This window comes from Schistocerca serialis, chromosome 7 (genome assembly GCF_023864345.2).
Source record: "Schistocerca serialis cubense isolate TAMUIC-IGC-003099 chromosome 7, iqSchSeri2.2, whole genome shotgun sequence".
Classification (NCBI taxonomy): Eukaryota; Metazoa; Arthropoda; class Insecta; order Orthoptera; family Acrididae; genus Schistocerca; species Schistocerca serialis.
The window spans coordinates 491,920,459-491,992,547 of record NC_064644.1 but is presented as its reverse complement, the minus strand read 5'-3'; positions in this window follow the sequence as shown (position 1 = coordinate 491,992,547).

Below are 72,089 nucleotides of genomic sequence, written 5' to 3'. Positions count from 1 at the left end.
ACTCGAAATACACCAACAAAAAGAAGTTACACTAACGAGGCCAAATGCATCGTATTACTAGAGCAAATACGCATTTAAGAACAGAAAAACGTTCGAAATTGCCTACCTTACACTATGCTGTATACGTAATTTTAGCATTTAAAATAGCTGTTGCATGCACATGACAGAAATAATGAACAAGATGCAATCCCAAACAGCAGCATGCTAATGTTTTGGGCTCTTTAAGATGGATTCAAAACAGCATACAGCGTACGTCCACTGTAAGTCTGTAGAGCCGTCTACCTTCTTTTCTTTACCTAAATGCTTTTCATATTAAAATCTTTATCAAGTGATACTCGTAAACCTCCAACGAAACTGTTATTGTTGCTGGCATATGATTCTTTGTGGTAAAGATTATCTCTGCCTTATTACTAAAGTTTCACTCGAAAATTTATTTTGTAGTTATCTTTATTTTTCTTCACTACAGAAGGGAGATAAATTCCGTTTAGCTTTGGTCAGATCTTCACTAATTCATTTTATTGAAACTGTCACGAAATAAAGTCCACAAATCTCTATCGCGTAATGACAACAACCCAGAGACCTTACTGCTTCGCGTATAATCTTGAACTGCTTAACAAACGAAACTTAAACTTTGACAGGGTATCCTTGAGTGGAAGGAACCCTGCCTTTCACTCATCAAATCCATCTTCAAGCAGACTTCCAAAAACCATGGACGTTCTTCTTTGGATAACTTTAATATAATAATTATTACATATCAGTAATATTTCCGCTTATCAAACATGGATAACTAATATAAACAGAATTCAACAGCTCATGGCTAAATCTCATCGTAGGCTGCTTACATATTGTATTTCATAATAATTTAAAACTATTAAATTCTTTTGTTTGCATTATTACTATAGGACCGGGTGAGTCGCTTCGGGAGGTCTTTGGAAACAGGCCGTCGTTTTAATGCCACTGTAGAGCAGCAGAGAGGGCAGTTTGACGACAGGAGACTGGTCGTATTGCTACTGCCACGTCTCGCGCTCGAATCACGAAACAGAAAACAGAACAGATATGTCTTACAGTATCATATAACAAAAAGCCATAATACAGAAAATCTCTTCATTTTCAACATCGCTACAAAAGTTACGACTACTTGTCCATGTGTTGCTTGGTGGAGACTTCTCCATATAGGCCACTTATCACTGTTTCATCAAGCACGTTCCTCCCGCCGGAGATTCGAACCCTCCCTCGGGCATGGGAGTGTGAGTTGCTGTTAGCACACGTTAGTTTAAGTAGTATTTAGGTCTAGATACCGATGACCTCAGCTGTTCGTTGCCTTAGGAATAAAAATCAAGCACGTTTTCCAAAGTTTTTTTTCTTCCGTAGAAAGACTGAAACAAAATTATATTAAGGTTACACCTAATGACGGGTAAGGAATATTAGCTACCTCAGTCCTCCCTCCTGCGGCAGGATCTAAAAACAAAATGTAATTAAATCATAATATAATTAGTAATAAACAGATATAATTTAATTATATAAATAAGAGTATAAGTCTATGTTGAACTGGAAGTTGTGAGACCTGTGGAAACGGTCCTACAGTACCATGATTTAGTTCCCAATCGCAATGTAATTAACCCGGCTTCCTGCAAAGAATATTTTGTACAGAACTGTGCTCTACTGTTATAAGTTCTGCTAATCAGTTATCTGTTAGTCTAAGATGCGATGACGTATATATTTTTCGTCAGGTCCAGTGTGGAAGTTCGGTCACCGTGCAGTTTTATCGACTTCGTTTCCTTGTTGCAGAATTATTTTATTGTAAGGTTCTTTTGGGACACAGTTTGAAATAAATTCTGATGCGAATTTTTTCTCGTCTGTAACTCACTTACTATTTAACTTTACACACTTTTAACATTAACTCCAGAACAGAACACAGCCTCGCCGAGTGGCCGCACGGGTTGGGGTGCCAGGTCACGAACTGCGAGACCCCTCCCGCCGGATGTTCGAGTCCTCCCTGGGGCATGGGTGTATGTGTTGTTCTTAGCATAAGTTAGTTTAAGTAATGTGTAACTCTAGGAACCGATGACCGCAGCAGTTTGGTCCATTAGGAATTCACACACATTTCAATAGAACGCACAATTACAGTTATACAAAATTCGAGGCGACATTGGCTCCCATCTCCGTACTAGACCACTAACTGACAACTCACGACTCACAGACCGTGACGTCTGCTTGAGTACAACGACAACAACAACAACAACAACAACAAGAGTTCGAGCTCAGAGATATACCAAAGACTACACGTAACTAATTGTTAATCCGTGACAGCACGGTATTCTCTGGCGCCCTCAGGCTTAAATTGGATGTATGTATATACTATTTCAGACTGTTTAATTTAGTTACATATCGGTGAGATAGTAAAAGTACTTAGAGGAAGAACTGCGCTGATAATTTGTCCTTCAGACCACATAATTATTTCTTGTCATTGCGAGCTGAAGTAACACTTCAGTCCTTTCACACCGAAGGGAAAATATTCTTCGCGTCACACGTACAAATGTATCAGTTTTAACAAGGCCAGAATGTGTAGAGATACTGACTCATATGTCATAGTATCTCGAAACTATTTTTCCGTTTGCCGCTAGTGTCCCTGCAACTGAAAATGCCAGGTAGCTGTACATTCCAAAAGCATCCCGTAGCGCTGTACTTCACCATGTAATTTCTGTATTACAAGATATTGTCAAAAACTAGTGATATGTTGATGCAGAATTTTCGTATTCGAACATTACATACCGGACAGTAAGATAATATGTGCGACTCTCAGAAACAAACAACATTGTAGTCTATGGAGTGATAGCATTAGCATGGTTTAATGAGTAACGACTTCAGTTATTAAACTGTTCTTTCTCTTATACGGGCTTCAGCTTTTACTTTGCATTCATTTTCAGATCCATTGCAAAATGCCTTCAATATAAAAGCCAAAGCCAGTCGTCTAAAATAAAGAGCATGTTACCAATTCGAATGGTTATTCATTAATGTAGTACACAGTGGAGCAGCACCACAGTCAAGATATGGAGAAACTAATAATTAACAAGGCGTGCTGAAAAGTAATGCCTCCGATTTTTTATGTGAGAACTCCAAAAAAAAAACAAAAAAAAATTCAAATAAAATTAACGACATTAACATTCTACACTCTTCAGCCAGAACATTATTACCACCTACCTAACAACCGGTATTTCTGACTTTGGCACAGAGAGCAGCATCGATACTTCGAGGCATGGAAGCAGTGAGGCCCAATGGCTAGAAAGAACTGGCATCGCACTGCACATGCAAGTCACCTGATAATGATCATCAAACAAGTCACCTATCTCTAGTGAATCCGTAAATTCCGAAGAGGGTCAAGATGAGCTCTGACACCACGTCCAGTCACATCCCAAATATGTTCGATTGGGTTCAGATCTAGCGAGTTGGCTGAGGGGCGGGGCAGTACATCAATTGGAACTCGCCACTGTGTACTCGAACCACTACATTACACTCCTCGTCTTGTGACATGGTGCATTTTCCTGTTGAAAAAGCCGTCCAGTCTAAGGCGCTTTGCCACAGTGGGCGCAGCTGCCCCTGTGGGAGGTTCGAGTCCTCCCTGGGGCAAGGGTGTGTGTGTTGTTGTTAGTTTAAGTTAGATTAAGTAGTTTGTAGGCCTAGGGACCGAACCCCTTAGCAGTTTGGTCCCATAGGAACTTACCACAAATTTCCAAAATCTTTTCCTGTTGAAAATGCCTCTGAAGTTGGGGAACATGATCTACATGAAGGTATGTACGTGGTTTCCAACCAGTGTACGACAGTCCTTGGCCCTCATGGAGCTTGGCACGATCTCCACTGGACCCATGGGTGCCCATGTGAACTTTTCCCCGAGCATAATGGAGTCGCCACCACCTGGTCTCCGTCCCGCAGTACAGGTGTCGAGCTGCTGTTCCCCTGGAAGACGATGGATTTGTGCCCTCCGATAGGCATCATGGAGATATCGGGATTTATCAGACCATACAACGCTCTCCCACTGCGGCAACGTCCAGCGTCGATTCTCACTTACCCGTTTCAGTCGTAATTGGCCACGTCGTAGTGTTAACATTGGCACATGTATTGGTCGTCGACTGTGGAGGCTTACCTTTATGAGTGTTCGGTGCAATGAGCGTTCAGACACGCTTTCACTCTTCCAAGCATTCAAGTCTGATGTTAGTGCCGTCACAGTTCGCTGGCTGTCCTGTTTTAGCAGTCTGCCCAGACTACGACGTCTGACGTCTGTAATGAGGGGTGGCCGCCCAAGCCCTCGAGGTCTGAAGTTGGTCTCACCTTGGTTTCGCCACGTTTTGAAAACACTCACCACTGCACTCTTCAAACACTCGACAATTCGCACAGTTTCCGAAGTGCTCGTGCCGAGTCTCTGAGCCATCACAATCTGCCCTCTGTCAAACTCAGATCGTGAGCCATCCCAATCCATACACGGACAGCAGGCTCACTGATACTATGTGCTCCATGTGGGTCTCTGCCTAGCAGTCATTCCTCACTGTTATCGCTTGGACAGGCTTATATCAACAGTAGGTCGGTGGTCATAAGGTTCTGTCTGGCTAATCAGTGTACATCTATATTCTTCATGTCTACGTATCTATTTCTCAGCATAGTCACCCTGGCGATAAACACAATAGTATCAACAAGATAGTTCTTTGTCGATACGGTCACTGCATGAAGTTTGACTTTGATGATGGAGCCACAATCTGACCTCTGGTTGCAGCGCTTCATCACTATCAAAGTAAAGTCCTCCAAGGCATTCTTTGAGTTTTGGATACAGATGAAAATCTTCGGGATTGTCTGGAGGATGATCTACAGTGAGGTGACCAAAGTTGTGGGATACTTCCTAGTATCTTGTCGGACCTCCTATTGGGCAGCGTAGCGCAGCAGCTAAACGTGGCAAGGACTCAATATGTCTTTGAAAGTCCCCTGCGGAAACACTCAACCATACTGTTTCTATAGCTGACCATAACTGCGAAAGTGTTAACGCTGCAGGATGTTGTGCACTAACTGACCTTTAGATTACGTCCCATAAATGTTTGATGGGATTCATGCCTGGCAGTCTGGGTGGATAAATCATTCTAACTGTCCAGAGTCTTCTCCAGACCAATCGTTAACAATTGTGACCTGATGATGTGGCACATTGCTATCCATAAAAATTTAATCGTTGCTTGGGGACTTAAAGTTCACGAATGGCTGCAGATATTTGCCAAGTGCCGAACGTAACCATTTCCATTCAATTATTGGTTCAATAGGACGAGAGGACCGATCCAAGCCATCTACACACAACACAACGCGCACCATTACTGAGCCACCACCAGCCTGCAAAGCGAATTGTTGACAATTTGGGCCCATGGCTTCGTGGGTTCTACGCCACACTAGAACCCTATCATCAACTCTTACCAAACTGAAATCGGAACTCATCTCACCAGGTCATAGTTTTCCAGTCGTCTAGGGTCCACCACTAGAGGCGCTGCAGGTGATATTCTGCTGTTTGCAAAGGCACTCTGATACATTCATCGCACGCCCCACAGTGATTTCTACGGTTACTTCGTACAGTGTTGTTTCTCTGTAGTTCTGACAATTCTTCGCAAACGCCACTGCTCTCGGTTAATTGAAGGCTGCTGGCCACTGCGTTGTCCGTGGTGAGGGATAATGCCTTCAATTTGGTTTTCTAGGCACACTCTTGATGCTGTGGATCTCGGAATATTTAATTGCTTAAGTATATGCGAAATAGACTGTCCCATGCGTCTAGCTCAAACTACCATTCCGCGTTCGGTGTCTGTTAATACTCGTCGTGTGACCATAATCGCATCGGAAACCATTTTACGTGAATAACGGCAGTGCAAATGTCAACTCCGCCAATTCATTGCCCTTTTACACTTTGTGTACGTGATACTTCCGCCATTTGTACATGGCATATCGCTATCCTATGATGATTGTCACCTCGTATGCGGTTTGGCATCGTCGTGCTGAAGGAGACGATGCTTCTTATGTTGAGGGGGTCTTCCATTTCGAAGACGAATACAGCACTCCGTTTCTCACGCAACGACATTTGGAGCCCTCTAGTGGTGGAGGGCTGTAAATCCGTATACATGGAAAATAAATATTTACAATGTTAAAATCGTTTGTTTTAATTCAAGCTTTACTAGTCTCCGCATAAGAGATTCGGATGCTTTTCTTTTAAGCTGCAAAATACTAACACGAATTCTTTACAGGCGAATGGAAAAACTGGTAGAAGACGACCTCGGGAAGATCAGTTCGGATTCCGCAGAAATATTGGAACACGTGAGGCAATACTGACCCTACGACTTATCTTAGAAGATAGATTAAGGTAAGGGAAACCTTCGTTTCTAGCATTTGTAGACTTAGAGAAAGCTTTTGACAATGTTGACTGGAGTACTCTCTTTCAAATTCTGAAGGCGGCAGGGGTAAAATACAGGGAGCGAAAGGCTATTTACTATTTGTACAGAAACCAGATGGCAGTTATAAGAGTCGAGGGACATGAAAGGGAAGCAGTCATTGGGAAGGGAGTGAGACAGGGTTGTAGCCTATCCCCGATGCTATTCAATCTGTATGTTGAGCAAGTAGTAAAGGAAACAAAAGAAAAATTCGGAGTAGGTATTAAAATCCATGGAGAAGATATAAAAACTTTGAGGTTCGCCGATGACATTGTAATTCTGTCAGAGACAGCAAAGGACCTGGAAGAGCAGCTGAACGGAATGGACAGCGTCTTGAAAGGAGGATATAAGATGAACATCAACAAAAGCAAAACGAGGATAATGGAATGTAGTCGAATTAAATTGGGTGATGCTGAGGGAATTAGATTAGGAAATGAGACACTTAAAGTAGTAAAGGAGTTTTGCTATTTGGGGAGCAAACTAACTGATGATGGTCGAAGTAGAGAGGATATAAAATGTAGACTGGCAATGGCAAGAAAAATTTGTTAACATCAAGTATAGATTTAAGTGTCAGGAAGTCGTTTCTGAAAGTATTTGTATGGAGTGTAGGCATGTATGGAAGTGAAACGTGGACGATAAATAGTTTTGACAAGAAGAGAACAGAAGCTTTCGAAATGTGGTGCCACAGAAGAATGCTGAAGATTAAATGGGTAGATCACATAACTAATGAGGAGGTATTAAATAGAATTGGGGAGAAGAGGAGTTTGTGGCACAACTTGAGTAGAAGAAGGGATCGGTTGGTAGGACATGTTCTGAGGCATCAAGGGATCACCAATTTAGTATCGGAGGGCAGCGTGGAGGGTAAATATCGTAGAGGGAGACCAAGAGATGAATACTCTAAGCAAATTCAGAAGGATGTAGGTTGCAGTAGGTACTGGGACATGAAAAAGCTTGCACAAGATAGAGTAGCATGGAGAGCTGCATCAAACCACAACAGCAAAACAACTTTTCAGCACGCCTTCTTAGTATTGTTGCTGATCAATAAAGAGGTTTGCAAAAGTTTTTAGTTTCGTTGTGTATGGAATTGTGTTTTATTTCTTCCATTCTTCGTGTGGTGTCACCGCCAGACACCACACTTGCTAGGTGGTAGCTTAAATCGGCCGCGGTCCATTTAGTACATGTCGGACCCGCGTGTCGCCACTGTGTGATCGCAGACCTAGCGCCACCACAAGGCAGGTCTCGAGAGACAATATAGCACTCGCCCAGTTGTACGAGGAGATTGCTAGCGACCATACGGACGAAGCCTTCCTCTCATTTGCCGAGAGCCAGTTAGAATAGCCTTCTGCTAAGTCCATGGCTACGACCTAGCAAGGCGCCATTAACCTTACCTACTTTGAGAGTTATAGTATAAATGTCTCAAGAAGAATGCTGTAGTCATCAAATAATAAAGTTAAGTATAAAGCAGCTACGTACTTTTCTTGCTACCATTCAATAGTTATCCTGTTCCAGAATTGACGCCCGTCGGCGTGAGTGTGTACGCGTGCCTTTCTATCGGCTACCCGTCACTGTGGACTGGCTGCCTTGTCAGTCCACTTCACTTCGGGTTCCCATAGAATTGATATTTGTTCCCTATTCTGTAGGTAGCTCAGATCGTGGCTACGCTACTGCACCTTTATATAACCACATTTACAAGAAGTAAGGACAGAAGTAGCTAACTGTGAGGTACGTAATATCGAAATGAATATGGCACGACCTTTAACAGTCGCTGTTTGTTTCAGCGCTAGTTTCTGCCTAATTTTCAGAAGAGCAATATGCATCTAGCCTTCATTAATATTTTAACGTTCAGTGTTAGCATCTCAAAGTCGCCGCTGTCTCTCTGGTAGAGCAATAAGCAGAAATCTCGAATCCCGTCGAGTAGCATTCATTCTGGGAATTCCAGTGGTTGTAAATATCTCATCAAAAATCCACTTTATCCCATCAAAGACATTCCACCGACGAGCCGCCCTGCTGCTGCTGGTGGCCTAAGCGGCGACATTTAGTTAACAACTCTTCGTCGCGAGCCACGCGCCGTAGATTCCGGTCCGGGAGAGCAACAGGCCCGCGAGCAGCCAGCGGAACAACTTCTTTGAGAACCAGCGACCGCACACGGCAGCGGCTGGATTCCTGGCCGTGCACGGCCAGTAAGATCGACAGCGTGCCTGCCTGCCTTGACCTCCGTCTTCCCAGCCGTCTGACACGCCATCAAGCATCAACCGGAGCGACGTGGCTCCACGACTTCCTGCCGACCATAATTGCCTCAGAAAGGCCTAACTGCCGTCCGTTCGTTTAATATTCTGGACACACGCCGTTAGTCATACGGAAGATTAACGCCGCTTCTTTTTGAGCACGGTGAAACGACCGCGAAGTTTTCTTTTGAATTTTTTTTTTTTTTATACTGACTCCAAATATATCTCGCTCATCAGGTGCAAGTTTGTTCTCATGTACACATATGGAGGGAGGAATTTATTAATCTTTTACTACTAACTCTATTCGTAACATATTTTGCAGATGTTATCTGCGTACACAATATTGGCTGTACCTGCAAAATTATATCATTTCTCGACACATTTCAGGAGATATCACGGCGTAATTAAACTCTGGGTCAAATAAGCTACAGATATTTATGTAATATGTGTACAAATAGAGTGAACATATTTAAATATACGTCAAATATGTGTGGCAAGTGCTTACGCAGGCAAAGCCATGGTAAAAGAACTCTTAAATCCCTGGACCGATTTGAAACAAACTTGGTATACATATTGCTTACTAATGGAAAGAAATACTGTTTGGGGTAAGAATCAGCCTCATTCTGCCAACGGCCTTGTCAAAGAGGGCGGAGGAGCGGATAGTGGTTCAGGGCACTCTTTTGTCCTAGGGGTGGGAAATTGCCCCTAAAGGCGGAAGAATCAGCAATGATCAACGACATGAGGATGCAGAAGGCAATGGAAACCACTGCACTGAAGACACGTAACGTGTATCCACAGGACATGTGGCCTGTAATTGAAGAAGTGTCATGATGATCTCTCCATTGGCAAAAGATTCCGGAATAGTCCCCCATTCGGATCTCCGGGAGGGGACTGCCAAGGGGCAGGTTACCATGAGAGAAAGATTGAATAATCAACGAAAGGATAACGTTCTACGATCGGGGCGTGGAATGTCAGAAGCTTGAACGTGGTAGGAAAACTAGAAAATCTGAAAAGGGAAATGCAAAGGCTCAATCTAGATACAGTAGACATATTAAGAGGTCCTGTTAAAGCTGAATGTTACAAAGTCGGTATAGCCATATTTACTTTTCACCACTTGGAATGCTAATTCCTCACAGTAATTTGCTGACTTTGAAAGCTTATTCGTTTATTCCTCTTTCTCCAATCCCCTGCTGACAGTTTCATTGAAATTACCCTATGCATGTGTTGTGTGCCACTTAGTTATGTGGACTAGCTTCACAGAACCAAATATGTTACGTAAATCCCTACAATTACAGCAAGTCACCTCTTCATGTTGAGGTTGAAGCGTAGGATAATCATGAATATGGCGTTACATAGGTTAATGGACATAAGAAAGGTAGAAATGAGGAAAGACATTGTTCTTTCGTTAAAAAGCCGGCCGAAGTGGCCGTGCGGTTAAAGGCGCTGCAGTCTGGAACCGCAAGACCGCTACGGTCGCAGGTTCGAATCCTGCCTCGGGCATGGATGTTTGTGTTGTCCTTAGGTTAGTTAGGTTTAACTAGTTCTAAGTTCTAGGGGACTAATGACCTCAGCAGTTGAGTCCCATAGCGCTCAGAGCCATTCTTTCGTTAAAAATACTGTACTAGTTGAGTACCTGGCAATATCTTTATTTATTCGAGTCTTGTATGATTCCATCTCCTCCTTCGCCATTTCCCTTAACATCTCCTCCTCTTCATCTCTGTTTCCATTTCCTCCTCCCACTCTGTCCACCTCTACCCCCCCCCCCACCCTCTATATCCATCTCCTCCTGCAGTCCAGCTATATTCTCCTCGCCTTCCTTATCTCTTCCTCCATCTCTCTGCCCATCTCTTCCTCCCCATCCATTTCCTCCTGCTCCTCTCTCTGTCTATCTCCTGCTCCTCCACCTCTCCCTATAATTCTCCTGTCCTTCTCCCCTCGCTCTGCTTTTCTCTACCTACTTCCTCAACCTGTATATTTTCACCTCCTTCCTCACTCCCCACCTCCTCTTCCCTCTCTCTCTGTCCATCTCCTTCCTCTGTCTACTTCCTCTGATCCCCCATATTCTCTCCATTTCCCACTTCTCCCTCTCTCCATACATATCCTCCCCCACTCTCTCTGTCCATCTCCAACTCTTTCATTCTCTATCCATTTCCTCCTCCTCTCCACCTTCTTCCCACCCTCTTCATATCCATCACCACCTCCTATCTCTCTGTGTATCTCCTGTCCCTGGCAATTTTTCCTCCCCCTCTCTCTTTCCATTTCCTGCATCCCCTTCCTCTTTCCATCTCAATCTCGTTGCTTGCTCTTTCCAACTACTGTTCTTCCCTCTCTAAGCCCATGTCATCCTCTTCCCTTCCCCTTTCCATTTCTCTCACCTACTCTCTGTGTCCGTCTCCACCACCCTCTATATGTCTCCATCTTCTTGCTCCCCATCTCTGAATGTCCACCTCCTTCCCCCTTCCCCCCTTCTTTCTCTACCCATTATCATTCAAAACCCTACAGTCGGTTGCTGATTCTTTTTTTTTTTTTTTTTTTGGTCATCAGTCTACTGTCTGGTTTGATGCGGCCCGCCACGAATTCCTTTCCTGTGCTAACCTCTTCATCTCCGAGTAGCACTTGCAACCTACGTCCTCAATTATATGCTTGACGTATTCCAATCTCTGTCTTCCTCTACAGTTTTTGCCCTCTACAGCTCCCTCTAGTACCATGGAAGTCATTCCCACATGTCTTAGCAGATGTCCTATCATCCTGTCCCTTCTCCTTATCAGTGTTTTCCACATAGTCCTTTCCTCTCCGAGCCGGCCGGAGTGGCCGAGCGGTTAAAGGCGCTACAGTCTGGAACCACACGACCGCTACGGTCGCAGGTTCGAATCCTGCCTCGGGCATGGATGTGTGTGATGTCCTTAGGTTAGTTAGGTTTAAGTAGTTCTAAGTTCTAGGGGACTTATGACCACAGCAGTTGAGTCCCATAGTGCTCAGAGCCTTTCCTCTCCGATTCTGCATACAACCTCCTCATTCCTTACCTTATCAGTCCACCTAATTTTCAATATTCGTCTATAGCACCAATTCTCAAATGCTTCGATTCTCTTCTGTTCCGGTTTTCCCACAGTCCATGTTTCACTACCATACAATGCTGTACTCCAGACGTACATCCTCAGAAATTTCTTCCTCAAATTAAGGCCGGTATTTGATATTAGTAGACTTCTCTTGGCCAGAAATGCCTTTTTTGCCATAGCGAGTCTGCTTTTGATGTCCTCCTTGCTCCGTCCGTCATTGGTTATTTTACTGCCAAGGTAGCAGAATTCCTTAACTTCATTGACTTCGTGGCCATCAATCCTGATGTTAAGTTTCTCGCTGTTCTCATTTCTACTACTTCTCATTACCTTCGTCTTTCTCCGATTTACTCTCAAACCAAACTGTGTACTCATTAAACTGTTCATTCCGTTCAGCAGATCATTTAATTCTTCTCCACTTTCACCCAGGATAGCAATGTCATCAGCGAATCGTATCATTGATATCCTTTCACCTTGTATTTTAATTCCACTCCTGAACCTTTCTTTTATTTCCATCATTGCTTCCTCGATGTACAGATTGAAGAGTAGGGGCGAAAGGCTACAGCCTTAATACGAGCACTTCGTTCTTGATCGTCCACTCTTATTATTCCCTCTTGGTTGTTGTACATATTGTATATGACCCGTCTCTCCCTATAGCTTACCACTACTTTTTTCAGAATCTCGAACAGCTTGCACCATTTTATATTGTCGAACGCTTTTTCCAGGTCGACAAATCCTATGAAAGTGTCTTTATTTTTCTTTAGCCTTGCTTCCATTATTAGCCGTAACGTCAGAATTGCCTCTCTCGTCTCATTACTTTTCCTAAGCCAAACTGATCGTCACCTAGCGCATTCTCAATTTTCTTTTCCATTCTTCTGTATATTATTCTTGTAAGCAGCTTCGATGCATGAGCTGTTAAGCTGATTGTGCGATAATTCTCGCACTTGTCAGCTCTTGCCATCTTCGGAATTGTGTGGATGATGCTTTTCCGAAAGTCAGATGGTATGTCGCCAGACTCATATATTCTACACACCAACGTGAATAGTCGTTTTGTTGCCACTCCCCCCAATGATTTTAGAAATTCTGATGGAATGTTATCTATCCCTTCTGCCTTATTTGACCGTAAGTCCTCCAAAGATCTTTTAAATTCCGATTCTAATACTGGATCCCCTATCTCTTCTAAATCGACTCCTGTTTCTTCTTCTATCACATCAGACAAGTCTTCACCCTCATAGAGGCTTTCAATGTATTCTTTCCACCTATCTGCTCTCTCCACTGCATTTAACAGTGGAATTTCCGTTGCACTCTTAATGTTACCACCGTTGCTTTTAATGTCACCAAAGGTTGTTTTGACTTTCCTGTATGCTGAGTCTGTCCTTCCGACAATCATATATTTTCAGGTCTTTCAGTGCTCTGTCAAACTCTTCACGCAATATTATATCTCCCATTTCATCTTCATCTACATCCTCTTCCATTTCCATATCGCCCTTGTATAGCCCCTCTATATACTCCTTCCACCTTTCTGCTTCCCTTCATTGCTTAGAACTGGGTTTCCATCTGAGCTTTTGATATTCATACTGTTGTGTCGGTAGCTGGGCCGACATCGTGAATTTGAGATGGCTGAAAATGAACGCTAGACTAACGCTGTAGCCGATAGGGCACGCAAGGCTAACGCCGACGGGCGTGAAGTCTGGAACATGAGAACTTATAAATGAATAAGAAGAAAAGTATGTAGATGCTTATTACTTATCTTTTTATTAGTCCTTGGAATACATCTCTCTTGAATACTCGTAAGCTATAGGCACTGATACAAATGGCGCCTTGCTAGTTCGTAGCCATTAACTTAGCGGATGGCTATTCTGTCTCTCGGCTAATGAGAGAGAAAGGCTTCGTACATCTGGTCGGTAGCTAGGTTCTCGTACAACTGGGCGGTAGCTAGGTTCTCGTACAACTGGGGTCGAGTGCTCTCTCGTATCACGAGACCTGCCTTGGTGGTGGCGCTAGGTCTGCGATCACAGTGGCGACACGCGGGTCCGACATGTACTACATGGACCGCGGCCGATTTAAGCTACCACCTAGCAAGTGTGGTGTCTGGCGGTGACACCACACATACAAGTGGTTCTCTTTTCTCCAAAGGTCTCTTTACTTTTCCTGTACGCTGTATCTATCTTATCCCTAGTGAGATAAGCCTCTACATCTTTACATTTGTCCTCTAGCCATCCCTGCTTAGCCATTTTGCACTTCCTGTCGATCTCATTTTGAGACGTTTGTATTCCTTTTTGCCTGCTTCATTTACTGCATTTTTATATTTTCTCCTTTCATGAATTAAATTTAATATTTCTTCTGTCACCCAAGGATTTCTACTAGCCCTCGTCTTTTTACCTACTTGATCCTCTGCTGCTTTCACTACTTCATCCCTCAAAGTTACCCATTCTTCTTCTACTGTATTTCTTTCCCCCATTCCTGTCAATTGTTCCCTTATGCTCTCCCTGAAACTCTGTACAACCACTGGTTTAGTAATTTTATCCAGGTCCCATCTCCTTAAATTCCCACCTTTTTGCAGTTTCTTCAATTTTACTCTACTGGTCATAACAATAGATTGTGGTCAGAATCCACATCTGCCCCTGGAAATGTCTTACATCGACATCTACATCTACATGACTACCCTGCAATTCATATTTAAGTGCTTGGCAGAGGGTTCATTGAACCACAATCATACTATCTCTCTACCATTCCACTCCCGAACAGTGCGCGGAAAAAACGAACACCTAAACCTTTCTGTTCGAGCTCTGATTTCTCTTATTTTATTTTGATGATCCTTCCTACCTATGTAGATTGGGCTCAACAAAATATTTTCGCATTCGGAAGAGAAAGTTGGCGGCTGAAATTTCGTAAATAGATCTCGCCGCGACGAAAAACGTCTTTGCTTTAATGACTTCCATCCCAACTCGCGTATCATATCTGCCACACTCTCTCCCCTATTACGTGATAATACAAAACGAGCTGCCCTTTTTTGCACCCTTTCGATGTCCTCCGTCAGTCCCACTTGGTAAGGATCCCACACCACGCAGCAATATTCTAACAGAGGACGAACGAGTGTAGTGTAAGCTGTCTCTTTAGTGGACTTGTTGCATCTTCTAAGTGTCCTGCCAATGAAACGCAACCTTTGGCTCGCCTTCCCCACAATATTATCTATGTGGTCTTTCCAACTGAAGTTGTTCGTAATTTTAACACCCAGGTACTTAGTTGAATTGACAACCTTGAGAATTGTACTATTTATCGAGTAACCGAATTCTAACGGATTTCTTTTAGAGCTCATGTGGATCACCTCACACTTTTCGTTATTTAGCGGCAACTGCCACCTGCCACACCATACAGCAATCTTTTCTAAATCGCTTTGCAACTGATATTGGTCTTGGGATGACCTTACTAGACGGTAAATTACAGCATCATCTGCGAACAACCTAAGAGAACTGCTCAGATTGTCACCCAGGTCAATTTTTATAGATCAGGAACAGCAGAGGTCCCAGGACGCTTCCCTGGGTAACACTTGATATCACTTCAGTTTTACTCGATGATTTGCCGTCTATTACTACGAACTGCGACCTTCCTGACAGGAAATCACGAATCCAGTCGCACAACTGAGACGATACCCCATAGGCCCACAGCTTGATTAGGAGTCGCTTGTGAGGAACGGTGTCAAAGCTTTCCGGAAATCTAGAAATACGGAATCAACTTGAGATCCCCTGTCGATAGCGGCCATTACTTCGTGCGAATAAAGAACTAGCTGCGTTGCACAAGAACGATCTTTTCTGAAACCATGCTGATTACGTATCAATAGATCGTTCCCTTCGAGGTGATTCATAATGTTTGAATACAGTATATGCTCCAAAACCCTACTGCAAACCGACGTCAGTGATATAGGTCTGTAGTTCGATGGATAACTCCTAATGCCCTTCTTAAACACTGGTGAGACCTGCGCAATTTTCCAATCTGTAGGTACAGATCTATCGGTGAGCGAGCGGTTGTATATGATTGCTAAGTAGGGAGCTATTGTATCAGCGTAATCTGAAAGGAAGCTAATCGGTTTACAATCTGGACCTGAAGACTTACCCGTATCAAGCGATTTGAGTTGTTTCGCAACCCCTAAGGTATCTACTTCTAAGAAAGTCATGCTAGCAGCTGTTCGTGTTACAAATTCTGGAATATTCCATTCGTCTTCCCTGGTGAAGGAATGTCGGAAAACTGCGTTCAATAACTCCGCTTTAGCGGCACAGTCGTCGGTAACAGTACCATCGGCACTGCGCAGCGAAGGTATTGACTGCGTTTTGCCGCTTGTGTACTTTACATACGACCAGAATTTCTTCGGATTTTCTACCAAATTTCGAGACAATGTTTCGTTGTGAATCTCGCATTGAAGTCCGTGCCAAATTTCGCGTGTCTGTAAATTTTAGCCAATCTTCGGGATTTCGCGTTCTTCTGAACTTCGCATGCTTTTTCCGTTGCCTCTGCAACAGCGTTCGGACCTGTTTAGTGTTCCATGGGGGATCAGTTCCATCTCTTACCAATTTATGAGGTATGAATCTCTCAATTGTTGTTGCTACTATATTTTTGAATTTGAGCCACATCTCGTCTACATTTGCATAGTCAGATCGGAAGGAATGGAGATTGTCTCTTAGGAAGGCTTCTAGTGACACTTTATCCGCTTTTTTAAATAAAATTATTTTGAGTTTGTTTCTGGTGGATTTGGAAGAAACGGTATTGAGCCTAGCTACAACGACCTTGTGATCACTAATCCCTGTATCAGTCATGATGCTCTCTATCAGCTCTGGATTGTTTGTGGCTAAGAGGTCAAGTGTGTTTTCGCAACCATTTTCAATTCGCGTGGGTTCGTGGACTAACTGCTGGAAATAATTTTCGGAGAAAGCATTTAGGACAATCTCGGAAGATGTTTTCTGCCTACCACCGGTTTTGAACAAGTATTTTTGCCAACATATCGAGGAAAGGTTGAAGTCCCCACCAACTATAACCGTATGAGTGGGGTATTTATTTGTTAACCAACGATAACCGTATGAGTGGGGTATTTATTTGTTACGAGACTCAAATTTTCTCTGAACTGTTCAGCAACTATATCATCGGAGTCTGGGGTCGGTAGAAGGAGCCAATTATTAACTTAGTTCGGCTGTTAAGTATAACCTCCACCCATATCAATTCGCAAGGAGTATCTACTTCGACTTTACTACAAGATAAACCACTACTGACAAACACAAGCACTCCACCACCAATTCTGCCTAATCTATCTTTCCTGAACACCGTCTGAGACTTCGTAAAAATTTCTGCAGAAATTATTTCAGGCTTAGGCAGCTTTCTGTACCTATAACGATTTCAGCTTCTGTGCTTTCTATTAGCGCTTGAAGCTCAGGGACTTTCTCAGCACAACTACTACAATTTATAACTACAATTCCTACTGTTCCTTGATCCAAGCACGTCCTATATTTGCCATGCACCCTTTGAGATTGCAGCACACCCCGTATTTTCCCGAGGCCTTCTAACCTAAAAAACCGCCCAGTCCACGCCACACAGCCTCCGCTACCCGTGTAGCCGCCAGCTGAGTGTAGTGAACTCCTGACCTATTCAGCGGAACCCGAAACCTCACCACCCTAAGGCGCAAGTCAAGGAATCTGCAGCCAACACGGTCGCAAAACCGTCTGAGCCTCTGATTCAGACCCTCCACCCGGCTATGCACCAAAGGTCCGCAGTCGGTTCTGTCAACGATGCTGCAGATGGTGAGCTCTGCCTTCATCTCGTAAGCGAGACCGGCAGCCTTCAACAAATCAGATAGCCGCTGGAATCCAGAGAGAATTTAAAACCTGGTTCCTAAATCTCTGTCTTACCTTTATATAATCTATCTGAAACCTGTCAGTATCTCCAGGCTTCTACCATGTACACAACCTTCTTTCATGATTCTTGAACCAAGTGTAAGCTATGATTAAGTTGTGCTCTGTGCAAAATTCTACCAGGCGACTTCCTCTTTCATTTCTTACCCCCAATCCATATTCACCTACTACGTTTCCTTCTCTCCCTTTTCCTACTGCCGAATTCCAGTCACCCATGACTATTAAATTTTCGTCTCCCTTCACAATCTGAATAATTTCTTTTATTTCGTCATACATTTCTTCAATTTCTTCGTCATCTGCAGAGCTAGTTGGCATATAAACTTGTACTACTGTAGTAGGCGTGGGCTTCGTGTCTATCTTGGCCACAATAATGCGTTCACGATGCTGTTTGTAGTAGCTTACCCGCACTCCTATTTTCCTATTCATTATTAAACCTACTCCTGCATTACCCCTATTTGATTTCGTGTTTATAACCCTGTAGTCACTCGACCAGTCCTCCTTCCACCGAACTTCACTAATTCCCACTATATCTAACTTTAACCTATCCATTTCCCTTATTAAATTTTCTAACCTACCTGCCCGATTAAGGGATTTGACATTCCACGCTCCGATCCGTAGAACGCCAGTTTTCTTTCTCCTGATAACAACATCCTCTTGAGTAGTCCCCGCCCAGAGATCCGAATGGGGGACTATTTTACATCCGGAATATTTTACCCAAGAGGATGCCATCATCATTTAACCATACAGTAAAGCTGCATGAAGAGGAAAAGTATAGCAAGCTCTTTGCACATTGTGAGTTTGAATACCTCTTCAGCTCCACTCACACTGCAATGAGGTGGAAGTGGTTCTTATCCCCACTGTGATTTATTCCAGACAGTAAGTTTTATGTATACCAGGTTTGGCTGAAATCGACACAGTGATTCAGGAGGAGGCGTGGAACATACATACATACGTCCACTTTTCGTGTGTATGAATTGATGGATATGGACAGGATAATATTTACAAAAGCGTGTGGCCACTAGGTGGAGATTTATGACACACAGCTGTGTCCAGCTACTTGAACTGCTATGTATGTAATCTGAAGACACACAATCATCTGGGTGTTTGCAGATAATGCAGTTCTCTGTAAGAAAGTAGCAACGCCAGTGGAGTGTAACGGACTACCAGGAGGTCTGCGAAGGTTCGATGACTGGTGCATGGTCTGGCAGTCGAGTCTGAACACAAATACATAACACGCATTGCGCATAAGTAGACAAGGAAATCCCCGACATTTAGATGACAATATTGGCGACAGACACTAGAAGCGGTAACTTCCGTAAAACATCTAGGAATAACAGTTCAGAGTGATTGCACTACGTTTCTGTGCCGCTTGTTCTTGGCAGAACATATTTTACATTATAAATGAAAAAATACATAACGGTGGTGTATTCTAGAATATTATAACATTGTCTTCTGTTCAAAATGGTTCAAATGGCTCTGTGCACTATGGGACTTAACATCTGAGGTCATCAGTCCCCTATAACTTGGAACTACTTAAACCTAACTAACCTAAGGACATCACACACATCCAAGCCCGACGCAGGATTCGAACCTGCGACCGTAGCGGTGGCGCGGTTCCAGACTGAAGCGCCTGGAACGGCTCGGCCACTCCGGCCGGCGTGTCTTCTGTTCTTTCATTCATAATCCGAAACATTTTCAAGTGGAATGACCATGTAAAATAAGTAATACGCAAAGAAGATAACGAGCACAATTATATTGGAACAACTTTCTAAATCTGCGCCGACATCTGTACGAAGCACTGTGAAGTGCATGCCAGGCGGTACGTCCCACAGTACCAATTTTTATGGGGTTTTCCCGCTCCATTCATGTAAGGAGCGCGGCAAGAATAATTGATTAAATGCCTCTGTGGATGCTGCAATTACTCTGATCTTGTCCACATTATACCTACGTTACAAAGAAATTATCACGATAATCTCAACATGCATTCTGTGTTCGTCACAGCGTAATTGCAACAGGTACCATGAATTGGAACAGACATGACAGCCGGACTTTAGTATGAGCGATAATCTGAGATCAAATTTTACAGCCTTGGCGTAATAGTCCCATGCTATAGCGTGTTACAGAAACCAGCACGATGGAAGTTGTCATGAAATGGTGTGAACTTGAAACAAGTAATTCACGACCACCCAAGTACAAAATTAATTGAATCCTTAGATCTGGGATCGCATACTTTAAATTGATTGATGTCTGTTTCCATATGGCCCACGCAAGAGTTCACCACAAACTAAGGCCTTCTATTCAAATCTCCACTCCGAGCCGGAGTTCAGTAATCTCATGTGATATGACCCACCGAGAAAATTATTTCACCCTCGCGCACTGGGATTTACAGACAGTGCCTACAGAAACGCCACGAAACTACGTGCAGAAATCATGTACATTTCATGATGATGAAAAACTGCGAAATGTACAGCCCCCTTTCAGCTTTGATACTAGGCCAGAGACGAGGACGCTTATACTGCTTGTTGTTGCGGTTCAAAAAATGGTTCAAATGGCTCTGAGCACTATGGGACTTAACTTCTTAGGTCATCAGTCCCCTAGAACTACTTAAACCTAACTATCCTAGGGACAGCACACACATCCATTCCCGAGGCTGGATTCGAACCTGCAACCGTAGCGGTCACGTGTTTCCGGACTGAAGCGCCTAGAACCGCTCGGCCACCCCGGCCGGCCTGTTGTTGCGGTTTGAAGTATGAAGATTAGTTGGTGCAACTCTCCACGCTCGTTTGTTCTGTGCAGTTCTCTTGATCTCGTCATAACTACATCAACTTGTACCTGCACAATAAAGCCAGCCCTTGTTATTATTCCTCGACAACAATGCATCTTCGTAGTTGCCTCCATTACAAAAGTGATGCCTCAGGATGTCTCTGCTCAATAGCTCCCTTCTTTTTACGATATTTTGTCACAAATATATTTTCTCCACCTCTCGATTCGGTAAGTCTTCACTAGTTACCGTATCTACTTATATTCTGTCCTGTATTTTTCTGCAGCACTTTCAAAATCTTCTCTTCTTCTGTTGTCTGAATGTTTATCTTTACCGTTTCGCTTTCATATGACGCTGTAGTTGGAATACTTCAGATCTTAAATTTGCATTCAACGTTAAAATAGTCACCGTTTTTAGAAACACTTTCCTTACTGTTCGCGGTGTTCATTTTATATTCGCAAAGCTTCAACCATCGTGTTATTTTTGCTACCAAAATAAGGAAAGTCGTAAACTAATTTTACTGTTTTATTGGCTAATGTAAAGCCCTCAGTTTCGCCCGATGTAATTGGGCTGCATTCCATTGCCTTTGTTAATCTTCCATGTCCTTAACTGTGTCTGACTTTATTACAATGCTATCAGTAAACCTGGAAGTTTTATATTTATTCTGACCGCACTTCAGTTCCTTTTCTCTTTGTTTCCAGTTTTCCTGTTTGCGTTGTCATGCATAGAGCGAATAAAATGGGGGACAGGCCACAATTGCTGCAGCCATTTTTAGCCTTTGATTGCTTGAAATGCAGTCTGGTTTCTATATGAGTTGTAGATAAAATTTCACTCCTTGTATTTTATCCACGATAATCTTAGATTTCCAAGTATTTCTGGCTTGTAATATAAATCGAAGGGACAGTGTTACTTCGAGTGTTCGTACGTTTCTCCAGTTTTTCTATCTTCCAATGGGGAAATCTTGTTATTAGTTTGTTATTATTATTATTATTTTTGTCATCATTGCTTTTAATGCCTATGAAGTGATAGTTAATGGGTTAGTTTCTCACATTACCTGCCAGGCGAGAGGACCGAAAGTAGGTAATTTCAAGTCCTCATTAGCAGAGTGATCCTAGCGATCTTTCTTATATCCCAAACGCAAGTGACACAGTTGTTGGCGATCTGTGAGTTGGGTGGCATGAATTGGACGGCACTTGTTCGGATGACGCTTAGTTCCTTTCAAAATGGCGCAGCGTAGACTTTCGTCCTTTACTTTCTACCACTCTGATCACCGATAAACTTAGAACTACTCGCTGTAATGTGACACCAAGAGAGGCTGGCTCGTGGATTGGAAAGCAATGCTGATCGTCCTGGCGGCTGAGGCTTGCTGGCCAAAAAGGGCCAGACACGACGAGGCGGCGGTGGCCGACAGCGGAGCCTTAAGCCGTCGGCACACGCACCGTGGAAGCGAACGTTGAGCGCTGAGCGTTGAGCGTGCCGAGTTTCTGACGTCACAGCGCGGAACAGCACGTTCGGGAGTCTTTCCGAACGTGCAGAGCGGTATCTGGCTTGTCAGATATTCTGGGCGTGCGTTTGAGCTTTGACCAATGAGATGGCACAACGCCACCTACGTCACACGCACGCCGTCTCCCTTCAGTAGGCGGTCGCAGTGGCCGAGAGGTTCTAGGCAATACAGTCTGGAACCGCGTCACTGCTACAGTCGCAGGTTCGAATCCTGCCTCGGGAGTGGATATGTGTGTGATGTCCTTAGGTTAGTTAGGTTTAAGTAGTTCTAAGTTCTAGGGGACTAATGACCTCAGATGTTAAGTCCCATACTGCTCAGAGCCATTTGAACCATTTTTTCTCCCTTCAGTACAGAGTTGTGAGGTGCCATATTGGCATTCATTTCAAGCCTATATGTATACAGGGTGCTACAATAAGGTACGGCCAAACTTTCATGAAACATTCCTCACACACAAAGAAAGAAAATATGTTATGTGGTCATGTGTCCGGTAACTCTTACTTTCCATGTTAGAGCTCATTTTATTACTTCTCCTCAAATCACATTAATCATGGAATGGAAACACACAGCAACATAACGTACCAGCGTGACTTCAAACACTTCGTTACAGGAAATGTTCAAAATGACCTCTTTTAGCGAGGATACATGCATCCACCCTCCGTCGCATGGAATCCCTGATGCACTGATGCAGCCCTGGAGAATGGGGTATCACAGCCGTCCACAATACGAGCACGAAGAGTCTGTACATTTGGTACCGGGGTTGCGTAGACAAGAGCTTGAAAATGCCCCCATAAATGAAAGTCAAGAGGGTTGAGGTCAGGAGAGCGTGGAGGCCATGGAATTGGTCCGCCACTACCAATCCATCGGTCACCGAATGTGTTGTTGAGAAGCGTACGAACACTTCGACTGAAATGTGCAGGAGCTCCATCGTGCATGAACCACATGTTGTGTCGTACTTGTAAAGGCACATGTTCTAGCAGCACAGGTAGAGTATCCCGTATGAAATCATGATAACGTGCTCCATTGAGCGTAGGTGGAAGGACGAAACTAAAATGAGCTCTAACGTGGATATTAAGCGTTTCCGGACACATGTCTACATAACATCTTTTCTTTATTTGTGTGTGAGGAATGTTTCCTGAAAGTTTGGCCGTACCTTTTTGTAACACCCTGTATATGCCGTTTCTGAGCACCAGAAAATTGAGAATCACTGGAAAACCCGTTGTTAGTTGTGTGATTCGTTCTAATAAAATAATGAGAAACAGCATATTCGTGGCAAAAGAATTATCGTAACTTGCCTATTATGTGAGTAGGCTATTTGAAGGCGGTGACACAATGAAGATCCCCCCAAAACGCATTGTTCGTGGTACAATTTGTTATAATTAAATTTCAATTAGTAACATAATTATCTGCGATTAACGTTTGTAGCAAGGGGTAACACAGTATGATTAAGTGTAAGAAGTGTGTTGATTGTTTTGCCGACATGATAGCTTAGCGTGTTTGGCCATAAATAATAGTAAATAATAAATAATAATAAAAAAACTGAGTTAATCGATCAACGACGACCGTAAACGTGTGTCTTACGACGTCCGCCCCGAACAGATGCAACGAACGAAAGCGAACAAAATGAGATTTTAAAAAAAAGAAGAAAAAAGCGTAATGAGTAGCGTCTCTATCCACTAACGAGTTTCTGTTGGGGCGGTGGTTCGCGTCTAAACACATTCAATTTTATTTCCTAACATTCGCGTTTTTATTAGTTTCTGATACTTTATTATTAGTTTAATATAAGTATATACTATAATATTTGATATTATGTAAATATAAGTTCACCTTTTTCTGAGGGGGTGACTTTGTTCGATTGGCTTAATCTACGGGACAGCTTGCACTACTTGTATAAAGATATTTTTGATCATTTTTCTTTTACGCTTCGTAATTCACATGTTACAAAGATTCTGCTACTGGGTAATTATCAAGTAAGACTGACCTTGGGGTTTTCCTAAAATGTGGGAATGATGAAATGATGTTTATCTTATGTTGAGAAGTATTCCAAATTTGTACCGCACTGTTTGTAATGGAACTTTAATAAGCCTGTGTCCTAATTAATTCTACAAGGTACTTTCATTTTCGTGGACGATGGAGGAAATGTGCGTTATAACAGAGGTAACGTGGGAATTTCAAGCGCGCCCATTAAGTAGACAGTGTGATTTACGAACTAGAAACATCCCTCAACTGCCGCTGGAGTGCATTGCGATCGCGTGTACTACGTAGGGGCCCACGTACCGTGTGCACAAGTCGCATTGTACCTGAGCGTTTAGCAGCACGTTGGACTCGGTACGCTCCACGTTAACGTTCGACAGCACGGTCCGTGTGCCGACGGCTTTAGGGTTTTTTCCAGGGTGGCGGGAGCGAGCTTGGTCTCTTGTAAATCGAAGTTGCAGTATGTTAGCTATTGGTAGTTGAAGATTTTGGTATGAGAACTACATTACGTGCCGTACAGACAGGCGACAGAATAATACAACAGAGAAATCACGGCGATGCGACTGTTTCATTACAACTTTAAGTATAATTGGGGATCTAAAATCTTAAAAGTGAGGTTTTATTACCATAGTTTATAAAGGTGTGAACAAATTAACTGATGAGGAAATGTGTTCATATGGGATGTGCTTATGAAAGCTGACGACGTCAATAATCACCTTAAAATGCTACATTTAAAAAGAGACATGCATCTAAACTATTGCAGGTGTGTTACTAAACAGATATGCAAATTGTGCCATTACAGTAAATTCTCCACATGTATATGCAATTTGAAATCATGTATTGCACATCCTCACACAACAGTCTTAGTGGACGAACAACCACAACCTGTTACTTCGTAAGGATTTGTAATGTTTCTTTAGTTTCAACATGTCACAAGACTGAATTTAGGCATGCATTTGTGAACTTTGTTAATAAATTATTTAATACTGTGACGATATTTCAATGACATTTAGCAAAGTGACCATCTGTGTTCTACTGCATTGTATATGACAGAGGAAGTTGATCAAGGGCCTAAATTCAGGGGGTAGGGGGGGGGGGGGGGACGGACCAGGAAACGTAACAGAAAATCCTCTTTCGTCTTCTTTTAATGTACACATACTTAGCGTTCCTAACAACCACCACCGTCACTAATACTACTAAGATGATGACGACTGTTTTGCTACTACTACTACTAATAATAATGACATTCACTTTTATTTAAAAAAGAGCTAATAGATAGGGAATTTCAGCGTTGTTGCTTGTCAACGAAAGTTTTTCCTCTTCCCGAATATTTCAACGACATCGTCATACCATGTGTCTCGGCTTTCAAGTATTCGCTGTACTGGCTTTTCAACTGAGGAAAAACCAAGAGCAGATAAGCGACCCTGGCCATACTGTTCCTCAAATACGTTTTTACTCGCTTAATACAAGAAAAAGTCTCTCACCTGATGAACTTGTTGTAGGAATCGTAGCAATTAGACAAGATAGTTTGCAATGTTCTGGAAGCGTTTGATCCGTTTCGTTGCCAATTATTCTTCTGATTATGTCTCCCAAACTGACAGTATGAAATGTTTCCTTATTTTAGGCAAAAACAATAGTCTTCAGTTCTAAATGCAACTGCAATTGACTGATGTATGCACCATACGTTTGTAACAATGAATAAACACCGTCTAGAGGGCAACGCTGACCATAGCTGCCAGATTGAAAGGTATCACCTAACATAAAAAAGAGCGGTTGATCACAATGTGAAAATCTTGTTTCCCTTTGTGTTACAATATTATCCGATACGTCGCAGTACACCTGTTTCTATTTTGGCATCAATGGATTGCCAATGTATTCATCCATAGTTACAGCTCTTTTCACTGAAGTTTCAGTTTGCGAATTAATCGAGTGTTTCGTGGAATTTAAAAGATCGATTGATTTGTCTTCATTTCTTAAGTTTTTCTTGTAAGTTACGCATTCTGAGACTGCATTATTGCAGAGCTGCTCACCACTGGTTTTTTTTCTCAAAAATGTTGAAAAGCAGTTCAGTCCTTAAAAATATGCTTTAACCCACTTTCTCTCAGAATCTCCAACGTCTTGCACCATCTTACATTGTCGAACGCTTTTCCCAGGTCAACAAATCCAATTAATGTGATTTGATTTTTCTTCACTCTTACTTCCATTATGTAAACAGAGAGAAAAAAATAAAATCAAAGTCTAGGAGGGTATATATAGGTTACACTAGAGAATGGACTGTAAGTCATTTAATTTAAAACCTCACTTAATCCCGTCGGTTTTTGTGAATGGCTGTTACTATTCCAGCGCTAAAGCTCCATCACGTTCCATTCTTCGAAGGAATGGGTTTGTAGCTGCTATGCGTTTGGAAGGCCGATGTGCTGTGCAGCAAGTAAAAAGCTTGACTGGGCGAGGGGGGCGGGGGGGGGGGGGGCAATTTAAGCGATCTAAGCTCGCAGGCCATTCAATTCTTCTGCCTGCGAGAACGGGAGCACCAACATTGGTTTGGGCCAATACATCGTTCCTCATATCATAATTTCGAAATGCACCATACAGCATGGTGAATAAGGCAGCATTAGTTAGAGGTTGGCTGTTATGAGAACCGAGAAAACGTTCCTGAATGTCACCGTTGGAGTCCACTAGTCTGACGGCAATAAAGCACTGTGACGTTTCGTTGTGTCTGTTTTTCACGACATTGTTGTGTCTTATGTTGATCAGTTTGTGGTGTTCATTAAAAGGGCCTGAAATACTAAATACCTGTTTGGATAGTTCATTATACGAAATAAAGCTACTTAGATGATCTTTAGAAGAACCATGCCATGCTAAACTGCTAAACAGATTTTTCAGGTCGACGAAACTCTTAGCGACCATACAGTTTATCTTGTGCTAAAAAGCTAACATGGTCAGTAGAGGAATATTCTCCTTTTGTAGGATAAGCACATTTGCATTTGTGCTGCTCATACCACGAACTTTGGAATGTACATTTCAGAAAAATATGTAGCGCCAGTGTTGCACGTCCTTTCTTCAAAATTTTGTGTCGTTCAGTTTCACATGTCCTTGACAACGAAAACTCTTGCAGGGAAGTAATGGTTTCCTCCGTCGAAGGCGTTACATCAATATCGATTCAAGGTTGGGCTTCATCCATATCCGCTGCACACAGGACAACTAATGTAGGAGAAACCTAAAGGCAGCACCGCAGCCTCTTGCCTACCTTGCCATCGAAACGCCCAGCTGCGCGGCTACAATAGCCTGTACCCCATCTTCTGTTCCCAGAGGGGCCTGGCCTGTGTTCGGCCTCTTCGCTATATTGTTGCTCCTCTCTGGCTAAGGTTACGGTTAAACTTTTGCTTTTAGACTTGCTCTCAAGTGCTGGTGGTTTAGATGAAATTGCACAAGCCAACGTCTTTCCCGCTTGATGAAAAAGGTCCACGAAGGTCATTGTAAAAAATAAGTACTTCTACAGCTGCTACTACTACTACAACTACCACCACTGTAAGACATCATGGTCTCCTGACCTTCATTGCTTACATATTCCGCCCTCACAATCATATTCCGCACATCAAGACGCTTCATTCGAACCCAAACTCGATAAGACAAAGTCAATGTTGTATGAATTCATGTAAACGATATGCAAATAACTAATAAATCGCAAATGCGCACCGAGATGGAAATACTCAAGGCTGGCATACACACACACATTCAAGACACGACGGTCGCAGGGGCCTTTAGTTTGGGAGACGCAAACCGCACGCTGTGGGGGGGGGGGGGGCGGTCCCTTCAGAGGATGACTCAGCCTATCTACATCGGTCGGTGACCGCCCATAGAGCAGACAGCATTTGCCCGAGTGAAAGGAAGAACGACTCCGTGTTCGGCTTAAAGGCAAATTGCGCTACACTGTGTGGGAGTGCCCAGCCTACGCATTCTTTACAACATAGCACGCAGTTTCAGAGTTTTTCACAGGGAGACAGCAAACGCCAAATGCCAATGCTACAGATTTCTGAATTGATCGCCTTAAACGAAACGTCATTCTCCCATTTTAGAAGAGAAATGCTGATTGGCAGACGATATTTCTGACACCTTGAGATAAAGGAGTAATGGAAGAGACCAAAAGATATACCCCTTCACGTCTGGCATGGAAAGGGTCCGTTCCGTTGTCGCTCTTAGAGCGAGAACACGTAATGAAAGCATGTGCGCTCGTATGTGTACTCAAAGAGCGAGGAACAAGTCTCTCCTCAGTACTTCACTGGGAGAACACCTCTGTCGAGAGCGAACTGGAGTGCGACTCTATATTGAGTCCTTGCGATTAAGCATTGTTTACTGTGTTGCGCGCCACACTTATTGTACGGTGTGAACGGACATAGTTAAGCGCCTGCGAGCGAATTTTTTAGTGGCATCGTGGTGGACTGGTTATCTGACCGGTGTACCATGCCAATAGTTAGACTAGGGGCGAATAGGTGTCCTTGACTTCATCGAGGAGTAGGGAGAGTTTGATTGGCGAAGGTCAATCCAGATAGAATGAGAGTTATCTTATTTGGCAGCAGCTTACGGTATTGTGCACTACAGCTATTGCGAGCCCATATTTCCTCCACAACAGTACACTTCACTGCATTTCACACACGACAGCCTTGACTGTACCTAGCAACATTCTAACGGATAAGGTGCGGCTCGCAGCCATTCTGCCAAGTCAATTACAATCCTAAACTTTGTACAGAAATTTCATTAGTGAAACCTATCCTTAAGAGGTAACTTCACATTCCGAAAAGAACCCGGAAATAACTGGTTCAATTCATAACTAAATGTGTCATTGTGATTTCTCAGAATTTTTGCAAAATAAATAATAATTTTCGTTAGTTTCTTGTTTTTCTTACACTAACTAGCACTACTCCAGTACCAAAGTATCCCACTAGTTGTGTAAGAAATTTTGTGAATTTTTGTGTCATTTCCTTACAGTGGACGACTCCAGAAGATATTTATTGTTGAAAGTTTTTCAGGCATTTCTCTTTAGAACGTTAGGAGCGGCTGTCTGACTTCTGTAGTAGTGTGGGGGTGGAAATTGCATCTTGCAGGAGCCACAGGGTAAAGGGTACATCTCAGATAAATCCGTTGCGAAGAATGACAGAATAGCACCCACACGCACACACCAGTACCACAGAAAAGTGAGGAGGCCTCGCCTCCCTAGCCTCTTCTGATCAGCCACCACAGGGAGGTCAGAAATAGTCTGAAAGGTTTGTAACAGTATGTGGGGTAGTTTGTGTTGGGACTAGGCCATTAAGAAAAAATTCGGTATGTTGCGCCTTTTCCAACTTGATTAGTACTGAAGTTAACCCATTAGGCCGTTACGCGTGCAAATTCAAGCGGCCCGCCAGATAAAATTATTGTCAATTGTTTTCACAGAGTAGATGATAGCGCACAAGTCGGCTCAGACTTTGTCTCCGGTTCAATCCTTACTACCGACTCATTTCGAACTTCTGCATCGCCCTCTTGTTCGGTTTTAGGAAGCTAAACTAATAACACGTTAAGTGACACTGTCTCTTACAGGCCGCTTGAGAATGAGCGCGCAATGACCTGATCGGCTAACTTCAATGCTAATTAACTCGGAATTGGCCCAACATAGAGAATATTTTTTACAATTGTTTCTCAGCGCAACCAACACCATTATATCTATTTCAGACTGTTTTTGACCTCCATGTACGTAATTACAATTAAGATTGAATGGTGCTAATAATTTGTAACGTCACAAAGTCATGAAAGAACGAGTGAAACAGCACGGGATCCTTCATCAACGGTCTTTCGACAGTTATCTTTTATCAACGATATTTTGGTAGTTGCTGGCTTGATGAGTTAGTCAAGAAGGCTGTGCAGTCAAGCAGCTGCGACTTAGATACTGTAAAATCGGTGTCGATCTGGAGTATTTTGTGAGCATGAGTTACAGACAAGTTTTCACGGGGCTTAGGAAATTTGATTTCGTTTTATGATGACTGTTTTTGTACGACTACACGAAAATTAATTCGGTTTACGAGATTTGAGGCAGATGTGAAATGTAATATACTGTATCCGATATTTATATTCGTATATGATGAACATGTTGGATGTTTTTCGCAGTCGTTATTGAGAATAACGAACTTTACTTTGGTTCCCGAATGATAGTAAGTAACTGCACTTAAAAAGTTTGATTTTGCAGCGGATTTTAGGAATTAATGTCCTGTTAGATGAACTTTGCTCGGAAGTATTTCACTTTATGATCCTTTGGTCACATTACACAACTATATGTTCTTCACTAAACCAATTATTAACTATTTAATTGGTTTTATTTAACTCTGGAAATGTACGGAAGGCTACCATTCTCATACGTAAAAACTTAATTTGATAAACATTGATTTCACGTTGAATCTTTTGGCTTTAGTCTACATCATTACCCATGGAATTTTATCCACTTCTTTCATAAGATTTCCAGTCATTCTACTTATTAAATATCTGTTAATGTGCCTGTCTACTAAATAAAGGATTGGGCTCAAAATGGTTCAAATGGCTCTGAGCACTATGCGACTTAACTTCGGAGGTCATCAGTCACCCAGAACTTAGAACTAATTAAACCTAACTAACCTAAGGACATCACACACATCCATGCCCGAGGCAGGATTCGAACCTGCGACCGTAGCGGTCGCTCGGCTCCAGACTGTAGAAAGGATTGGGGGATATAAATGTTGAATATAATTATTGGTCAGCTGGATGGGATTTAAATTGGAGGAATAAGACCGGCCCAAAGACAAGGTGACTAGTTACTAGTCAAGCAAACAAACATTTAGGTCATACATTGGCCACACGGTAGCAGCATGCAGAAACCCCAGTGCGCTCAAACATATGATTGACACAGTCTGAACTGTAGCAGACAACAAAAATGACAGCACCTATACTTCGAACAAAGCTACTGACGATGTAGATTAAGTGAATCTGGCAATTTGGAACAACCGAACTGATTTTTACCTCTCATAGTGGTTACCATAAGAGTGCTTCAATATTTAAATAATATTGGGCGTGCACTTTCATGTGAACGGATAACGCAACAGATATATGATCTAGACGCATTATCAGACGGAACGAAGGAAGAAAGGATGGTTCGGATTGAAAGACACATCGAATACGAGGTTCTCGCTTCCCACGCCCGGGTTCCCGGGTTCGATTCCCGGCGGGGTCAGGGATTTTCTCTGCCTCGTGATGGCTGGGTGTTGTGTGATGTCCTTAGGTTAGTTAGGTTTAAGTAGTTCTAAGTTCTAGGGGACTGATGACCATAGCTGTTTAGTCCCATAGTGCTCAGAGCCATTTGAATACGAGGTCATTGGAGATGGGTTGGAGGGCCAGACCGGGGAAGGATGAGGAAAGAACTCAGCCGTGTCGTTTCAAACAACCCATCCCAGCATTTGGCTTAGAGAAATCACAGAAACCTGAAACTGGAGGGCGGGATGAAGATTTGAGCCCATGTCCTCCGGAACAGGGGCTCAGTCTGTCACGGATGAACCACTTCGGTACGGCAGCGACGAAGCGCCCTCGTCACAAGCGGAAGCAGAATAGTTTGAGAACGCCTCTCTTAAAAGGAGAACCTATTACTCCCTTAAAACAGCAGTGCGTACCGTGATTTATTTTCAAAGAGTATTCTTAAGAATTTATTTTATTTACTAGCGATTCATCAAGAACATTAACACATTTAATCACACTATGTAAGCATGGAAGTAGTTGCCAGGGAGTAACTGATGAAATTATAACTAAATTCCTTTCAACAAATGGAAATTTTATTCACTTTAATAGTGCCTAAAAGCATTTTTCAAAATAAACAGATTTAAAATTATAATCAGGAAGCACCCTCTAAATATCAAAGTTACAATTTATTCAGAGGCAGAAAGAAACAAGTTTTGACTGTATGAGATTTTGGGCAGAGAACCTTGCCGCTCCCTTTTCGTCGTTACCATAGCGAAGTGGTTCATCCGTGACACACTGAGCCCCAATTCCGGAGGACGGCGGCTCAAATCATCATCCAGCCCTCCATTTCATGTTTCCGTGATTCCTCTAAGCCAAATGCTGGGATGGGCTGTTTGAAACGACACGGTTGAATTCTTTCCTCATCCTTCCCCAGTCTGGCCCTGCATCCCATTTCCAATGACCTCGTATTCGACGAGACTTTCAATCCCAACCATCCTTTCTTCCTTCGTTCTGTCTGCTAATGCGTCTCGATCCTATCTGTTGCGTTATCTGTTCACATGAAAACGCACCCCCAGTATTATTTAAATACTGAAGCACTCTTATGGTAACCATTATTAGAGGTAAAATGCATTTCGGTTGTCCCAAATTACCAGATTCACTTAACCTATACTGTCAGTAGCTTTGTTCGAAATTTGAGTGTTGTCGTTTTTATTGTCTGCTACAGTTCAGACTGTGCTATAAGGCCTACGATTTTTCCACCATCCTTCAACCACGACAGTAGTGCGCAAACAGCCGACCAACTTCGCCGTTTCAGAGTCTCTTACTTCCAGCCGCAACGCCACAACAGCGTGCCCTTTGTCAAAACCACTTTCATCAGTGTACTTTCGCATTTTGGCTCTCATCTTCGCTGTACTGACAACCTATTCCTTTTCCTTCCGCTTAATTTCTTTCCTTACTGCGTCACGTGTCGCATTCAATCTCGTTGTAGGCTGTGTTCACATCGTTTTAGCTCATCATTGAATTCTAATATTCATGAGTGCCAGAAAATCAGAACACTATTTGTTAGTCAGTCAATTGTACAGCACTGTGGCGTTCTTATTTAAGGCATAGTAGCGAGCAGCAGAGTCTTTCAAAGAAAAAGATCTGTTATTTGCGAATATGGTACTTCTTTGTGGAGCTGGAAACTCATTTATAATACTTTGTTCTTCTTTATATTGAGCCGACCGTGGTGGCCGAGCGGTTCTAGGCGCTACAGTCTGGAACCGTGCGACCGCTACAGTCCCAGGTTCGAATCCTGCCTCGGGCATGGATGTGTGTGATGTCTTTAGGTTAGTTAGGTTTAAGTCGTTCTAAGTTCTAGGGGACTGATGACCTTAGAAGTTAAGCCCCTAGTGCTCAGAGCCATTCGAACCATTTATATTGATGGAGAAGATTTTGAAAGAATTTTAAAGGTACATTTCTAGTGTCTTTATAATGAGAGAATTCTTTAATACTTAGAGCTTTCTTATCCTGTGTAGTCTTTTAGAAAGTAATAAGAGTTTTATTTGTAAGAAACCGCATTTCGTTACATTAAAATCCACGTCCATGATTGATAGTAAAGTTTTGAACTTTCGTCGTGTGAGCATTGCACCTTACGCCACACGCAGCAACAGATTGTTTCTGACAAAAAAAGTATTGATTACTTATCTTTAGCTACTGCATCTGCTAATTTGTGTTTGCTTTCATGTATGTCAGTACTCCAGACGCCAAAAGCCAGCATGCTGAACAAGAGGTAGGTCACTTATACGAGGGTTGCGCAGAAAGTAATGCAACTATTTTTTTTTCTCGGCCGAAAACAATGCTACGAATGCGAAACGTTACGTATGTATTATTTTAAATCTCCTGAGGGACCGCGCCATGTTTCCGTCGCTTCCGACAGATAGCGTAGCAGTAGGACAGTTTCAAAATGGCATCTGCGGATGATGAACGTTACAAGCTACGTTCCATCATTGACTTTCTCACTGCAGAGAAAGAAACTATGGGGAGTATCCACAAAAGCTTTTGCAAAGTCTGTTGTCGATAGAAGTACCGTTAAGTACATGTAGTTGCTGGGCTCGGAGGGTGAGGTCATCAGAAGGCGGTTCGATGGAGCTCCACGATCTGCAGCGGTCGGGGTGACCACCCACGGCAGTTACACCTGATATGTTGCAGGGAGCTGATGTTGTCATTCGCGAGGAGACGCATTACGACATTTCGAGGACAATTAGGAGGTGATTCACACAGTGAAGTACTGGCTCCGCCACCAAGCCAAGGATTGGTACTGACAGGACATACACGCCCTTGTTTCTCGCTGGTGGAAGGCCATAGAACGGGATGGAGATTATGTGGAGAAATAGAGTGAGTAGATAAAACACCATTCTTTCGTGTGTGTAATTCTCATTCTGTTGATGGAAAAAAAATGCAGTGCATCACTTTCTGGGCAACCCTCGTATTTCAGGGCAGATTTAATCTTGCATACTTGAGCAAACAATGTGTAGGTGGGATTGTGAAGTGTCGTGCTAGCAAGCAGGTTAATTTTCAGTGAAGAGTACTGATTATTTCAAAGAATTATTTTACTCTTAATAGAGCAGGAATTTACTTTTGTGTATATTCCAAGTCGAACATCGCACTTCATACGATACAATGTTCATAATGTGGTTTGGTACAGAGTTTTAATGCATAATTTTCACTACATGCAGAAGTAGTATCTCTTGGCATTTACTTAAATTCATTTTCTTCGTTTCACATTTTGCATTTCACAAAGTTTAAAGTTTTATTTCATAACACTGTTCAGAAGTGCTACACGTGGCCAACCAACATTCAGTTTTTCGCAGCCATTGAATACAATGTCTAAAGTACACGTTGTATGAGGAGAAAGTTTTTGAAATCAATGCATTCAGTTTTCTCACATACAGAAAATATTTTTTATAGAAATCTTACTCGTGGCGACTCTTGGAAATTAATATATAACATCGATTAGTCCTGTAATACCCTGGTACTTAAGTGTGTTGAGAACTGTGATGCTTCTATGCATTCACATAACAAGTTTCGACTATTTTCAGGATTATCCAACTACACACTTTTTAGCTATGAAGTGCGAGCTATGGTGAAAGAAAACCTATGAAGTACGAGTCTTTTTGAAAAAGTAAGGAACTTCGTTCTACAGGGGGGAGCATTATCAGCTCTTTCCAGGAGGTAGAATAGTGGATGCTGAGGATTTTTGAAAAAATGTCGCTAGTAAGACAATTTTGAAGACAGAGCTACGAAAATTCGTATTATGTTTTTCAGTCAGAAATAAAGACGTAAGTGTTTCAGCGTTTTTGGAAATTTAGCGTTATGGGGGTGAAAAAGTAGGTAAAAGATTTTTTGAAAATATATTATTATTAAAGAGCTACTAAACTATTTTTGAAAGTACTTCTATGAACATGGTATTTAACTTAACAGTTACAAATAAAAAATACGTGTTTCTGTAAATTTAATCTCTGAGGATGTGAAATAGGGGATGAGATTTTTTGTGAAAATATTTTATTATGAAGGCATTTGTAAAGCTAAATCTATGAAAATTTGGATTTAGTTTCTCAGCTAGAAATAAAAAAAACACCTGTTTCACTGTTTTTGGAAATTCAACCCATCAGGGTGTTTTTCATAATGTATCTTTAACTATTTAGGTGTTGCGAACCTGTGGAATTTGGATTACTATGGAGAAAGTCAGTCTATAGTGTACTTAAACTGCTCTTCGATTACGTTATGACATAAAGTTCGTTGCCCTGGTTTGTGAGTAGCGTTAAATACAGTTGTATTCCCTTGAGAGCAAGATGCAGAAAATCATATCGTGTATCTGACTGGATTAAAGAGATGATAGCAAATAACAAGCTTTCCCTCACAGTGGGTACTAATTTAATTGATTTTTGTTCAATTTTTTTCATGTGTTAAATAAGTATAATTCATGTTGTATATAATTGTGAGTCATCGACAAGTCAAACTGACGAGCACTTGGAAATGTTTGTGGTACATTTAACAGCTATCTACGATTCCTCAAGTTCATCTATGTGACAGACACCGCTAAGGCTGCAAACAATTTCTCCTACATGGTGCTCACAATGTGATTGCAGCGGGCATATTTGGTAAAATCAGCAGAAAAGCGTCTAAAAGACCTGTGATCATACCATATAAACAGAAGCTGTTTCTCGCTGAAATTCCTGTTCTGATGGAACAACTGTCTAGAATGTCATAGTAGCTCTCTATCCTTAAACGATGTGCACTCGACAGAAAAAAAGTGGGACACGCCTGAATTCCAACGTGTGGGTTGCACCTGAATGTGGTCTAAGGCGCTGCAGTCATGGACTGTGCGGCTGGTCCCGACGAAGGTTCGAGACCTCCATCGGGCTTGGGTGTGTGTGTGTTTGTCCTTATGATAATTTAGGTTAGGTAGTGTGTAAGCTTAGGAACTGATGGCCATAGCAGTTAAGTCCCATAAGATTTCACACACATTTGAACATTTTTTTAACCTGAATATATGCAACCAACATAGCATATCTGTGTTGGACATCGTCGCAACCCTCCACAGTACAGTCATTGTAAGATACACAATGGGTACCGCTAGAGACGCTAGCGACTACTAGAGAACACCGGTCATTATGACAGTCCGTCCTGATGTAAAGTAACACCACGATAGTGCAGAAGAGATCAGACAGTCCTTAACGTTTGTAAACTAAACTTTATAACAATAAGTGACATTTCAAACGTTATGAGACAGCTAATTTTGTCACATAAATCGTTCAGTAATACTTAAGCACAATTAAATATTTGAGACAATATATGGATTTATAAAGTTGTATGGCAATTGGAAACAGGTTCTTTGCTGTCTAAAAGGTTTACCCAACACATGCTGAACGTCGTTCAACGTCCAACGGGGAGTGGTTCCGCATCAACTTTCTGTAATACTAAGCAGTTAAAAGAAAACGTGATTAACGGCGGCAACCACTCTACGGAAATCCCAACATTAACAGCGAATCACAAGTAATATCATTGTTCACATTACTCATCAACAGTTACTTGTACACAAAGTTGTACTTTAAATGACGTGACCAACGTCTTCGTTCTGGATCCGGATGCAAACCCAGAACGTAAAGCCATTGTTAACCAAGCAAAGCTTTGTGCCTTATCGAGACTGGATCACTAGGCAGAAAGAGACGTCAAATATTGACGTTTGCACCAGTAACAGTTATCAATTCTCAACTTGAACGTAAATGACGATAATGTTTGTACGAAAGCTGGGACCCTAACATGACAATTACCTTCTTGGTAATTAACCTCGAAAGACATTGTATAGTGCTGCAGTGTCAAGGAATAAAGGATGCACATATTTAATATTGAAATTCCATCATGTAATGTTGGTTACAAGGATGCGAACCCAGCACCTAATCGGATTGTTGAATAAGTACGTAAAATCAGAATGTAGATATCACAGTTTGTCCCCAGTAGTGAGGTCGGAACCTTAAATGACTACTGAAGTTGTATTGCCTGACCGGGATTTGACCCCGGCGCCGTCGTTGTCTAACCATGAACAGACGATAAATGTCAAATGTTGGTCCACCATTAGCGAGATGTGCGCACGTTCAACTAGAAAAAACGGGACGAAAACGTGTATGCTGACTGAGAGTCGAACGCCCCACACATGGTCATGAAGACACGTTAATAATCAAATTCTTATTCAGTAGTAGCTAGGAGTAGCATGTTTAGTTGCAAACCTTAAGGCCTTTTTCATCCCTAGTAACGTGTTGCCTAATATCTGCGATATCATGGTGTTAATTTACAAGTGGCTCTGAGCACTATGGGACTTAACATCTATGGTCATCAGTCCCCTAGAACTTAGAACTACTTAAACCTAACTAACCTAAGGACATCACACAACACCCAGTCATCACGAGGCAGAGAAAATCCCTGACCCCGCCGGGAATCGAACCCGGGAACCCGGGCGTGGGAAGCGAGAACGCTACCGCACGACCACTAGCTGCGGACTTTACAAGTGGATTGACTGCCATAAAGAGCGATGTTCTCTAGTAGTCGTGTATCATTGAGATGTGAATGAAGTCCCTCAGCAGAAAGTAATTTCCGTCGTGCAGCACGTATTGTTTCAGAGACACTGAGTACATGTTATAAGTGCACAAAACATGTATTATATACTACGTATATACTATTATTTGGAGAATCTGACGCCAAACCTGTTTACTTTTACATTCCGCTTAGTTGTCGTGGTTGAATACACGTTTTCTTAAGGCTACATCTTATGCAGTGCGCTTACAAGAAAGAATAGTTTCCTGCGTCATGCTATTGCTAGCTAGGGGAAATATTTTGTGGTAGCTATGTTTAAAATGAATGTATTTTTGAACGCATTGTTCGTCAAATATTTGAATGAATCGTCAACTGTAGGTGTGCCTGCACATGTTATAGCACAACAGCTGTAGCTGCGTTAGTTTGTACTACAGACGTGGGTAGGTTAGGTGTAACTTTTGATCCTTCGTGGGGTGATCGTGGCCATGCAGCCCGGGTCTGTACTAGCCGCGGCTCGCGAGCTACGGGCTAGCCAGGCTGGCCGAGGCGAGACGGAAGTAAGCGAGCTGGCGGTGGCATTGGTGGGCCAACAGCCCGGGACGAGCCAGCACGGCTGCGCCGCATGCCTCTACCTCTGCCGCTCCGTTTGACGTAAATATGTTTACCTCCTCTCCTGGCATCAGTATAAGAGCGGCAAGCAGAAATAGACATCAGGTTAGGCGATCATTGTAGGCAGAACCACTCCTTCCTTCCACCTCCTCGATTTCTATCTAACCATCTATGGCCGTCCTATCGCCCTCACCCCCACTCTTAAGTACCTTAGCGTCACCCTCGACCATCGCCTCTCCTGGACCCCCCATATCCGGACAATCCAAGCCAAGGCACGCTCCCGACTCCGTCTCCTCAAGCTCCTTTCCGGCCTATAAATCCCTCATCTGCCCTATCCTCTGTTACGCCCATCCTGCCTGGATCTCCGCCTCCCATACCTTTCACAAATCCCGTCAGATCCTTGAACGCCATGCTCTCCGCCTCGCCTATCGCATTCGTCTCCCCTCCCCCACGCGGATCCTGTACGACCTAATTCCGTTCCCCCACCTCCTCCTTTTCCTCGAATGGATACGGATCCTGTACACCTCCCGTAAACTCGATCCTCATCACCCGCTTGACTCACCCATTCTCGCCCACCCCTGCCCGCTGCTGCGCCTGTATCTCCACGTCCCACCTGCTCTCCATCTCTCCACCCTCCTTACCCTAGCCCAAGGTGGTTTCCGCCAGCTCCCCCTCCCTGATGATGCCCTCCTCCCCTCCATCTACCCCTCCTACCAAGTTTGATCCTCCCCTCCCACTTCCTGTGTTTTTTCCTTTGGGCACCCTCCCTCCCTTCTCTCTCCTTTTCCCTCCATCCCCCCTTCCTCCACCCCTCTTCCCCCGGGCTTCCCCTATCCCCCTCCTCCCGTCCTTCCTGCCCCTATCTACCCTGCCCTTGGCATCTCTGTTCTCCCCTCTCCCTCTCCCACCCCACTCCTCCTCTCTTGACAGGTCCCCAGACTCGTACACGTTCAGTGGACATTCGCGCGCCGGAGATCATCGCCTCGTGTTTCTGTGTGTGACGTCGTTCGTGCTCAAGTGTTTCAGTGTTTATTCGTTTTGTGCTCCACCGTTCGCGTGTGCCAATTATCGTCTCTGTGTGTGTCCACGTGTCTGAACAATTTTATCTTGAACTCTACGCCCGTGAACGGCTCTGTGTATTTTAAAAGGTGTCTGTCTCCGTTTATATATCCACCCTGTTTATTCTATGATTGTCTCCATTTGTATCTTTTGTTTTCTCTGTGGCCAAAGAGCGGTGTACTATGCATCTGATGGCCTACCTGTAACAGGTATAAAAATAACAATAATGAAAAAAAAAGACATCAGGCTGTCTGCTGTAATGGCTCGCTGGGAGAGGTCTATTCGAGATAGAGTCGTCGCTCTCATTGAAGAAGGAGGATGTTCCATCAGAGAAGCTGGCAGACGGTATGGCGTACCACATACCACTGCAACGAGATGGTGGAGGATCTGCCTTGAAAGAGGCACCACCAACAGGGCTCCTGACTCAGGCAGGAAGAGAGTGAGCTCACAGCAGGAAGACAGGGACCTAGTGTCTAGGAGCAGAGACAATCCCTTCCTGAACGCGAAGCAGTTGCGGCGGGAGACCGACTTCCCCGGCTCCAGTGACACGCTTCGCCAAAGGCTGAGGGACGCTGGACTGCATTCAACACGATCCGCCGTGAAACAAGAGCTCAGCGAAGACAACGTCTTACACCAGCTATCATTTGCGGAGCTCCATCTGAGGGCGTCGTGGGACAACGTCATTTTCACTGATGAGAAGGAGTTTTCCACAAGTAACGACGGACCACGAATCGTTTACAGGCCGCAAGGGACTCGCCATCGACGCGAATATGTAACCACGACGAGAAGAAGTGGCCGGCTATGTGTTACCTGCTGGAGTTGGATTTCTGCGAGAGGGGCAGGAATTCTTCACAGGATAGAAGGAACTCTGGAAAGCGTGCAGTTTGCCCACATATTGGAAAATGTCGTGCTTCCGTCAATGCGAATGCTGTACGCAGAAGGGGACGTCACATTGCAAGAAGACCATTCTCCCATTCACAAGTTTGCATTTTTTCAGCAGCGGCTCTCCACGATTGGCGTCAACGTCATGGACTGGCCGCCACTGGCAGCTGATATGAGCCCCATGGAAAACATGTGGGCTGAGGTCGCCAGAACATTAACAGAGAACTGGCCACGTAACCAACCAACTACTGCGGACGCTCTTTGGGACTGCGTCCTGGAAGCCTGGGAGGAAGGTGCTTCTTCAGGCTGTTACGTCCGACGGCTTATACATTCTATGCCAAGGTAAGTTCAAAATAATGAAGGATTCTGGATAAAATATTAGAGTCCTTAAAATGTTTTGTTATGTCTTCTTTTTCGTCATTTTTCCTCATTGGGAGCTAGTGGAAGATCGCGTGGCAACATAAAAGATACAATATGGGTTGCCTTTTTAATTCAAGTGGGTTTCTTTTGAATATACCTTTTGTTAAATATTGATTTCATTTACACCCTGCCTAGATACTTACAAACTAATCAGGGTACATGGACTCTGTCACAGCAGTTTTTATTTCAAATACATCTCTCTCTTCCCCTCCATCCATGAATACACCCTTCGTCCTCCACACAATACGCAAACGATTTCATATTATGCTTACTCGGTGTTAATATCTCTCTATTCTCTCTCACACTCTTCTCTCTGACACTATCGCCGCAAGTGCCCTTATATTCCGTTCCCCCAAAACTTTATAAACAAATCTAGCGGTTTCCATTGACGCTACATTTTCTCTATTAATTGCTGCTGTCTTTACTCTCTATCATTCCTCTCAACACCTATGAAACCGTATTCTTTGATCTCCCCTTCCCTATAACCCATTCTTTGTTCTGAATACAGTCCTTCCTTATCTTTCGGTCCTAAGATAAAACGAACTGTGGAACACATCTAGGTAAGCAATACTTTGCAAGCATTTGACGCTTATATTTTGCACTTCTGCACTTCTATCCATTCCCAGATCCCGCCCTCCTTCCTGTTACCCGCCCCTTGACATATGCATCTACATCTAAATGAATACTCTGCAATTCAGAATTATGTGCTTGGCATGGGGTTCTGTGGTCTGGTGGATTAATCTTGTATTGATGTGTAAAGCGTGTTGGTTCACATCTCACGTCAGGCATAGATTTGTAACACACGCAAGTAACTCTCCTGCACCCCTAGTAACGCCAAATGCAGAACGCCAGTAAGCTCCATAGTTCAATATCCGCAGTAAAGATAACATCCCTTCGCTGCCGACTGGGCATTCGTTTGAGCTGTGACAGATGGAGAAACCTCGGAAGGCAGAGACTCTGTCACCAGCAAGCCGTCGTAAACTAGAAAACGTATTTCATTTAATGAACCAATGGCCATGAAGTTCACAACGCTTTTACTTTATTTGAAACTGAGACGTTGGAAATTATGGTGCTGGACTGGGATTCGAATTCGATTTCGCTGTGTTCCCCAAGATTGCAAACTCTTCTTGGTCTCCTCGAAAGGAACCTATCTGGTTTCGAATCCTAATCAGCACAAAATATTCACTATTTCATTTCGAGCCCTAGCATCCGAACTACTAGTGAAAAATAGTTGCATTTTCAACGTCTCTTCATGCATTGTCAGCTGCAACGTGTTCGTTTCAAGTCACAGCCACATCATGAGCTTTTTATCACAACATTACATGATAAAACGTTTCCTCACATCTTTTCAAGTTCAAACATTCCTCTCCATCCTACTGGCGGAAACGGATTTGGGTTTGACGTTGTGTTCGTTGTCATCACCAACGACGATATGTTGTGGATTCAACTTCTAGCCAGCAGAGTATTTTCCATCATATCACTGAAAGTACAAACATGCCACTCCTAGCTATTATTGGAAAAGAATTTGGTAGTTAAAGTGTCTTCATGACCCGTGTGCGGGGTTTGAATTCCATTCAGCACAGGACTTTTCGTCGCCTGATGTCTAGCTAAACATGCGCACATCTCGCTACTGGTGAACCAACAATAGCTATTTATCGTATGTTCCTGGCTAGAAAACGACTGCGCTAGATGCTCGGTCAGGCAAAAACAATTCTATCGTCATTTAAGGTTCCAACATCTTGCTATTGGTGAAAAAAATTGATATTTAACTTCAGATATTACGTACTTCGTTAACAATCCGATTAGGTGCTGGGTTCGCATCCCTGTCACGAGCTTTACATGATGGCATTTCAGTTTTAAACATGAGCATACCTTGTTCCTTGTGAATGACACCATATTAAACGTCTTTGGAGGTAGTTCCCATGAAGGTAACTGTTATGACAGGATTCCCAGTTCAGGACAAACATTTTCGTCATTTATTTTCAGAATCTGAATTGATAACTGATAGTGGTGCAAACGTCTATACTTCACGTCTCTTTATTCCTAGTGATCGGGTCTCAATAAGCCACAAACAAAGCTTAGCTTAGTTAGCAATGGCTATAGGTGCTGGGTTTGAATCCAGGTCCAGAACGAAAACGTTGGTCATGAAAGTCTCTTCGGGTTTGCTGCCGGATCCTAAAATCAACTTGACTGATATTTCGGCGATCCAACTGTTCGCCATCTTCAGGAAAATGCTGCTTATGCTGATGAGTCCCGCTGAGAATTGACGCCAGGATGCAAATCGACGTCCTATATAGGCCACCGTTCAGTACACGGCGCATGCGCCGCCCATCACGGTTTCTGCCTTCCAAAACAGGGAGGTGGCGCCGCCCTTAGTGAAACACTGCTGGCAACGATATATCGCAATCATGACCGCACCGAAGAACGTTCAGTTTTGATGCGAGATAATACAGGATTCCACGTTTTGCTAAGAGGAAACCCATTGCCTCTGTTGATTAAATTATCAGTCAACCTAATTTCAATCGCCTCTTTATACACACTGTTCCAAAAACCGGAAATGTTGGCAACCACAACAGTTTCCTTAAATTTCATTTTGTGTTCCTCATTTAGGCAGTGTTCTGCTACCACCGATTTTTCCGGCTGTTGTAGCCTCGTAAGTCGGCGATGTTCCACACACCTGTCTTGCACTGTGCGAATAGAACGGCCAACGTAAGCTTTCCCACATTGACATGGAATTTTGTACACCCCGGGTTTCCTAAGCCCCAAATCATCCTTCACAGAGCCGAAAAGAGCCCTAATCTTAGAAGGTGGACGGAAAACACTCTTAATGTTAAAATTCCTTAAAATTCGTCCAATCTTAAACGATAAGCCTCCAGCATAAGGAAGAAAGGCCACAGATCTATGTTCCTCTTCGTACACCTCTGGAGATGGTCCAAACTCCATAGCCCGAAGAATCTGCTTCTCGGTGTATCCATTTTCCTTATAAACAGTCATCAAATGCTCAGGTTATTGGGTTAAGCTGTCTGCGTCGGAAATGGCATATGCTCTCTGTACCAAAGTCCTAAGGACGCCACTACGTTGGTGTGGTGGATGACAACTCTTAGGGTGTCGGTACTGGAGAAAGGTTTGAATTTTTCGCCCACTCCCAAGAGACTTCCTGTCACAGAGTTCATATGCTCTGTAGAACAAGCAGTACACAGCCTATCCGAGGATCAAGCAAAGGAAATAAGGCAAGAAGTGTCGCACACATTACGTCGGGCTCGACCACCGCGGGAAAACTTCTCTTCCGCAGAGAGAGCAGCCATTCGTTCCCTGAAGACTGATGATGAAGTAGTAGTTTTACCATCTGACAAGGGGAATGCCACGGTTGTAATGACGAGGGATGATTATGTCCTAAAAATGGATGTACTTCTCAACGACCCGGCTTACAGAAGACTATGTAATGACCCCACAGAAAGGATCAAACGTAAGACACTTTCACTGTTGAAAAAGAGTTCGTTGTCAGATGATTTATGTAAGAAACTTCATCCTGATGCTGCCGTTCCGCCTAGGTTGTATGGTCTGCCTAAGTTGCATAAGGAAGGGGTTCCTCTACGCCCTATTGTTAGTAATTTGGGTGCACCCACATATAATCTTGCAAAGTATTTATCATCTGCTCTCAGTCCATTTGTTGGCAAATGTGAACACCATATATCCAGTTCGGCGGATTTTATTCGATGATTGGGATCTTTGAAGTTGAGTCCTTCAGATCTGTTAGTGAGTTTCGATGTGGTATCCCAATTTACACGAGTTCCTCTGGAAGAGTCCCTTAGTTTGATCAGTGAAAAACTGGATGAAGAGCTGGTGAAGCTTTGTCGTCATGTGCTGACCTCCACGTATTTTTTATTTAACGGTAACATTTTTGAACAGACTGACGGAGTGGCTATGGGTAGTCCTTTGTCACCCATAGTCACCAATTTATTTATGGAGGACTTCGAGGACATGGTACTGAGGACTTCAGCTTTGCAACCAATATGCTTCTGGAGATACGTGGACGACACCTTCGTCTGGCCGCATGGACATGATGCTCTTAACAGATTTTTGGACCACTTCAACTGTCTTCATCCCCGTATCAAATTTACTATGGAGGTTGAAAATGATGGGATGCTTCCGTTTCTAGACATAATTGTTTATAAAAAAACCAGATGGAACTTTGGGACACAGTGTTCACCGAAAGCCGACACACACAGATTGGTATCTGCATCCTAAGAGTTGTCATCCACCACACCAACGTAGTGGCGTCCTTAGGACTTTGGTACAGAGAGCATATGCCATTTCCGACGCAGACAGCTTAACCCAAGAACCTGAGCATTTGATGATTGTTTTTAAGGAAAATGGATACACCGAGAAGCAGATTCATCGGGCTATGGAGCTTGGACCATCTCCGGAGGTGTACGAAGAGGAACATCTGTGGCCTTTCTTCCTTATGCTGGAGGCTTATCGTTTAAGATTGGACGAATTTTAGGGAATTTTAACATTAAGAGTGTTTTCCGTCCACCTTCTAAGATTAGGGCTCTTTTCGGCTCTGTAAAGGATGATTTGGGGCTTAGCAAACCCGGGGTGTACAAAATTCTATGTCAATGTGGGAAAGCTTACATTGGCCGTTCTATTCGCACAGTGCAAGACAGGTGTGTGGAACATCGCCGACATACGAGGCTACAACAGCCGGAAAAATCGGCGGTAGCAGAACACTGCCTAAATGAGGAACACAAAATGAAAATTGAGGAAACTGTTGTGGTTGCCAACATTTCCGGTTTTTGGAACAGTGTGTATAAAGAGGCGATTGAAATTAGGTTGACTGATAATTTAATCAACAGAGACAATGGGTTTCCTCTTAGAAAACGTGGAATCCTGTATTATCTCGCATCAAAACTGAACGTTCTTCGGTGCGGCCTTGATTGTAATATATCGTTGCCATCAGTGTTTCACTAAGGGCGGCGCCACCCCCTGTTTTGGAAGGCAGAAACCGTGATGGGCGGCGCATGCGCCGTGTACTGAACAGTGGCCTATATAGGACGTCGATTTGCAACCTGGCGTCAGTTCTCAGCGGGACTCATCAGCATAAGCAGCGTTTTCCTGAAGATGGCGAGCAGTTGGATCGCCGAAATATCAGTCAAGTTGATTTTAGGATCCGGCAGCAAACCCGAAGAGACTTTCAAGACTTATTACGCCGGGAAAGCCTACGTAATCACGACGTTGGTCATGTCATTTAAAGTTCAAATTTGTGTACACGTAGCTGTTGATGTGTTACGAGAACAATGATATTAATGGTGATTCGCTGTTAATGTTGAGATTTCCGAAGAGTGCTTGTTGCCGTTAATCGCGTTTTTTTACTGGTTCGTCCAATATCCAGTTTCCAGAGCCACTCACTGTTGAGCAACGTTCAGCACGTGGATGGAAAACCTTTTCGAGAGCGAAAAACTTTTTCCAGTTGCCGTATGGCTTTGTAACTCCACATATTGTCGTAAGTATTTAATTTTGACTAAGGATTACTGTGTGATATATGTAAAATAATCTGTTTTCTCAGAACTTTTGGAATGTCACTTGTTGTAATTAATGTTAGTTTATGAGTGTTATGGGGTGTCTCATCGCTAAGAACGTGTTTTCTAGTATGTTTTGTATGGCTATGTTAGTTGACACTTAGACTGACTGCCATAAAGACCTTTGGTCTCTAGTAGTCTCTTGCGGTACCAGTTGTGTGTAGTCAGACGAATGTACCCCATGGGGTTTTGGTGTTTAGGGGACCTGCAACACAGCTACATTATGTTGGTTGTATGCAGCAGTGACCCACTTTTTTTGCTGTCAAGTGTACATGATAAACTGTAGGTGAGGAGGAGTGTAACTTTGTCTTACTCCTTATCAATTCACCCAACCCACTCTTGAGCTTATACTCCAATAGTTTCTTCTGTGTGTTATTTATTGCCGTACTTCCCCTATAGCCAATGCAATTTTTTTTAAACTTATTTTTTTTCCCTATATCATTTGAAATCTACATTTTCGACAGTTGAACATGTCACGGGCTTTTCCCATCACTGCAGGGGTATCAGAACAAGAAAAGACCTGGAAAGGGACGTTCCACTTCTTTAGGAGGAAATTTCGTTGATTTCGATACGTAAATCGTTGACCTCACCGTAAAATTCAAATGAAATTTCAGTCGTTTGCGGTTTGTATGTCACTTTTTCTCATCCAGAAATACTATGGTGATATCTGCTGTTACGTGTACGTCAAGAAACATATGCTGACCTGAAGAATTAGCCCTTAGTTGTAAACGTTCCTTGACGTGGTAAAAATTTCGCTAACAAATACTATTAATTACCATGGTCGGTCGCACACACACACACACACACACACACACACACACACACACACAGTGGGCATTGGTAGGTGTATAGTTGGTGGCTGCCTGTACAGTGCTGCCAGAGCACAAGGATCATATAACTGCACTGTATGTCTGGAGGTACATCTCTTTCTCCAGCACTGGTAGCGCAAAGATATCCGTTACCTGGCCAATGCTGTGAGCCCTATACTGTATCTTACATGCAGCAGATGTTGATGGGTTCTGTCTGTGAGTGCAGTTCAGTTATTTCTTATTGAAATGTGGTCTACAAGTACCTCCCCATCATATGTATTTGCCAAGTTTATTATGGCTACAATTCAACATTCCGACATGTAATCGAAACAGTGCTTGTTATCTAATCTTGTCTGCACGCTTAGCTGAGTGATCAGCCTGTCTGACTGCCATGCAGTGGGTCCAGGTTCGATTCATGGCTGTGTCACAGATTTTTTCCACTTGGGGCAGGGTGTTGTGTTGTCCTCATCGTCATTTCATCATCAATGACAAGCCAGTTGCCCAGTGTGGTGTCACCTGAAGAGTTGCAACTCGGCAGGTAAACTTCCTCATGTGGGGACTCCCATCTATCAATGGCATGCCATCATCATTCTCAGATGTTGTTTCTACATGCTTGGTATGTATAAGTTTGCGTGTACAATGGCTATGTGTAAGCCAAAAATGTTACTACCAGTGAAATAGTTACTGTCCCTTCAACACACAAATTTTTGTGGTGCATGTTACAGGCATAGTACCTGAATTCATTATTTTGGCTTCAGAGTCACGACAACAGGTTCCGCCTCTGAAGGTGGAGTGTGCATCTTCTTGTTTTTCATTTTCCCTGTCATTTCAGTTTCTGTCCTGGTGACTGTAGCTGTAGTGATAACTCTTGTGGAGATCAGAACTTCTATCTTCCACTCTGCATTAGGAAATTGAATTGACAGTAAATGTGTGGTGTCTTTGTAGACAGAACTGTCACTGGTGGATAGTGGCATGACTCCAGGGTGTGTGGGACTCGGTATTCATGGCTTAATTGCCCGATATGGCCCTGCATTTGTCAGTGCAGACATGGCCAGCTGTCACTGCTGTGACTCCCAGCTGATGATGTGCCAGAATGTGATATGGTAACGCGAGACTGCGTGGAACGTAACTTAAGGTAAGTCAACAGCAAACTTAATTGTTTAAACTATTACGTAAAAGGGTAACTGCCTAACTTGTGATAGGCAGGATGGAATTCCACACATATAAAGAGTGACCTGACAGGTATAAGTATCCTTACATTTCTCTACAGGACTGAGTGTGTTCTAGCACACAGCTTACTTCCCTTTGTCCTAGGATCTTGTATTCTGATGTCACACTAAGTGTGCTAGTGTTACAGGTCTGCAGCCCTAGAATACACCTCTGAGTGAACAATAGCTCTGAGTGAACAATAGCTTGGGTAGCTTAAGTAGGTCAACAGGCCGGCATCATCCATCTGACAGACAGTATGGGGAAAACACTCCTTTTGTGCTGTAACTGTTACAGAGTGGAGAGGGGGATAACCTTGCACCTGATCCAGAACAACAGGCTTGGACCTGACGACGAAACAAGCATCATTTGTTTTCGGGGGGAAACCCATAAAATCTGCCATCATAAAGCCTGTGCCAGTATTTCAGATCAGCCATTTTGGATTCTGACATCATACTAAGCCTGTGCCAGTACTCAGATCCATCGTCTCGAAATCTGACGTCGTAGAAATGATCCAGAATGCCCTTGTCCCAGGCTGGATCGTCAACTTGGATTCTGATTTTCTATAGCTGTGTCTTCTTGGATTTTTGAATTTCCCACAAATTTTCACTTAGGACAACAGCCATATTTCCACAATGATATCATAGGACTGGAGGGAAACCGACTAACATAACTGAACTAATTTGTGAATTTCACGTAAAAAATTTTAGTTTTCCTTCAGAATTTCCGTTTCTGGCCAAAATTTCCATTTCTCGCCAAAATTTTTATTTCCCACCATTTCATACCTAACAAATAAATCTGGCAACAGTACTTGACATCATCGGAAATCTGTTAACAATGCACACAGTTCTCATTCACTCCCTGCCTCCCTGTTGATGAGCAGCGCAAGTTCTCACAGGGATACACTGATAATGAAAATGGAGATCTTCGATACAACAGCTATGTTCATAGTTTTATAAATCAGACATCTAAACTGTTTACCATTGCATGTCTGAAGTAGTTTGTGTTGAACAAACCTAAACGGTATACTTCTCGAGATTACGTGAAAGCATTCTGTTCCAAATGCGTTCGCTCATAGAGATATTGTTCAACAAGTCGAGTGTGTCACAATAATGCTTGAAACACAACGTTTTCCATGCTGTTATATTGAGAAATAATACTTTTATATAAGAATTTCTAACTTATTATACACGAATTAATGCTAAAGGTGAAAGGGAAAGTAAGTTATCTTATAAAGTAAAGATACCTTAAAAAGGTATGGCTATTAATGAAATTAAAAACAATGTGATTGATTTTGCTTTTCCTACGCAGTAGCAGTAAATTTAACGTGTTTGAACTTCCTATCCTCAATCACTGTGCAACAAACGAGTATTTTCTTGCCATCTTGGCTCCATTGTTTCTCTCTCCCCCTTCCCCCCTCTTCATCTTCCTTCACCTCTTCCTGTGACCGTCACCCCTCTCCCTATCTCCCCCTCCCTCTCCCCCACCCCACTCTACTCCCCCCCTCGTCATCTGTGTATGTACATGTGTGTGTGTATGTGTGTGTGTGTGTGTGTGTGTGTGTGTGCAAATATGACTGGAAAGTTAAGTAATGACTGATTAGATCAATGGAATTGAAACTGTTAATATGTAAATTCCTCTCACTACAAGTTTTAGAGACCACTCTAAACTGTGAGCAATGGTTATAACACTACAGTCGCCATTGCTTAATATAGTGTCACACTTCATTGACAATCCATTTACAATGGTAAGTATCACTTGAGCATGATATTCTACACCATTATGTGCCTACTGGTCTGATCTATAAACTAGTACAATGCACAATGGGTTTATTAATCCTCCTCCTAACAGTGTCTACACAAACGATAGATTACTGGCAGCAACATTACCTAGGTAGTTCACTCTCATTGATCCCTCCTCACATGAGTGATATACCTTCCAGTTTCAACCAGTATCTCGAACATCACTCTGTCATTAACATAAATGCCACTTATTTGTATTCTTGTAATACATGTGAAATTCTTATTTCTAAATATTTGGTGCAATTATGATGTGTAATGAGTCTAATTTACACTTAAAATCAGTTAAAACAATGAATAATACACAGAATTCATGTTCTCCAGGAAGTTAAAAATCAATGTATATTGTTTTAATAATTATGTTCTTGCAGATACAAACTATGCACTAATATTGACACATCCTTTATTTATATTTAATTAACTAATTTCTTCTACAATGTGAATAAATTGGAAGGACGTGTTGGCATTGGTTACATTTGACTTCAACATTTGTACAGCATTGTAATTCATTCAAATTCAGGACAATAAATCCCCACTCACAGTGGGAATTGTCTATGAAATGCAGGGATTCTGGGTCCGAATTCTAGTTAGTACTTAGCTTTAATCTTCAAGGATGATTTATAATTTGCCATTTTCCCTAGTCCTTTGCCATTTTCAAGAGCCTTGGTTCTCATGCTACACCATTCTCTGAATGATAGTCGAGAACTTTAGAAATTGATATAAAAGATTTTCCTAGGCAGTGTTGTTCCACAGGGTAGGGGGAGTGGGCAGGTGGTGATGATGTCCTCTACCATCCTCGAACCCCTCTCCACCCCCTCTGTTTGCATCAGACTGCAGCGTTGATCGACATCTATTGCCGAAAGTACAGATACAATCCGTTTCGTGTTTTGACAGTGACCGTCCTTTAATCGGATTAGTAGCCAGAAGCCTCCAGAGTGTCAGTAACTGTGGCCGAATGTGGGGAGCCCTGGGTCTTCTGGAGCTGCACATGCCGTTAATGGTGGGCTTCCTGCCGCCATGCATCATTTCTGGTAGCCGGCCGGTCTGGCTGGCACCATGCAGCAAACGGCTGGCTGTCAGGCAGTCAGGTAGCGGAGATCAGCTGGTCTGGTGCTGCTGGTGCTGGCTGCTGTTGGCTCGTGCTGGTACAGTAACCGCTCGGCCTGGCAACAGTTCTTGTTGCCGCCTCACGTCTCAGTACATCCATAGACTGGTATGGTCAAGTCTGCCATGCTAGTCTCTACTGTGTCCAGTCTACCAGCTACGGGTCTCTCTCCTCTTTTCTCTAGCTGTAAACCGGACCCCTTTTGTGGCAACTGTGCATCTGTCAGCTAATAAACATCCCATTTCGGGACAACTCCCGCTTTATGCTGTATCACAGACAGGTACGTTTATGCAAGGTGTTCAAAATCACACCTTTTCTTCCAGTTCTTCAGTATTATGATTGACCTGATGCGACTCCCAGCAATTTTCTGTCCAGTGCTAATCTCTTCGTCTTAAAATAGTACTGACATACAGAACCACCTCCTCCGTGTCAACGACCATGGATTCTGAAAACTTCAATCCTGTGAAACCCTACACGTACTTTTTTCCCAAGACATCCTGAAAGTCATGAATCAAGGCAGTCAGATAGGTGTAGTATTTTATGACTTCCCTCAAGCATTTGAGTTGGTGCATAAGCTACACTTATTATAATCGTTGGTAGACCAGGCGAAAATTGTGTGTGCATTTATGATTTCTTGACAGGGTGCACCGCGAGGGGTAGCCGCGTGGTCTCGGGCGCCTTGTCACGGTCCGCGCGGCTCCCGTCCCCGCCCCCGCTCCTCCCCCCCCCCCCCCCCATCGGAGGTTCGCGTCGTCGCTCGGGCGTGGGTGTGTGTTGCCCTTACTGTAAATTAGTTTAAGTTAGATTAAGTAGTGCGGAAGCTCAGGGACCAATGACCAATGACCTCCGCAGTTTGGTCCCGTGAGACCTTACCACAAAATTTCCAAATTTTTGACAGGGTACACACTACATGTTATCCTCGATAGAGAGTTATCGACAGATTTTTACTAACTTATTTACACGTCTAGTTCCGTTGGACCAAATTGAGGAGCCAATCTCCAAGGTTATGGAACTTGTCAGTACATGAAATTACAACATAAAGTAATAACAGATAAAATAAAATGCTTATGAACTCAAAAAATTCAAGCCATAAGTTTAACGCAGTCAACAATATAACATAGGAATGAGCTTAATTTTTCAAGAAACTCCTCCACAGCGTAGAAGGACTGACCCATGCGGAAACTCTTCAGTTTCGATTTGATAGCGCTTGGATTCTTGTGGCATCTTATTTAAAATGCAATCAGCAGTATACTGCACACCTTTCTGCACAAGAGTTATGGAAGTGCGAACCAAATGCAGACTGTATTTCTGCCGTGTATTAACTGAGTGAAAGCTGCTAATTCTTGTAAATAAGCTGATATTGTTAACAAGAAAAGACAGTAAAGAATACAGAAATTGGAAGAACAATGGCATAATACCCTGACTAGTGGACAGGGGTGAGAAGAGGTTCGCCAGCTTACACTACTTATTGCCCGAACTCCTCTTTTCTGAACCAAAAATATCCTTTGAGAATGGGACGAGTTACCCCATAATATAACACCGTATGACATAAGAGAATGAAAATAAGCAAAGTAGACTAATTTTAGTGCCGAACGATGACATAAGACCATATGACATAAGAGACTGAAAATAAGCAAAGTAGACTAATTTTCGTGCCGAACGACCACTTACTTCAGATACTGCTCGAATAGTAAAAATGGCAGCATTAAGTCTTTGAACAAGATCCTGAATGTGGGCTTTCCACAACAGTTTACTATCTATTTGAACAGCTAGAATTTTGAACTGTTCAATTTCACTAATCATACACCCATTCTGTGAAATTACAACTTTGGGTCTTGTTGAATTTTGTGTTAGAAACTGTAAAAACTGAGTCTTTGATATGGGGTTAATTTATTTCCTACAAGCCATTAACTTATGTCATGAGCTGCACTATTTGAAATACACAACATCCTTTACTGCCTAGCTAGTGTCATCAGCAAACAGAAATGTTTTAGAATTACCTGTAATAGTAGAGGGCATACCATTTATATAAATAAGAAACGGGAGTGGCCCCAACATTGATCCCTGGGGCACACCCCATTTGACGATGTCCCACTCAGACCCCACATCACAGCCATTCTCAAAAATCTTGTAAAAGTTATTTCAGGTGAACCCATGGAAGTGTGTTGGCACCTTTGTTGTTTATATTGTGTGTTAATGATCTTACAGGCGATATTGATAGTAGTAATAGACTTTTGGTAGATGATGCAGTTATCTGTAAGGAATACTAAATAAAAGAAGTTACACAAATGTCCAGTAATACCTTCATAATATTTAACAGTGCTATGAAGATAGGATTCTTTAAAGGATGTGAATTGTAAATATGTGCATTTTACGAAAGAAAGAAACGTAATATCATACGACCACAACATCAGCGGATTACAACTGGATCAGTTGCTGTTGGTAAACTCTTCTGCTGCTAACGCTTCGTCCAGGACGGCGTGGGCATCTCCAGAGACTTTGCTCCTCTGCTGAGACTTGCTGACTGAAGGGTCGGATGTCTGAAAGCGACAAGTATACTGTAGAAAAGGTGGCGTGGCCAGGAAAACACGCTATAAATAGAAATGAGTCTTGTGAGTGACAAACCTTAACTATCGATTGTTATCTTGTCAAAGATAAAAAGCTGTTTACCGATTCTACATGGCTACTGACCATATGTCGGTAAGTTTCATAGTCTCTTCTTTCCTATTAATGTCATCCCTATGTTTTCATATTTCAGATTTTCCGCTTATTGCAAGTGGTAGTCTTACCATCGTCGTCAACCACGCTTCTACAACTTGCACTCATACATCCATTACGTATATGTTCAGGGGCAAAACCCATTGGAAACCGGATAAAAAGAACTTGAGAGTATCCCTGTCTTGAAGTAAGAGTGGGCAATTATCTTATTTTTCTTTTTCTTTTATTGGACGACGGCAGTTAACGTAAATAGGATTAGAGATGTCTAGGCTGCGACAAAACTCTCTTACTGGCAGAGATTATATTGAAGGAATACACCGACAGAAGAAAATAGCAATAGCAAGGAGGAGCTGTGGGATATAAATGGAAGTTGGTAGCGTGCTTCTACGCCTGAAAGATAACGTCTATTGCATCTTAGTGCCAATCGCGTAAGAGCAGCGCTAGTAGCGCCAACATGAGGATGCAAATCAGGCGTGCCTCAGTTGCACGCTATAACGGCTATGAGCGTCAGTTAACTTTGAAATTGGACGGGGCGGGCTGATGTTAGTCAAGAATCCATGGAGGCCATTTTCAACACCCAATTGAGCCTGAACGAGGTTCTAAGAGAATCAGGATGATCCTTCTGCGATACTGCTGAGAAATATATGGCAGGAAAGTGGCCACTGTACATGATAACTATCAGTGGTGGTCAGGGGAATGCATGGTTGCAAGAACACAGGGCTCCAGACGGCCATGTCGCATTACGGAGAGGGAAGCCCATAACGTTTGGCGAAGACTCTGGTGCATTGCACTGCGTCTGTGGCAGCAATTTGAGACATCGAACTGTTACAAATCGATTACTATAAGTGCGGTTCCAAGCCAGACGCCCCTTCGCATGAATTCCATTGACCACAAACCGTCGGCATTTTAGACTTCAGTGATGTCAAGCGAGAGCTCTGTGGAGGGAATGCTGGACGTCTATTATGTTTTCTGATGACAGCTGGTTAATTATCGGTGCCAGTGATGGCCATGTGTTGGTTAGAAGGAGACCAGCAGAAGGCCTGGAACCAACCGGCTCGATCACCTGATGTTTCCCCATTCAAGCATATATGGGACATTATCGGACGACAACTCCAGTATCATCCACAAACAACATTAATCGTCCCTGTGTTGAGCGACCAAGTGCAGCAGGAACTGCATCCCACAGACTGACATCCAGTGCCTATACAACACAATGCATGCATGTTTGCATGCTTGCATTCAACATTCCAACGGTAACAGCGGTTGTTAATACTCTAGCATTTCACATTTGCAATGGCCTACCTCATGCTTACATTAACCTGCGATCTTGCAGTGTCACGTACATAAACAGTATACAGAGAAGTTGCAGTACTAGAAAATTGCAGCGAAATGCAGGAAGATCTGCAGCGGATAGGCACTTGGTACAGGGAGTGGCAACTGACCCTTAATATAGACAAATGTAATGTATTGCGAATACATAGAAAAAAGGATCCTTTATTGTTTGAATATATGATAGCGGAACAAACACTGGTAGCACTTAGTTCTGTAAAATATCTGGGAGTATGCGTACGGAACGATTTGAAGTGGAATGATCATATAAAATTAATTGTTGGTAAGGCGGGTGCCAGGTTGACATTCAATGGGAGAGTCCTTAGAAAATTTAGTCCATCTACAAAGGAGGTGGCTTACAAAACATTCGGTCGACCTATACTTGAGTATTGCTCATCAGTGTGGGATCCGTACCAGGTCGCGTTGACGGAGGAGATAAGATACAAAGAAGAGCGACGCGTTTCGTCACAGGGTTATTTGGTAAGCGTGATAGCGTTACGGAGATGTTGAGCAAACTCAAGTGGCAGACTCTGCAAGAGAGGCGCTTTGCATCGCGGTGTAGCTTGCTGGCCAGGTTTCGAGAGGGTGCGTTTCTGGATGAGGTATCGAATATATTGCTTCCCCCTAGTTATACCTTCCTAGGAGATCATGAATGTAAAATTAGAGAGATTCGAGCGCGCATAGAGGCTTTCCGGCAGTCGTTCTTCCCGCGAACCATACGCGACTGGAACAAGAAAGGGACGTAATGACAAAAAAATGGTTCAAATGGCTCTAAGCACTATGGAACTTAACATCTGAGGTCATCAGTCACCTAGAACTTAGAACTACTTAAACCTAACCAACCTAAGGGCATCACACACATCCATGCCCCAGGCAGGATTCGAACCTGCGACCGTAGCGGTCGCGCGGTTCCAGACTGAAGCGCCTACAACCACTCAGCGGACGTAATGACAGTGGCACGTAAAGTGCCCTCGGTCACACACCGTTGGGTGGCTTGCGGAGTATAAATGTAGATGTAGATGTAGATGCAGTCCAGGAATTTCATTACTCTACATTAATTTCTTTTTGTCAGTGTGTTAATCACATAGAACCAAGTTTGAACCCTTTATATAGTGGATTAAGAAACTTCAGTATACAATGTATTCTTGAAGTATAGTTAACGTGTTTTTACCTAAAAGTCCGTGTGTGGCACAGAGTTGAATAAAATGCACCATGGATCATCAGGGCACAATATAAACAACATAAAGAGATTTTTCGCATTGCAAACTGAGTAGCGTCTACCTTGCAAATTTCGTGGACATTGTGGTCAAGATTCTTGGGAGGGGGGCGGTGGGATAGGAACCGTGAGCCATGGGAATGGGAACACGTGCTGGTGTCTTACACATACGCAAGCACCACTAAAGGAAACCTGGAGGGTAATACAAGGGTACTTTGTAAGGTCAGGCCAGAACCGGCAGTTTCGAAACTGCTATTACCTGTGGCCCAAAAGCCAATGGTCATTGGATATCAGATAAATCACTCTGTTTCCGCATTAGGGCCATGAATGCACTGTTATCCCACCCCACCTCCACCCTATCCTCCGCCGTCACCTTCTGTATACTCTTCACTGTTAAGGGTGCCACCTTCCACCTGTGAGTGGTTATTGCGAGTTGACGTCGAACTTACGCGATGCTTACGAGATTCCAGTCTTATTCTCATAAATTGTTAATTAGCAAGAATCAGTGAAGGACGTTTCCTACTCACCATTCCGGTGATTCGTTTTTCTGTGTGTGAAACTATTTAATAGGTGCTTACTTGACTCATTAATGCTTGTAAAAAGATTTTGTGAAAAGCTTTCAGATATTAAACTTACAAATATTAACTCTATAATGTTTTCTCAGTCAGGCATGTTTTATACAAACACTCTCTTTACTATTAATTTTTGATCCTAAAGCAGGAATTATTAATTTTTAATCATGTCTAATTGCTGTTATATACTTTCGTCAGACAAGTCCGATAACACAGGTGATCGAAAGCCTAGTGTCTGGATAACATAACGTAAACAGGAGTAAAGGAAAATGGAAAAAAATATTTTTGACAACTTCTTTATTGGAAAAAATTATAAGATTTACATAAAAGGAAGTGAAATATTATATTTAATAGAGATCAACAATAAATTTAAGTGGGATTTGTAGAAGAATACGGTCACCAAAACAGAGTAGTAAGGTATGAACACGGTATGTTTTTATACCAATATCCTCACTTTGTTGTCTCACAGTTTATCTGACACAGTGAGATCAGCGAAAATCTAGAAAAGAAATGTGCTTTCAGATTTCATCACAAATTATTTCTCATATTGAAATGGAGTCCAAGTATTTATGGAATATCAGTAGTAATGTAATGACCTCAGACGAATGAGCCACATACATAATTAATGCCTATAGAGATAAAGAAAGCACGAGTTTTCCGTTTATCGGTTATGGAAAAATTGCAAAAGAATTTATACTTTACTTTGTGATCTTTTTATTACGTTAGGCGTTGGTGTGTAGTAAAGCAAACGAGAAATGTTATCTGGAACTCTTCTGTGATTGTTTTAATCATTTAAAGAGATAAGGTCTGGTGAGGAAGAGATTGAAAGCAAACAACATACAACGAGACTTACGTATATCTGAAGAAAAGTAGGTTGCCTTAATATACTTGCTTGTACACCGTAACTATAGCATATGATAAAACATCAATTATATGTGCTTTCAATCTGGAATACGTCGGACAAGTTGGAACAGATACCTTTTACCATCTTGAGAAACTTAAGGTAGCTATTATATGTCGATAGCTATAATCAAACCAAACAAAAACTCCAGCAAAGCATTTGGAAAAGGTCCTCGTTTATCAGCCAGACGTACACTTTCCTGCCACACGTACTAGTACCAGAACTGTTGCGGCAGCATTATCGAAATGGTTCTCTTTATTTGGAGTTCTGTATCTAGGACGGAATGCTCTTACTTCTGCTCCACAACGCAGTTTGAACAACAAGAAGTGTGGTTTCCATACATCATACTACAACTATACAAACAGATATAGGAAAAAAGCTCTCGGTTTTGGACCAGAGCCTTGTACAATTCAAGCTTCACATATTTAGCGGTGGATGGCACTTCACATTTATATTCGAAAGTAAGAGTTTAGAAGCTACTCTGTTGTTTATTTATTTCTCACAGTTTCAATGCAACATCCTCTATGCACACAGTTCACTTCTTTGTTAAAAGTTACTGAGATTAACCAAAGAAAAAAAATTACGTTTTGAGCTCCTGTTCAGTGATGTAAACAAGTCACACGTTATAATTATTATTGGCAAGCCATATGTAGGCTTCAGCTAGAATTCTGTGTACTCTAGATGGATTGATACAATAGAAAGCAAGTTAAAAAACCACTGTTTCAAAACAAAAATGTCCATTTGCAGGGACATTAATTTTCGGAATGCGATCTCATAACGAGAAGCTAAGTACTTGAAACGTGGTGCTCCATGAAAACGTAAAATTAAGTAAACTCTGCATGCACCAAAGTGAAGAAGAAAGAAGCACAATTCAAGATAAACTTCTATGGAGTACTGCTATTGTCAGATAGGTCAATCATCCACGGACTACCATAAAAAATTTTCAAATAGTCAGACAATGTCCCATTAACTGTAGGGAGAAGCAATTCAGGCAAGTAAAACAGAGATTACCGATGAAATTCTCTGAATCAGATATGCACGGAAGCAGAAAGTCTGATTACTCAGAGAAAGCAGCCACATGTCTGAAAACCGAGTTAACTTCACATAAATCAAGTTTCTTTCCGGTATACATTCGAGACAATTTGCGAAAATTAATAGAACGAAATCTCGTAAACTTAAACTCATTATCCACACTTCCTTCCAGTGATTATCACTTTATAAGAAAAGTAAAGCATCTCAGTTCCCTAAAGTACTCATTTTCCGAAATAGCTAAATTCCATCATGTTGTACATACATCAGAAGCTGTTTGCAAGAAAGGAGGGGGAAGGAAAACTGCCCATCACTTACATCAATCTTTCAGTCATCATGTATGCACTAGTCTGGACACTCGACTAAAGTACAGCGCAATTCAATAAGCGCAGTGAGCAGAGACGAGGAATCTATTCTTTAAAATGAGGCAGTGAAAACCATTCACAGAGATGCATCTCGCAAAAAATGTATAGCAGCTGCTTGTCCGTTAGCGGTTTTTAAATACACTCTGAGGTTACTTTTCCTCAAGCAGTAGAGTCCAGCTCATGACGAGGAGAAGACGACTGAAAGACGCAGACGAACGTATGCTTGGTGCTACACCCTCCAAACACACGAAGAAAGGGGGTGACTACATTTACAATGACCAGTACCGCTGGGATAAATACTTGGAAAAATATTTAAGGTAGTAAAGTGTAATTAGCAATTAAAAAGTGAATGAGTAAGGGAAGCAGATCAGATCCCTGACACCATCTTATCCAAATTCCTATGTACCGCACGTGCATGTCAATAAGTTCTGCGCAATGTTCCGACGGCAGTCTGTACCAACATCTGTCAGACGCAGCTGGCTTTGAGGCTGCTTCGTCATTCGTCCCGCGTGTTACCTTTCAGATAAGCAAGTCGAGTCATACCATCAGATGACTGATCATAGTCAGGACATGATCGCGTAATTGAAGAATCGCCTTTCACGTTGCATAAACAGTATTTTTTTTTTTTTTACTCTGTCTGGAATAACTCCCTGATGTTCTGCGACTGTATTATTACGCTAGGGTTTCTGTTACTGTTATTCGTTAAAGTTGAGCAAGCACAGCCTCTCATCGTATCTAATGCACAAGGTACTGCCTGCACTGTTATTTACTGTGATGTTCTGTTTATAGTCATGCAGGCTCCTCAACTCGGGGACTATTCACAACACTTCACAAAACAAGATAAACAGTTACCATACATCCATCATTTACAGTGACTAGTCACTTTTCTGGAGCGGTCTCATAAACAGTTATCTATACGGTTTCTTAACTAGCCTTCCACGAAAGAGCGCAACACACAGCATTAAAGCAATCTTTTCACGCTACAGTACAGGTCATGATATTTACGAGAGGAGGTACTATATTATAATTCAGTAACATTACCCAAGTAATCTTTCGCACTAAAACAATCGTCTTATGAAGATGGAATAGAGTGGTCTGAATGCACATATCGAGCTATCATCGAACTACTGAAAGAACAGCGAATTTGATTGTCACCATAGGACTGACAGACGACTATGAGCTTTCTCGGGCCACCATAGGTGCAAGTTGTTTCTCAATACAAGACCTACCACAAGCAACATTCGCTTTCAGAGAAAACAGAGAAAGATGGTACAAAAATTATGGCAAACAAAAATATACTAGGTCACTATCGACTATAGATGCTACTGCAGAAAACCATGTCATCATAGAGTCAGTTTCATTACATACAATGCTTGCATTTATTATTGCTAGTCGATATTTCTGCGTGTGTATAATACTGCTCTATGTGCGTTATACGCGGTGTGAAGTAATGATGGAAAGAGACGAAATTAAATTTTTGAAAGCAAAGTTTTAATCCTTTGCACAAATTAATTTTCGAATAAAATTTTTGTGTTTTGTTTTAGGACCCTTGAATGAAACGGAAAGCTGTGGGCTATTTCCTGTTTTAAGTATGACGAAAGGCATACAGACAGGTACAAACATACTCAGTAGTAGTGACAACAACAAAAAATCTTAAGCAAGCACATGTTGATCAAACTCCGGTAATCAGAAAGTAATGAAAATAAATGACAGCTAAGATTTCTTACCGCTAACGTATTTTTGGGTCTTCGCTTCCAAATAACAGACAATGTGCCCTCAGACTGTGAGTGTAGTTATATCCAGGAAATTTAAGAATAAAAAATAAATTACAGCTTACCAAACTTAAGACTTCGTTTATTGTTACGTGACTAGAAGAGCATGAAGTAAATGTAATATAATTATATACCAGGAAATCGAACGCCCAGTACAACTGAGGGTACTGATTGGTTTTAAGAAAACGTTGATGGATAATGAAATAAAACAATCTTTCATAAAAACTGAATATTAGAATTGAACAATCCCACTTAATTTTCTTGATATTTACTTGCAAAATGTCGAAGATACAACACGTGGACGATACGCTATCAGTCATCACCAGTACTATTCAGATTCTCACAAGTTTTTTTTAATTACAAACTACTGCACTAATCCGAATCCCTAACAGAAGAGTGAAACATATGTTAATTCCGAATAGCTCGATTCACAATGCCACACGGCATTAATGAAAATTACTGACATTTCTCTGAAGGAAATGTTACACACGAATATTTAAGAAAATCACGTACATAGTTACAATGGACGGTCGCTGTGGAGGGAACTAGATCAATAAAAGGATACTGGAATTGTCTTCGATCTCATGGATCTTGTATTGCCATCAATATCAAAATATCAATTTCTTGCAAATGGTTTGGTAGTGCTAGACTCATAATAAGATACACATAAGATACATATCATTCTTAGCTATAAGTGATGAATTTCAGGAAACGAAAATTAGTTCTATAAAGTGTTGATTCTTTTCTTATTGTGTCAGTCTGGGAACGTTTGGTGACATACATATCTAGTGTGGCACTGGTTTCGTGACTGGTAGTCCCTTGCCTAGGGAATTCTAGAGACATTTTACTGTGAACAATGTCTTTGATTTTGTGTATGGATTCATTAAAATAACTGGAATAATTTTCGTTTATACATATGACCCGTACAATTTATTTTTACTTCATAGCATGTACTGGTAATATACATCATTACTTTACATAAGTGATGCAGTTATTTTATATAATTAAATATAGTCATCTCCCAGAAACCGCATGTTTAGATATGAAACAGAGATGAAGTACCAAAAATCTCCCACTAGATCAAACTATTGCAGCAATGGGAAATGTCTCATCCGAAATAAACTTGCTGTTTAGCTATTAAAGAGACTGGTTATCATATACGCTTGGTAAAAGACCGAAAGAAACCAATAACCAACGCAAAGGATAGTAGCAAAAACTAGAAGTACCAGTAAAGAATAGCTGTAGAAGATGTACTCGAAAAACTGAAGGAGTTCCACTGTTTATCAGCCAAGAGTCGGCAATAAGAATGAAGCAAAGAAGACTGACAGGAGCGGAGATTGTCTTTGAAAAAAATTAAAATAGCTGTTGTTACATATTATCTTGGAACTGAGGAACACATTTCTAATCCTCGCCGCTACAAACGCACTCCCGTTCAATAGAGAGAGGTGACTAGTAGAAGGCTTGGGGAACAAAATAGGGAAGAGTCTGAGATGATATAGTACAAAAGGATGTGTGAAATTAACATCACTAGAGCGTTGTTAAATGAAGAGGCATCAGACAGAAATGGTGGAGCTAGACATTTCTGCGGAAATATTCAACAGAAAATTGCTTTTCCTAAGCTTTTCCTAAAGCAAATTAGTTATTATCGAAGCAGTTAGTACTGTAGTAAGACAAAGATGTAGACATAGGTCTCAGTGGCACTCATTTCACCAAAGTTGTTTCCTTTGGTGCTGCATTGGATCAATATTTATAATTAATTGCATAACGAATATGGAAATTATAGATATATATTTAAAGGTGTCACATTACTGAATGATGAGCGATAGAACCGCTCTTATGGAAATTTCCATATGGTAATGCGGGACATGGATACTGCTAAGATTTTAACAATCATAAATACTGGAGAGCTCGAAGAACTCCTTACCGTTCACTTTCGGATGAGTGAGGCTCTTTAGTGTAATAAATTCATAATACAGGTCTAGCTGTGTTGGATTTTATAGGGATTTTATAGGACTGCCTGCAGTGTGCTTCTACAATGAGTACAAGAGAGAGAGTTTTCTAAATTGGTTCTGATATTTTGATATAAAGGAAAGCGAACATACAAAAACGCTAGAATGACTTAAGGTGAAATGGATAAGGGGTGTCTCAAGATAGAACAGTGTTTACGCGAAAATTATGAAGGCTTTAATAATGGAAAGCGTCACAGTTTCATGTGGTGCTATGACGCTCCTAAACATAATAAATAAACGTTGACAATCAACCTAAAATGCCTAAAAGGTGAATACAAAAGACAGTAATCTTTATTATTTATATCATATCACTAAACTTTTCTGTTGTCCTCAGTAAGACAGATTCTGATCAAAAAATCTGGTTGTGGAGTAGTGGCAGTTTGTAGTAGGATGGAACTACTCCTTTGATGCTGTAAATGAATGGTGACAAAATCTATAGACTTAATTACATATGTTACAATCTACTGATTTTCTTGAGTTTTCAGGGACATTTGATAACGGGACAGAATGTACCGAATTAGATAATGTCGAATAAAATATGAAATAGAACCCAATACGTTGTCCTCGATCGTGAGTGTTCATCGGAGGTGAGGGTATCATCTGGAGTGCCCCAGGGAAGTGTTGTAGGTCTGCTGTTGTTTTCTATCTACATAAATGATCTTTTGGATAGGGTGGATAGCAATGTACGGCTGATTGCTGATGATTCTGTGGTGTACGGGAAGGTGTCGTCGTTGAGTGACTGTAGGAGGATACAAGATGACTTGGACAGGATTTGTGATTGGTGTAAAGAATGGCAGCTAACTCAAAATATAGATAAATGTAAATCAATGCAGATGAATAGGAAAAAGAATCCCGTAATGTTTGAATACTACATTAGTAGTGTAGCGCTTGACACAGTCACGTCGATTAAATATTTGGGCGTAACATTGCAGAGCTATACGAAGTGGGACAAGCATGTAATGGCAGTTGTGGGGAAGGCGGATAGTCGTCTTCGGTTCATTGGTAGAATTTTGGGAAGATGTGGTTAATCTGTAAAGGAGACCGCTTATAAAACACTAATACACCCTATTCTTGAGTTATGCTCGAGCGTTTGGGATCCCTATCAGGTCGGATTGAGTGAGGACATAGAAGCAATTCAGAGGCGGGCTGCAAGATTTGTTACTGGTAGGTTTGACCATCACGCGAGTGTTACGGAAATGCTTCAGGAACTCGGGTGGGAGTCTCTGGAGGAATGGAGGCGTTCTTTTCGTGAATCGCTACTGAGGAAATTTAGAGAACTAGCATTTGAGGCTGACTGCAGTACAATTTTACTGCCGCCAACTTGTATTTCGCGGATAGACCACAGAGATAAGATAAGAGAGACTAGAGCTCGTACAGAGGCATATAGGCAGTCATTTTTCCCTCGTTCTCTTTGGGAGTGGAACAGGGAGAGAAGATGATAGTTGTGGTACGAGGTACCCTCCGCCACGCACCGTATGGTGGATAGTGTAGTATGTATGTAGATGTAGATGTAGAAATCGGAACAGTGCAATCTCAGCCGTCAGTGAAGTGTAAAACCATAAAATTACCACAATGTAGGCCTCACAACTATCGGGAACAATGCAAAGACTTATTTAGAGAGCAGTCTTTTATATACAGGGTGAGTCACCTAACGTTACCGCTGGATATATTTCGTAAACCACATCAAATACTGACGAACCGATTCCACAGACCGAACGTGAGGAGAGGGGCTAGTGTAATTGTTTAATACAAACCATACAAAAATGCACGGAAGTATGTTTTTTAACACAAACCTACGTTTTTTTAAATGGAACTACGTTAGTTTTGTTAGCACATCCTAACATATAAACAAATACGTAATCAGTGCCGCTTGTTGCATTGTAAAATGTTAATTATATTGTAACCTAAGGTTGACGCTTGAAACCTCCTACGTTCAGTTGCGTGTTGTAACAAACGCGGGCCACGGTCGGCGAGCAGCATCCGCAGGGACATGCTTACGATGACGACCGTGTTTACGAGTGTGGCTGTAGTGCACTGTTGTGGTTTGGTCTAGCTGTCGCAGTGTCCGCATGTAGCGCTTGCTGCTATTGTTATTCTGCATTCGTCTCCGCACGCAGACCAACTGTAGTACACCGTGTTACCAGACGTCTGTGATAGTGTAGTGTTGTAGGAACTGTGACCATGGTGTATTCGAACTCTGAAAAGGCGGAGATGATACTCATCTATGGCAAGTGTCGACGAAATGCAGCTGAAGCCTGCAGGGTGTATGCAGAACGGTTCCCGGACAGAGAGCATCCAACGTGCCGCACATTGCAAAACATCTACCGCCAACTGTATGCAACAGGTATGGTCGTAGCACGCAGACGGGTCCATAACAGGCGCATCACAGGAGAAGCGGGTGCAGTTGGTGTGTTAGCTGCTGTTGCCATGAACCCACACATGAGTACACGGGACATTGCGAGAGACGGTGGACTGAGTCAAAGTAGTGTCATGCGCATACTGCATCGTCACCGCTTTCATCCGTTTCATGTGTCGCTACATCAGCAATGGTGATGACTTTAATCATCGAGTGCAGTTCTGTCAATGGGCATTGACAGAGAATGCGTTGCAGTTCTACCTGTTTACCGATGAAGCGGGTTTCACAAACCACGGGGCAGTGAATCTACGGAACATGCATTACTGGTCCGTGGACAATCCTCGCTGGCTCAGACAGGTAGAGCGACAGGACCGTGGACTGTAAATGTATGGTGCGGAATCATTGGCGACCACATTGGTCCTCACTTCATTGCAGGAGTCCAAACAGCTGCAACATACATCGCGTTTCTACAGAATGATCTGCCAACGTTGCTCGAAAATGCCCCACTGTAAACGCGTCGACGTATGTGGTATCAGCATGATGGTGCACCTGCACATTCCGCAATTAAGACTAGGCTGACCCTTGACAGGATGTTCGACGGGCGTTTCATAGGACGTGGAGGACGCATAAATTGGCCAGCCCGTTCTCCTGATCTTACACCTCTGGACTTCTTTCTGTGGGGTACGTTAAAGGAGAATGTGTACCGTGATGTGCCTACAACCCCAGAGGATATGAAACAACGTATTGTGGCAGCCTGCGGCGACATTACACCAGATGTACTGCGGCGTGTACGACATTCATTACGCCAGAGATTGCAATTGTGTGCAGCAAATGATGGCCACCACATTGAACATCTATTGGCCTGATATGTCGGGACACACTCTATTCCACTCCGTAATTGAAAAAGGAAACCACGTGTGTACGTGTACCTCACCCCTCATGGTAATGTACATGTGTGTCAGTGAAAAAGACCAATATAAAGGTGTTAGCATGTGGACCTAATGTGCTGTTCCAGTCTCTTCTGTACCTAAGGTCCATCACCGTTCCCTTTGGATCCTTACGTAATTCGGTGCTCTCCGATACACACGATCGAACAGCGGAGGAGTGGTCAAGCGTCAACTTTAGGTTACAATATCTAAGGATGTAATTAACATTTTACAATGCAACAAACGGCACTGATTACCTATTTGTTTATATGTTCAGATGTGCTAACAAAACTAACGGGGTTCCATTTAAAAAAAACGTAGGTTTGTGTTAAAAAACATACTTCAGTGCATTTTTTTATGGTTTGTATTAACCAATTACACTAGCCGCTTTCCTCACGTTCGGTCTGTGGAATCGATTCGTCAGTATTTGATGTGGTTTACGAAATATATCCAGCGGTAATGTTAGGTGAGTCACCCTGTATAAGTCCACTGGTGAATAAAAAAAAATAAATATGATAACCGTCCTTAATGTGGATTCTGCAACATAATCGTCTCTTACGTTTAGACATTATATCGGTATAGTGCCTTGCGGCAAGTCATGTGGACAGCGAAAGGTTGTAACAAACTGGTGGAGCATTCTCATGGTAAGCTATGTGGGTTGGTCATGGAGCTCTTGGCTTGGACATATGGCGGTCGCTGCGGCGAACGTGACGTTTCAGTCGCTGGCGGCAGCAGCATCGTCGGGGCGTTGCAACACGTGCTGCACCAGCTCTCCGGACACGCGCATGATGACGCCGGTGCCCGCCGCTTTGACCCCGAGTTCACCACCCCCTCCGCCCGCGGCGCCCACGACGCCGCCACCACCACCGCCGGAAGGCCGCGGCGCGGTGCACTTCTTGCGGTGCGTGCGCATGTTGCTGGCCTGGCTGAAGCGAGCGCCGCAGAGGTCGCAGGCGTGCGGCCGCAGCCCCGTGTGGCAGGACATGTGCGCCTTGAGGTGGTGCTTCTTGGTGAACGCCTTGCCGCACTCGCCGCAGCTGTACGGCCTGATGCCCGAGTGCAGGCGCTGATGGAGAATCATGTTGCTGCGGTCCGCGAACCGCTTCCCGCACACCTGCGCCGATTATAACAAACAGCTCTCAGCTCGTGCCCCAAACTCAATCACACTGGAGTCCTACAGGTTACCGACTTGGGTCGCCTTCCACACGACTGCTTAGATCTAACAAATGTTGCTGTAGTACGATGACCTTCCAAGCATATCGAAAGGTATAAGTCCCAAGTATCACGATCCTGCTAAATATGACAAGAGGATGCAAGCCGCCGAGCCGAGACGCTAGTACGACAGGCTGAAGTGACACATTGCAGGTTTTCCTGTACTTCATTTCAGACGCGTGGTTTTGGTTTCTTCTCTCCTTTATTTTCACCAACACTTGTATCAATATAACGAACCAGGTTTCTCCAGAAAGAAACAGTGGTAATAGTGGTAACCAGTGTGGTGCAAATGTCGTACTATACAGGGTGGTCCATTGATAGTGACGCGGGCCGTTGTCAGAGTTGGCGAGGCGAGCGCATCGCTGCCGTTGCGCGCTTCGCTTACTCGTCCGTTGAGAGCTCATGAAGAGGTTTTCTGTGCTGTGGGCGCCGCGGAGAGCAAATTGTCGTGCGTTGTTTTCACAACGCGTGCAGATTGTCGTGTTCCGCGCCTCGCAGCATGGGAAAGAAGGGTGCGCAGAGGAAACCTGCCGCGACGAAGGGTCCTTCGGTTGTGCAACTCACTGAGTCTGCCGACCATGCAAGGAACTCCCGAGAAGACGAGTCGCGGCCTGTCCCCCCTTTGTACGTCAAGTGATAAGGCGGGTGGACAGCGCTGTTCAACAGCATCACGAATTACGCTCGGAACGAGGTGGTCTACGAGTCTGTCGACACAGACTCGCTGATCTGCGTTCGAGCTGCAAACGTGGCCGACCACAGGGCGATCGAGGTCGCAGTGGCCGACCACATCGTCGACGCGCCGCCGGCGCGTGAGAATGCACCTTCCGTAGGAAGGATGAAGACGACCGAGGCACTCCTCAGGGGGTTACCTCGGTGCTGTGACGAGGCAGCGGTCCGGGAAGGGCTGCTGCGAGCCGGGTTTGGTAATGCAACCGCAAGGCTGCACAACCGGACCAACAGGAAGAGGGCGCCGCTCTATGCCGTGACCGTGCAAACGGTCGACGGCGGGAGCGACATCTTCGACTTGCGGAAGTTGCTGGGCTTCCCGGTTACGACAGAGGCTCTCCCGACCGCCACGGACCCCCAGCCCCAGTGCTTCAGGTGCCAGGGCGAGGGCCACGTTGCGAAGTATTGCCGCAACGCGGCGCGGTGCGTCGAGTGCTCAGGCGAGCACGACAGCCGCGCCTGTGACCGCGGCAGCAACGTTCTGCCGACTTGTGTCCGGTGTGGCGGCCCGCACGTCGCCAGTTGGCGCGGTTGTGTGGCTTTCTCAAGCCGCAGCCGTGCCGGTGGCGGCGAGGCGGCCGCGGCCGCATCGACGCAGCGGCAGAAGCGAAGACGACACCGGAAACGGCGTAGGGCGCAGAATAGCCCGGCGCAGCTGAGGGACGGCGCAGTAGCAGATCCACCTACCAGGGGCAGGGACGACCGCTCGGAAACGGGCAGCCAGGACGCAACTCGCTCTCCCGTGAAGAAACGTGACCTCGAACTCGGCACCGCCGTGAAGGAGGCCACAGCAGCCCTCAAATCCGTCATGGCGGCGGAGAGGGCTGCCTTCGCAGCCGCCGTGGCTGCAGTGAAGGAAGAGGCCTTAAGGCAACTGCGAGCAGTCTTCGCCCAAGGCCTCAGCGCAGTCGTACCTGCGAACACTCTTGCGACCTCGCAGGAGGACGTTCGCGCGCCTATCCCAGCGGTTGCCCCAGCAGCACCGCAGGTGAAAGGCGCAAAGAAGAAAACCGCCGCCCCAGCGGAACCGGTGGCGACGCCGACCGCTGCGGGAGCGGCCCCTCCAAGGGACCGAGAAGGCAGAAAGGCAGCCCTCATCGCGCAAGCGCGAGCGAGCGGCATGCATTTCTCCGACGCTCAAGCGGCGCTGCTCTCTGAACAAACGGAGCTGCTCGAAGCTACACTGCAGAAGACCAGCGCCGTGCAGTAGAGGAGGACGCTGAACGGTAGCCGATCGCCGCCGTTCTGCACCTGCCTGATGAAGCTGCACCAAGTCACTGACGACAAGGCGCAGCAGAGGGCCTAACGGCAACGCATGCGTTGCCGCTCCGAACTCTTATGTTACAGGGAGGAAGCCACTGCGGCCGGCCCAGGAGACTACAAGCGAGCCCAGCCGCAGCACCCAGACTGACCCAGCTAACGACCACGCAGCACATAGGTAACGGTGCACGATACCTCACGCTAACCTCACCTCACCTTGCATGCTCTGTCGCAGCTAGCAAGCCGCTACAGCCCTTACTACCCGTCCTACTGTCGCAAAGGTTTTTTTCCCTTGGCGCTGGCCTTGGCACTTTTTTTCCTCTGCCCTTACAACCGCTACCCTTCAATCGTTTTCGACCACTTCTATCTCCTGATGAACCATGTTAAAGGGTAATCTTACCCAGACGCATGGATAACATCACAGCCCGCATCCTGTGACGCCTGATTCAAAAACTAACATGTTTAAGGAGGTGACAGTAGATCTTTTGGTTTGGTCACCACGTTGGTGTGGGCGTGGAGGGGCCCCATCCTTACAAAAAAAAAAAAAAAAAAAAAAACTCACGAAATAAGCATCAAACGAAAAAACTACAAAGAAGGAAACTTGTCTAGCTTGAAGGGGGAACCCAGATGGCGCTATGGTTGGCCTGCTAGATGGCGCTGCCATAGGTCAAACGGATATCAACTGTGTTTTTTTAAATAGGAACCCCCATATATTATTACATATTCGTGTAGTACGAAATGAAATATGAATGTTTTAGTTGGACTACTTTTTTCGCTTTGTGATAGATGGCGCTGTAATAGTCACAAACACATGGCTCACAATTTTAGACGAACAGTTGGTAACAGGTAGGTCTTTAATACACAGAACGTAGGTACGTCTGAACATTTTATTTCGGTTGTTCCAATGATACATGTATCTTTGCGAACTTATCATTTCTGAGAACGCATGCTGTTACAGCGTGATTACCTGTAAATACCACATTAATGCAATAAATGCTCAAAATGATGTCCGTCAACCTCAATGCACTTGGCGATACGTGTAACGACATTCCTCTCAACAGCGAGTAGTTAGCCTTCCGTAATGTTCGCACATGCATTGACAATGCGCTGACGCATGTTGTCAGGCGTTGTCGGTGGATCATGATAGCAAATATCCTTCAACTTTCCCCACAGAAAGAAATCCGGGGACGTCAGATCCGGTGAACGTGCGGGCCATGGTATGCTGCTTCTACGACCAATCCACCTATCATGAAATGTGCTATTCAATACCGCTTCAACCGCATGCGAGCTATGTGCCGGACATCCATTATGTTGGAAGTACTCCGCCATTCTGTCATGCAGTGAAACATCTTGTAGTAACATCGGTAGAACATTACGTAGGAAATCAGCATACATTGCACCATTTAGATTGCCATCGATAAAATAGGGGCCAATTATCCTTCCTCGCATAATGTCGCACCATACATTAACCGGCCCAGGTCGCTGATGTTCCACTTGTCGCAGCCATCGTTGGTTTTTCGTTGCCAAATAGTGCATATTATGCCGGTTTACGTTACCGCTGTTGGTGAATGACGCTTCGTCGCTAAATAGAACGCGTGCAAAAAATCTGTCATCGTCCCGTAATTTCTCTTGTGCCCAATGGCAGAACTGTACACGACGTTCAAAGTCGTCGCCATGCAAATCCTGGTGCATAAAAATATGGTACGGATGCAATCGATGTTGATGTAGCATTCTCAACACCGACGTTTTTGAGATTCCCGATTCTCGCGCAATTGGTCTGCTACTAATGTGCGGATTAGCCGCGACAGCAGCTAAAACACCTACCTGGGCATCATCATTTGTTGTAGGTCGTGGTTGACGTTTAACATGTGTCTGAACACTTCCTGTTTCCTTAAATAGCGTAACTATCAGGCGAACGGTTCCGACACTTGGATGATGTCGTCCAGGATACCGAGCAGCATACATAGCACACGCCCGTTGGGCATTTTGATCACAATAGCCATACATCAACACGGTATCGACCTTTTCCGCAATTGGTAAACGGGCCATTTTAACACGGGTAATGTATCACGAAGCAAATACCGTCCGCACGGGCGGAATGTTACGTGATACCACGTACTTATACGTTTGTGACTATTACAGCGCCATCTATCACAAAGCGAAAAAGTGGTCCAACTAAAACATTCATATTTCTTTACGTACTACACGAATATGTAATAAAAAATGGGTGTTCCTATTTAAAAAAAAACGCAGTTGATATCCGTTTGACCTATGGCAGCGCCATCTAGCGGGCCAACCATAGCGCCATCTGGTTTCCCCCTTCAAGCTAAACAAGTTTCGTTCTTTGTAGTTTTTTCGTTTGATGCTTATTTCGTGAGATATTTGGCTTGGTCACTATCAATGGATCACCCTGTATATTATGATCCTTTACTATACTTTGATCATGCCTCACTGCAAATGCCCGACATTGACTAATATTTTTATCACTGATCCTTTCCGAAGAAATACGATTCGCTGTAGCAAATACAGGTGTTTGGTAGAAGAACAGGAGAAAGCTTAGATTCGATAGCAGT